Below are 72,089 nucleotides of genomic sequence, written 5' to 3' on the forward strand. Positions count from 1 at the left end.
AAATTAATCTCATTTGAAATGAAGGTTAAATATGATTAAATAAATTTAAGAAATTTAATTAATCTAGTAATAATATTATTTAATTAATATTAGAATGGATGATTAAACGATTAAGAACTTAAAGAGATCATTAGGAATATTAATTTAGAAGAATAAAATTATATTAATTAAAGAATTATAATTATTTAATTAAGAAAGAGGAATAATTAGTGAAATTGACATTTGCAGGCACGAGACAATTTTAAGTGTCTATAGGCATACTTACAAGTTAGGGGAATAATGAGGCAGAAAAATGGATAGGTCGATGATTTGAATCTTTCTATCCCAAAATTTCAAAAGAAGATGTATAGCTATTGCCAATCCAAAAGAAAAAATCTCTTTAACCTTTCAAAAATAGAGTCCTTACAACTTCTATTATGCCAAGTGAAAGTGCCATTGTTTGGTTTCACTTCTACCTTTAAGAAAAGAGACAGTATTACACATCAAGAAGAATCTCTTGTAGCCTTCTCTACAGTAGTCATTTTCCCGACTTTAAAATTTGAAGGTAGTGATAATCTTACATTGATCTTGTTGAATAGTGGGTTGGCCACATTCCCTTTAAAAGTTTTAACCTACTCTAGTGAAAAGCCTCGCCAGTCCACCATGTGTCAATGTTTTGGAGAGTTAGAATCACATTGAGAAAACTCTTTCTAAGGAGTCTTGTCGATGCAACATGTGTTAGCGCCATGGGAAGGTCTAACCGAAAGTCTAAAGAAACCATCAAGGTTTCCAGATTGTTTGGCATGTGTGTCAATAACATCCCTGCCACAAGTAGATAAAATGATACCTCGTTGTTATGACGTGTCAACCATGTATGCCATACGAGGGACTTGAACCAAAGGAAGATGCACATGAGCGCGATTAGAGAGATCTTGGCATTTTGAAAGAGAGAGACCATGAAGATAATGACAATGAATTCCCCCTCAATCATGACCAAAAGAAAAAGTGTTCCAACTCAGATCTTTCCAATGCAATGGCCGCTAACAACATCATTATGGATTCACTTCTACAACTCAAGGATAATTCCTCTTGTCAAGGGAAAAGGCTATAAAATCTGGAAGGCATATTTTTCTAGGTACCTGATTCATGATCGGGTCTCATTTTCTCAACTTCTGGACAATGAATTCTATGCTTCCATGAATCTAGAACTTTTAGGTGCTTTAAGCCATCTTTGAAAGTAATACTTTAAGATAGGAAGGAAATAATCCAACCTTATTTTTGGGTGTGAATTTTAATTTACATTTGAGCCTTAATATCATTTTGTAAATGAGATTTACTATGCGTTTGTCACCATTGTGTTATTATTAGTAATATTTTGTGTCATTAATGAATGCATGGTTATTATTCAGTTCGCATTTTTTGGTTCCCCAGTTTATGAAGTATGGATAATATATTATATATACTCTTTCATATTTCATAAAGATGGATTCTAGACTATACCACCATTACCAAAAATGTAGAAATGATTGTTTCTAAAATAATTGAGTTATCAAATTTGCTCAGCCTTTACGAATGCTGCTAGAGCTAGGATTCAAATATTACACCTTATGTCTACGTCACTTCATGTGTTATGTTATCTTCCTAAATTTATGGGTTTTTGGTATACCGTGATGCCTGTAGGATGTTGAAATTTTTCTAAAATCTCTGCATTCATTTAAACTTTCTTTTCATTCCTTTGGTATCTTTCGGTTTGGACTTTAGTCATTATTTCCCTTTTCCAAACCCCCTCTTTAAAGGACGAAGAGCTGACTTAAAAAATCTTGGAGGTCATTCCACATGTCACACTAGGTTCCCATACTTGTGAAACTTTTTGACTACCCTTTAAAAGGCATGAGCCTTTTGGGGATCAATAGGTTTTTTTGGCACACTCGATGGGATAACGAAAATTGTGATTCTCAGAGAATTAGTGCACTCTCTAATTTTTTTCTTCTAAGAAGCATTTTGAGCACTTGATAAGTGGAGCTTCGGGAGCTTTGTCTCCACAAATCTTCCAAAATGTTCTCGACGATTCCATTTGTTGTGTTAGGATTTGGGGAGCTTGATAGTCTGCAGGTGAGTGACATATTATGTGATTTTCAAAGGCAACTAGAGGCAATCAAAATCGAGAGCCTATGGTACCAGAGGTTTTTCACTCATCATGTGCAAGTACAACAGTTAGAATTGGAAATACCAAGAAGAGCCCAGTCATAGATCTCTCAAGCAGCAACATCAAAGAATTAATGGTTTTCCATATACCAAGAAGAGCCCAAGACCACACCTGGGAGAACCATTTTGAGATAAAAGGAAAAGTACCTCTCACTCTAGGATAGAATCTTTTCCACTAAAATTTTGTGCCCTCAAGTAATCTCACTTTTCAAAGGTGGACCAATTGTTTAGAACTCAGACTGGTGCGACAAGCTGAGTCAAGAGATCTCACAATCAGACATCAATTCAAATAAGTGGGTTGCAAAAGATGGTAGTGGACTAATCGAAACACAAAAAGTCCACATCTCCATAGTTTGAGAAGACAAGCCTTTTCGAAGACATGAAGAAGCCCCTGTTGAATGCCCTGATCATCAAACAAAGAAAAATGAAATGCAAAAACCAAACCAAGATGAAAGCGATTTATATGAGGCTCAGTTTTGGGACGAGTTTGAAATTTTTTTCATCACTAAAAATGAGGTGCAAACCTACCAAATCAAAAGCCTATCAACTCAAAGAATGTTGTCCTAATGAAGAAAAGACCATGAAGCCCTTTGACCTTGTCTTGAGGAAAGATAGGCCCCCAAAGGTTGTGATTCCTGTTACACGATTGACATATGACCCCCTCAACCTTCGCAGGGATGCCCCATCACATATCTCGTGCAACAAACTAGTAGAACACCCCCAACTTTGTCTCACTTTCCAGAGGTAAACCTCCTCGCCTTTTCACTACTAGGTGTTAGTGCTTTCCCAAGTCTCAATTTTATCTCCTCTAATAGATGTGAAGGCTTGAATTATAGAAAGCACCCATCACCCCTCCCCTTTCCATCACATACCCATAGGCATGAAATTCGTACAAAATTAGGAAGAGAAGTTACTTTCAAAATATAGTCAATGGATTTGTTTAGATTGGGATTTGCTTAGGTTAGTAGTAGGATTAGGTTAGTTGTTACTATTTTTTTTTTAAAAGTGCTATTTAAAAAGCTATACATGTTGTTTTCAAAAGGGAAAAATTACAAAATAGATGGTTGTCATCTCAAGGCATTATCGGTATTTAACCAACGCTTAAGGCATGCATTGCTAATTCTGCCCAGAAAGGCCTTTTGAGCATTAGTTATCGTCAGCCTCACCAGAGTATCCATCTTAAAATATTGAAACAAGTTCATGCTCTACTAAACACTTCACTAATTTCCCAACTTAGAATGATTATAAGATTAGTAGAAGCCTAATTTTATAAATGACCAAACCCTTTTCACATGAGCGAAACTTTATTCCAACGATTAATTTTAGCAAGGAATCGTTCCCAAGTAAGTGGTGATGCACAATGACAGTTCTGATGGTAGTGAACCAAGTGAAAACATTTGCAAAGGTTAGGAGGTTAATTCAAATGCAAATAAGCACAAAACATTCAAATAAAAGACATGAAAATAACCTTTTGTACCTTTGCAAAGGAGCTCTCGTGTTCCTCTGATTGGGCCTTTGTGAAGCCAAGGATGTGCCCCTTCCTAGATTATTTAGATTGGTCCTAAGTGGATATATGGGTTGCTCCCCAAATTGCACAACAAATGGTAATGGAGATGGATGGAGGATGAATGCTCAAGTGAAGGATATGGATGTCATGGATACTAAGTGATAATTTGCCTATAGTGGAGGTGCTTGGAATATGATTCTAAAGCTAAAAGGCCAGCATGAGATTGCACAAATAGGAGATGTGTAATGGAGGGGAGGAGACCCCAATTTATAGATTTGAAGGGGGGTGAATGGACAGTCAAGATTGAAGATGGATCAAGGGTGGGGATTGAAGGAGAGGGAACACATGGATTGAGAGGACATGAAAGGACAAGGTGTGGAGACCAAGAGATTTTCCATAAAGGTATTTCTTGTCTCTGCACTCCATAATGTACATGGGAAAGATATCCCAAGTACATTGGGAAGACTAGAAGGAACTAAAAATTCCCTGGGGGATGATCAAGAGAATTAAAAATTCTCAAATAATGAAGTGCATGGGGAAAGGAAATGAGAAAAGGAATTTAAAATTCCTTGGGAAGATGAGAGACATGGGCGAGTGTGAGATTTTGAATTTCTTGAAATGACCCAATTAGGTGCATTTAAGGTTGGAAGGTGAGGAGGGGACAAATGAACTTAGCCATTTATGGCTATTGGTTGACTTGGTGGCTAATCATAGGATTAGCCGCTAGCAAATGATTAAGGGAGATGATTAGGTGGGATAATGAGAGATTAGAAGACAAGTGGGATTTGTAGGAGGATTTGACAAGAGGAGAGAGAATGAGCGGAGGAATTAAAAAATTGGGAAATAATGTTAAGCATGATTATGAGGGATTCTAGAAGAATTAATTAGGCTAATGAAGAATTAGATGAAGTGATTTGTAGGAATCACATGACTAAGTTAATTAATTGTCATTAATTAACTAAGATGAGATTTTAGAAGAATTAATTTTGATGACTTTAGAAGAATGAAGGATAATCAATTTATTTAATAAATCAATTATTGGACTATAGTGACAGGATTAATTAAATTTAATTTAATTAATTCTGAGAAGAATAGAGGGTAAAATAATTAAATTGATTAATTACGTAGAAAGGATAAAATTAATTAAATATTTAATTTAATTAATTTTGGACGTCTACAGGTAGTATGCTCTCAACACAAACATTCCTTTGCATGACAGCAAGGATGATATAAACCATACGCCTTGGGTGAAGAAAAAATTATGAAGAAAAAATTGTTGAATTTAATATTATCTTTTATGACATATCATCTTTTGTTAATGATCTTGTTATTTTATAAGTCTCATAATTAAATATTTGTGTGGTTTTTAGAATGTCTTATCATGTATAGGTGGAACTTCTATGAATCCTTAGTAATAAGTTCACATTTAATACTCCCATAGATGACAATGCAGAAAATTAATATCTTTTGGGATTACGTGGAAAATCTAAAGGCTGCTCTTGCTACCACTTTGCTTCCCAACTGGACAAATGGCTTAAGTGCTAACTAAAATATTAAAGGAAAGGCTAAAGCCTATGCAAAAAGTAAAAAAATAAATAGGTGATGTAGACAAATCTATTGGGGCTATGGACACTTGTCTAGCAATAGAGAAACGTTTGATGGAAACCAGGGTGATATCCTTGTTAGGGCTATGGATGTATGTCTAGAAACAAGGCTCTATTCAATTGGATATGGGAGTTCAAGTCCAACTGCGTAGCTTAACCTAAATTATAATTCTTTGTCTATCCTAATCTTGGGAAAAAGAAATTAATCATGCGCACACACTTTAGTAGTGGAGATCTCCACCCTAACATGTAGCTTTCTAAGTATGTGGGCCTTTAATTATAAAGTTGGGACTAAATGAGGGAATTAAATCTTATATTGTAAATATAATTGTTCATGTTTGACATTCTTGTTTATCTTCTAGTACAAGGTTTATATTATCTCTTCTTGTATTCTAATGTGATGTCTACTTTGGTGACCTTCTTCTCTATAGGCAATCATCTCGTGGCCTTGTCTATCTTGAAGCCTATTCATGATTTGTTGTAAATGTTTTTGGGGTGTCATTTGAGTTACTTTGGGTCATATAATGAAGAATTTGAGTTTTCTTTCAAAAATCACATGTTATATTATTTTCTTATGTTTGACATTTTGATGCAGAAGCATCCCTAGTTCTTGGCAATCTTGCATTAACCAAAAACATTTTCCTTTCAGTTTGTTTCCTATTTTGCAGTTTCAATATTTATTTTAGCATTTCATTTTGTTTGCTAAGGGAATGTTGTAGAGCTAGATTTGGTTCGTGGACATGTTCATCAATCTTATCCTTGGTCTGCGAGACGTTTGGATCTTTTTTTGGCAAGTTATCGCTTCCAAAATATGGGACAATTTTCTTTCCTGTGCACCGAAATCGCTTGGACCTATTTGCTATTGGTGATTCTTGTGGATCTTTCTCATAGCTTGCAAAGCTTGATTTTATTATTTTTAATGTTCCTTGGTTCCTGACCGACCTTCCTTTTGGGTCTGCACATCATTCTATGTTGTTTCCAGAGGGATCTCTTTAGTGGAGATCGACCTTGTTGTTTTACATGTTACATCTTGTTCTTCGGCATTTGTTTCACCTTGGGCCAATGTGTATCACTCTTGATCATGTAAATTGATTTAATTAAGAATTTAGAAATCAATTATGATAACATAGAAGATAAATCCAAAGGCTAGGAGGTCTAGAGTGGGCTCACAGTCTTGCTTGAGCTAGATATTACAATTGAGCATGTATGTAGTCAGGCCTGTGTGCCAAATCTTGTAAGCCTGCATGTTGTCGACAATTTTCAATTGATTTTGATGATATAATAGAGTCTGATATGCATTGATTCCATCACAATTATTTTGTTTATGTTGTGTTAACTCTTGATGCATGGTTCAAACTGTTCTCTTGGAAGACCCTCCTATCGTGACTGCACCAAGTGGTATCAGAGCGAGTTTTCATTCTGGAGATTGTGTTGTCCTATAAGATTTTGTTGTGGGGTGGTAGATTGCGGATATAGCCTGCAGCTATAGAGGATTGGCATGAAGATGGTCAAGAGAAATCCTAGAGGTGGTGGAGCGCGTGGAAATGCAAACCCTACTATGATGGAAATGTTGAGAGGAATTGCAGCCCAGTTAGAAGTTGTTGAAACAACCAAACGAAGAGGTTGACATTTTGAATATGTGAGAAAAGATGAAGAAGAAGTAGCTGGGGAACAAGGAGAAAATCCACTGGTGAATGATCTAGATGAAGAAAGGTTTATAAGAGCATTATCTAGAGTGAATACCAGACAACATTTTACCCCACTGGATTATGATGGCAAGTTGGATTCAGATGAACTGTTAGATTGGATCATGGAGATGGAAAAGTACTTTTATTTTGAAGGCATTGTTGAAGATAAGAAGGTAAGATATGCTTGCATTAAGTTGAATGGACATGCATCTCTTTGGTGGGAACAATTGCAAGTTGATAGACAAAGAAGCGGAAAAGAGAAGATCAAATCTTGGGAGCGAATGGTCAACAAGTTTAAATCTAAGTTTTTGCCTACTGATTATCAAGGGAACCTATTTCCAAAGTTGCAAAACCTGAAGTAGAAGGAATCTAGTGTGAAGGAGTATACCGAAGTATTCTACAAGTTGAATATTAGGTTCGAATATAGTGATTATGAGATTGAACAATTTGCTAGGTATTTGAATGGGCTGCAGATGTTTATTGTTGGCATATGTGCAGAGTATGATGACATGATAGTTTTGTATGTTGTCATTGATGTCAATATGCTGAAGTATGAACCGGTATATTGAAGTAAGCAATCTGGCAAGTGAACCGGTATGATGGTACAAGTGAACCGGTATGATGAAGTGTGAACCGGTATCATGGAATGAACCGGTATATGTAGAAAGTGAATCGGTATGTGAATCGGTATATGGAAAGTTTGTATCGGGGTTTTTGGTTGATGCATTCCAAGTCTGTGTGATTCGACTGATGACATCCTATGATGAGTTAGCATTGAAATGAAGATGAGATCGTGTTGCCACATCAGCCTTGTGCATGTGAAGAATCTTCTTGAGGATCTTGCATGAAGAAGATTGTTCTATCCACCTCGAGAATGTGCAAAATCTCAGTAAACGGTGGAGAGCGTGTAATGGGTTATCAGCTTCTAGAAGCGGTGAAGAATGGACGATGGAGAACATCTTGAGATTTCTTCAAGATTGTTTTACTCTATGCAATGTGATTAAACGATCAGGATTGGACCGACTATATTGATAACCTAGATGCTTAGGGTTTAGGGTTTATGCTATCGACCTAATTGTTGTCTATAAGGTTGATGATGATTTGCATTGTGAAGTTGTTGGCAAATGTTATGTGTGTATCCAAGTGAAGAGATAGTTGATTCTTGTCAGACCAGTGAAGTGAGTAGATACCTACAGAGTGTGATTGCAGAAGTATAAGAACTGAAGTGGATCTGCCTTAGCATTGATTGTTGTTATCAGATCAGTGTATTACCTGTTGACTTCTAATCATTTCAACAATTGGAAAATCCTTTTACCAGGTATCTTTAACGGGATTTTTGTAAATCCTTTAGCAGGGTGACTCAAAATTATTTAGTTCTTCAAATCCTCTTGCGAGGTAACCACCTTTAACCAGGTGATCCCTAGCAGGATCAGTAGCAGAACCTGTTGTAAAGTCTTTAACTGGACTAGGCTCCTAACAGAGTGGACTTCAGAAGAGTTCAAGAACAACTTGTGGGTATTCATCCCCACCGTGGTTTTTCCCAGTTGGGTTTCCACGTGAAAAATCAGTGTGTCGTGTGTGATGCTTTTTCATGTGATGTTTTAGTGTTTTCTGTTAAGCGGTAATGCATGTTGATTCAGTGGTCATTATATTTCTGATGTATTACTTGTTTAAGCATATGGGTGAAGTGGAAATGAGATATTAGGTTTTAAGCATATGGGTGAAGTGGAAATGAGATATTAGGTTTTGTGAAGATCTAAGTGTTACCGATTTATGACTTTCACAGTCACTGTGTTTTACTGGTATTGCCTTGATTTAAGATCAGTGTTGTTGTTTACCAATTAGTGCAGTCTTTGTTATTTAAGTTGTTAGAGGAAATTTTTTGTCTATACTGATTCACCCCCCTCTCAGTATCTGTTGGGTATTTGGTGTTCATCATTATTCATCAATTGGTATCAAAGCATCTTCCAGGTCCTCTGTGCTATAAACTTAACCGCTTGAGGAAAAGATCCTATTCTAATGATGAAGAGGGAAGGTCCTAAGTTCAATAGAGATAACTTTAAGATATGGAAGGACAGAATGAAGATATACATTAAAAGCATGGGTGCTCAACATTGGAACTATGTTGAGAATACTTATGTTGTCCCTATCGATACTCTCACCGATGATCAAAGGAGAGAAATTCAGGAGAATGGGCAAGTCATGGAAGCTCTTATCAGCAATCTATCTGATATTGAGTTTATAGATGTTCAAGACAAAGACAATCCCAAAGATGTATGGGATACTCTAGAGTCTATCTATGGCGGTGATGAGCATGTGAAGCAAGCTAAGGAAGAAAGCCTTAGAGGAAAGTTTGAAGACATGCAGATGGTTGAAGGAGAGACCATTCAATAATATGGGATAAGGATTAAAACTATTGTTGGAGACATTAAGAGTGTAGGAGGTATAATGGATGATTCCACCATTGTTAGCAAAGTTTTGAGATCCTTATTACCGGTCTATGCAATAAGGGTTTCCACTATTCAAGAGTTGAGATCTATTGACAAGACAAAGGTATCCCTAGATTCTATTATTGCTAAGTTGACCGCATATGAGATAAACAGTTATGATGGTAGTGTTCAGAAGACTGATTCAGCCTTTAGAGCATCTACTGCACTATCTAGAAAGGGAAAAGAAGCTAGTACTAGCTTTGAACCTAGACAAAGTAGAGATATGGATGATGAGGAGATCCTGATGAAGTTTGAAGCTCTTCTTGCCAAGAGACTTCCTAAGGGAACTGGAAAGTATAGAGGTAAGCTCCCTTTGAAATTATTTTCTTGTAATAGGATAGGGCACATTGTTGTCAACTGTCCTAATAGTGATAATAAGGACAAACCAGAGAAGTTCAAAAAGTTCAAAGGAGGAAATAGGAGAAATTGTCTTGTTCTAGTTGATGAAGGTGTCACTGATGATGAATAAGAAGATGAAGAAAGTGAAGACATAGTATTTGTAGTTGTTAAGGAAGATGTGTCAGACAAGAAGGCTCTTGTCTCCCACTTTGATAATTCCAGTGAGTGGATTATTGACAGTGGTTGTTCTCACCACATGACTGGTGACCAGAGAAAGTTTCTATCTCTGGAAGAGTATGATGGAGGTGTAGTCCAATTTGGTTATGATGCACCTTGTATGGTAAAAGGAAAAGGGCCCATCTCTCTAAATGGAAAAAGCAGTGCTGATAATGTGTATTGGCTAGAAGGTCTTAGGCATAACCTTTTGAGTGTTGCTCAGTTGAATGATAAAGGGCTCACTCTAGAATTCAAAGATGGAGTATGCAAAATAAAAGGAAAGAGTTGTGAACTGATGGCCACCGGTATGCAGACCAAAGGTAACTTATTTCAGTTGAATACAAATATTAGTCAATGTTTAATGGCTAAGTTTGATGATAGTTGGATATGGCATAGGAGACTCTGTCATGTAAATTTTGATAATATTGTGAAGGCCAGTAAGATCAAGGCAGTTAGTGGATTGCCTATGTTGAACAAACCGGAGAATCCTTTGTGCAGAGAATTTCAACTAGGGAAAATGTCTTCCTCAACCTTCAAAGGTAAATATTTCACAACAGATAATTTACTTGATCTTGTGCATACTAATTTGTGTGGTCCTATGAAAACTAGGAGTGTTCAAGGAGATAGGTACTTTATGATTCTTACTGATGATTGCTCAAGAATGATGTGGGTCACTTTCTTGAAAGACAAGTCTAAAGCTTTTGAAAATTTTAAAGCCTTCAGAGCACTAGTTGAAAAGGAAAGTGGTAAGAGGATCAAATGCCTTAGAACTGACCAAGGAGGCGAGTTCACCTCTGGAGAATTCAATAAGTACTGTGAAGAAAATGACATCAAGAGGCAACTGTCTACCCCCTGGACTTCATAGTAGAATGGCCTAGTAGAAAGGAACAACCGAACTATAGTTGAAGCAGCCAGAACAATGTTGATTCAAGGGAAGGTTGCTCACAATTTTTGGAGAAAAGTGGTGAGCACTGCATTCTACGTGCTATGAACTGGGTACTCATCAAGAAAGATAAGGATAAAACTCCTTATGAGTATTGGACTGGTAAAACTCCAGTGGTAAGCTACTTTAGAGTGTTTGGTAGCAAGTGTTATATCAAGAGGAGTGAACACCAGAGCAAGTTTGATGCAAAATGTGACGAGGGAATATTCCTAGGGTATTCCACCAAGAGAAAAGCTCTTAAGTATTTTAACAATAGGACTCAGAGAATTGTTAAAAGTATCAATGTTAGAGTTGATGAAACCTCTGAGAAACCTGAGGAAACCGGCAGTGAGTGAGCAGTAGATGAACCGGTTGTAACCTTTTGGGAATCAGTTGCAAAACAACCAAGTACCAGTAACAGTTCTCCTACACCAGTAGTTGCTAATGAAGATGAGGATGAAGAAAAGCAAGAGGAATCAGTTAAGATCATTCCTAGGTATGTAAAGTTGCATCATGATCCAAAGCAGATCATAGGAGATAAGGATGCGGGAATTCTTACAAGAAGAAAAGTTAGAGAAAATTCTTGCATGATTTCTGAATTTGAGCCTAAAACATTTAAAGAGGCACACAAAGATGAAGACTGGATTAAGGCTATAGAAGAGGAACTTGATCAGATAGAAAAGAATGGTACATGGTCATTGGTACCCAGACCTGAGCATAAAAATGTTATTGGCACCAAATGGGTTTTTAGAAACAAGCTGAATGAAGATGGCACAGTGGTAAGAAACAAAGCAAGACTGGTATGTAAGGAACATGCTCAAGAAGAAGGAGAAGACTATAGAGAAACATTTTCTCCAGTAGCTAGATTGGAAGGAGTTTGAATGCTTCTTGCATATGTAGCCTTCAAGGGATTTAAAGTGTATCAGATGGATGTGAAATTTGCATTCCTAAATGGAATACTTGAAGAGGAAGTGTATATAGAGCAACTAGATGGGTTTTCCCTATCAAAAGACAGTGATATGGTGTGTAGGCTACATAAAGCCTTGTATGGATTGAAACAAGCACCTAGAGCATGGTATGAACGTTTACACTCCCATCTTGCGAAGATTGGATTTCAAAGAACAAGTGAAGACAACAATATCTATCTAAAGTCAGAAGGAGATCAGATTCTAATCTGTGAAGTGTTTGTTGATGACATAATTTTTGGTGGAGATGACAAGATGAGTCATGCATTTGCAGATGAGATGAAGAAGGAATTTGAGATGTCACTAATTGGAGAGATTAAGTTCTTCATTGGACTACAGATTCAACAAATGAAAGATGGTATCTTTATCACTCAATCCAAGTATGCCAAAGAGGTTTTGAAGACGTTTGGCATGGAAGACAACAAACCGGTTGGTACACCGATGATGACCAGTTGTAAATTGTCAAAAGGAGATGACTCAGTGTTGGTGAATGAGAAGGAATAGTGGTCAATGATTGGTAAGTTGCACTATGTAGTACACAACAGACCGGACATTGCACATGTAGTGGGCATTGCTGCACGTTTCCATAAAAGTCCAAGAGAATCCCACTTGGTAGCAGTCAAGCGGATTCTTAGATATCTGAAGGGAACTATAGATTATGAATTGTTGTATCCATATAGTAATGATTTCAACCTCAAAGTGTTTACTGATGCCGATTGGGCTGGTAATGTTGACGATCAGAAGAGAACAACCAGTGGTGCATTCTTTCTTGGTGGTAGACTAGTCTCATGGATGAGCAAGAAACAGAGTTGTATCTCTCAATCTACAATAGAAGAAGAGTATGTAGCAACATTTATGAACTGTACTCAAACAATCTAGATGAAGCATGTACTAAGTGGTTTCAAAGTCCCTGTATCTGATTCGATGAGTATATTTTGTGAAAACACAAGTGCAATTAATATTTCCAAGAATCTAGTATTGCATGCTAGAACCAAGCACCTCAAGCTCAAGTATCATTTCTTGAGGGAGAAAGTTCAAAACAAAGAGGTTGTATTGGAACATGTTTCCGGTAAGGAGCAGTTAGCAGATATTGTCACCAAGCCTCTACCAAAGGCTACATTTACCTATTTAAGAGGTGAATTAGGGGTGTTGACCCTTCAAGAGGTGAACTAAAGGTATGTGCTCCACATCAATCAGGTATTGCATTGTCAAATCTTTTCAAGATTGATGTGTTGAAGGATGCTACTCCTTAGGGGGAGCAGAATGTAGATCATGGATGTTTATGCCTCCACTTTGGCATTGTTGTCAAAGGGGGAGAAGATGTGAAGCAGAAAAGATATCTGTAGTATTGAAGACATATAGTATGGAATAGATTGGGGAGAAGATGTGAAGATGTAGAGATATCTTTGTATATTGCCATCAATGCCAAAGGGGGAGATTGTTGGCATATGTGCAGAGTATAATGACGTGATAGTTTTGTATGTTGTCAGTGATGTCAATATGCTAAAGTATGAAGTGGTATATTGAAGTAAGCGATCTGGCAAGTGAACCGGTATGATGGTAGAAGTGAAGCGGTATGATGAAGTGTGAACCGGTATGATGGAATGAACTGGTATATGCAAAAAGTGAACCAGTATATGGAAAGTTTGTATCGGGGTTTCTGGTTGATGCATTCCAAGTCTATGTGATTGGACCGATGACATCCTATGATGAGTTAGCAATGAAATGAAGAGGAGATCGCATTGCCACGTTAGCCTTGTGCACGTGAAGAATCTTCTTGAGGATCTTGCATGAAGAAGATTGATTCTATCCACCTTGGGAATGTGCAAAATCTCAGTAAACGGTGGAGAGCGCGTGATGGGTTATCAGCTTCCAGAAGCGGTGAAGAATGGACGATGGAGAATGTCTTGAGATTTGTTCAAGATTATTTTACTCTATGCAATGTGATTAAACGGTCAGGATTGGACTAACTGTATTGATAACCTAGATGCTTAGGGTTTAGGGTTTATGCTACCGACCTAATTGTTGTCTATAAGGTCGATGATGATTTGCATTGTGAAGTTGTTGGAAAATGTTATGCGTGTATCCAAGTGAAGATATACTTGATTCTTGCCAGACCAGTGAAGTGAGTAGATGCCTGCAAAGTGTGATTGCAAAAGTATAAGAACTAAAGTGGATCTGTCTTAGCATTGAGTGTTGTTATCAGATCAGTGTATTACTTGTTGACTTCTAATCATTTCAACAGTTGGAAAATCCCTTTATCGGGTAGCTTTAATGGGCTTTTTGTAAATCCTTTAATAGGGTGACTCAAAATCATTGAGTTCTTCAAATCCTCTTGCGAGGTAACCTTTAACAGGGTTTTAACCTTTAATCGGGTATTTAGCCATCCCTTAACCGGGTGATCCCTAGCAGGATCGGTTCCTAGCAGAACTTATTGTAAAGTCTTTAACCGGACTAGGCTCCTAACAGAGCGAACTTCAGAAGAGTTCAAGAACAACTTGTGGGTATTTATCCCCACCGTGGTTTTTCCCAGTTGGGTTTCCACGTGAAAAATCAGTGTCATGTGTGATGCTTTTTCATGTGATGTTTTAGTGTTTTATGCTAAGCAGTAATGTATGTTGATTCAGTGGTCATTATATTTCTGATGTATTACTTGTTTAAGCATATGGGTGAAGTGGAAATGAGATATTAGGTTTTGTGAAGATCTAAGTGTTACCGGTTTATGACTTTCACACTCACTGTGTTTTACCGGTATTGCCTTGATTTAAGATCAGTGTTGTTGTTTACCAGTTAGTGCAGTCTTTGTTGTTTAAGTTGTTAGAGGAAAGTTTTTGTCTATACCGATTCACCCCCCCTCTCAGTATCTGTTGGGTATTTGTTGTTCATCATTATTCATCAATACAAGATAAACTCAGTCTAATCAAGTTGTAAAGTGTTGAGGAAGCCTATCAATATTCCCTGAAAGAAGAGGAGAAGTTGAACAAAAGACATGAGGAGAAGCAAAGAGGTAGAGATGGAAGGTTTTCTAGAGGAATATTTCAAGGAGGAAGAAGCTATTCCAAAGGATAAGGACCCTATGCAGATCAGAATAAAGACAAGGAAGTTAGCAGAGATGGAAGTTCATACTAGAAGGATGATAGAATTTTTTACCAAAGAAGAGAACCTAGTGGTTATCGAAATGAGATTTACAGAAAAGATGATAGAAGACGGGATAAAAGAGTTTTTAGAGGAACCTACTTTAAGTGCGAAGGGGAAGGACATCATTTTTTTTAATGTAAGAAGGAAGAGAACACTGGAAGAGAAGCATTGGTAGGAGAATACCATATTGGATCAGCTAATAAACCGGAAGATGGAGAATTGTTGGTGATGAGGAGAGATTTGTGTCACACTGGAGAGGATCAAGAGCCTCTACAAAGGAGGAATTTGTTCAAGGCTAGAGGTAAGGTATCTGATAAGTGTTGTAAAGTTATAATTGATAGTGGTAGTTTAGATAATCTTGTTTTGAAGGAGATGGTGAATAATTTGAATTTGGAGAGATTGAAGCACCCTAAGCCATATAAAATAGCATGGATTCAGTATGATCATAAGATACTAGTAAGTGAACAATGTTTGGTAAAATTGAAGATTGGATCTTATCAGGATGAAGTTCTATGTGATATTATGCCTATGGATATTTGTCATATCTTACTGGGTAGACCTTGGCAGTTTGATAAACAGGCAATACATGATGGGAGGAAGAAAATATACACTATTGTTGCAAATGGGATGAAGTGGACCTTGTTGCCCTTGGAGGAGCCTCTAAAAACTGAAGTTTGTACAAGTGCTAGAATCTGTTTGGGTGATGGAAGGAAATTCTTGGATGGGATGAGACATGAGAATAGGTGTTTTGTCTTAGTTCGTAAGAAGACTAACAACCTGAAGCATGAAGAAGAAGAACCAAAAGAAATAAAGAATTTGCTGACATAGTATGGAGACATCATTTCAGATAATATACCTGATGGATTACCCACTATGAGGAGTATCAATCATTGCATGGACCTAATTCTTGGAGCTATTTTGCCTAATAAAGAAGCACTTTGGATGACACCGACAGAGAATGAGAAGCTAAATAGACAAGTGCAAGATTTGTTGAGGAAAGGTTTGATCAGATAAAGATTGAGTCCTTGTGTAGTACCAGCAGTATTAGCACCTATGAAAAATGGAGAATGGAGAATGTGTACTGACTCTAGAGCAATAAACAAGATCATGATGAAGTATAGATTTTATTTTCCTAGGATGGATGACATAATGGATTGTTTGAGTGGAGCCAAATACTACACAAAGATAGACATGAAGAGTGGATACCATCAAATCAAAATCAAACAAGGAGATGATTGGAAGACAACATTCAAGACAAATGAAGGACTATATGAATGGTTGGTGATGCCTTTTAGATTTACTAATGCACTAAGTACTTTCATGAGGTTGATGAAAGAAGTATTGAAGAAATTCTTCAGTAAGTTTGTTATTGTATATTTGGATGACATTTTGATATTCAGTAAGACCAAGGAAGAACATATGTTGCACTTGAGACAAGTTTTGCAGAGATTGAGAGAAGAAAAATTATTGATAAACATTAAGAAGTGCAGTTTCATGAAGGAAGAATTAGTCTATTTAGGATTTGTGATATATGTGGAAGGACTGAAGATGGGTCCTGAGAAGGTAAGAGCAATTGTCGAATGCCCTACACCAGAAAGCATTGGAGAGGTAAGATAATTTCATGGATTGGCTAGTTTATACCAGAAGTTTATCAAAAAAATTGGTTCAGTTTATAGCTCTATGACAGAAGCAATGAGAGGAGATAGAAAGGACTTCAAGTGGACAACTGGATCAAATAGGATTTTGAGTTATTGAAGTAGAAGGTGACAAAGCATCCTGTGTTGGCTTTACTAGATTTTAGCTAAGTATTTCAAGTGGACTGTAATGCAAGTGGGAATGCAATTGGAGCAGTGTTGAGTCGGGAAGGAAGACCAGTAGCTTATTTCAATGAGATTTTGAATGATGCAATAAGAAGATATTAGTGTATGATCAAGAATTTTATGTCATAATTCAAACATTGAAGAAGTGGACACATTATTTGTTGCCTAAGGAGTTTGTGTTGTATACCGATCATCACGCTTTACAATATTTAAACAACCAGAGTAAGTTGAATCAAAGATACATGTGATGGGTAGGGTTCTTATAGAGTTATACCTTTGTGTTGAAGCATAGAAGTGGAAGGTCAAATAGAGTTGTTGATGCATTGAGTAGAAGGAGGAATCTGATGATAGAGATGAGACTGGAAGTATTAGGTTCTAAGGAATTGAAGAACTTGTATGAGGATGACCCAGATTTTGCAGAACCTTGGAAATATTGAAAGGAACTGGTTATGGTGGATAGAAGTAAGTGGTTGGACTATTTCATTCAAGATGAGATATTGTACAGAGGAGTTCAGTTGTGTATACCTAGGAGTTCTATGAAGGAGAGTCTGATAAAGGAGAAGCATAGTGGAGGATTAATCAGACACTTTTGTGTTGATAAGACAGTGGCATTGGTAAGTGAGAATTACTTTTGGCCTTAGATTTATAAGGATGTCAGGAAATTTGTGTAGAACTGTAGAATTTGTCAACTTGCAAAAGGTAGTAGTCAGAACGTTGGATTGTAGAAGCCTTTGACAGTTCCAAAGAGACCTTGGGAGGACATAAGCATGGATTTCATAATTGGATTTCCTAAGACACAGAGAGGAAATGATTTTATATTTGTGGTGGTAGATAGATTCTACAATATGGCACATTTCATACCCTGTAAGAAGACAACAGATGCAGTGCATACAATAGACCTATTTTTCAAGGAGGTGGTGAGATTACATGGATTACCTATGAGCATAGTTTATGACCAAGATACTAAGATTGTTGGATGTTTTTTTAGAACAATTTGAAAAGAAGATGAAGACAAATTTGAAGTTCAATTCTACTTTTCACCCATAGACCGATGGACATACAAAAGTAGTGAATAGGAGTTTGGGAAATTTGTTGAGATTCTTAGTTGGAGAGAAAACCCGAAGTTGGGACTCGATCCTTGCACAAGAATAATTTTCCTACAATAATTCAATAAACAGGAGTACTAGAAGAACACCTTTTGAGATTGTTATTAGGGAACACCCTAGAGGCATATCAGAATTGAGAGACATTAGTAATGAAGATAAAAGGAGTGTAGAAGCAAAAGAATTTGTAGAGCATATGAAGATAGTACATACATAGGTCAAATAACATTTGGAAGACATGAACAACAAGTATAAGGGGAAAGAAAATGAGAAGAGGAGACATAAGGATTTTGAAGTGGGTGATGAAGTGATGGTGTATCTGAGAAAAGAGAGATTCCAGGTTAGTACCTATAACAATTTGCAAATGCGAAAGTTTGGACCTTATAAGATCTTGAATAAATTAAATTCTGAAAAATGCATATGAAGTGGAGTTATCAAATAGTTTGGGTATTTCACCTATATTCAACATTGCAGATATACATCAGTACCATGAGGTAGAATTTAGTGAGGACAATGTAGCAGACTTGGAGAAGCAGATACCCAAGAGGGAACTAGAAAAAATTGAAGACATTTTAGACAGTAGGATTGGGCGTAGCACTTAGAGCAACCAATACAGAGAGTATCTTGTGAAGTGGAAGGGAAGACCAGTTGAAGATTCGTCATGGATTTATTAGGTAGCGATAGACCATCTTGGTTTTCCTTTGACCCCAAAAAAGTGAGGGACTCACTTTTTTCTACAACTCTAGATGTCTGATGCAAAAAAATCCCTGGTTCTTGGCAATCTTGCATCAACCAAAAACATTTTCCTTTCAGTTTGTTTCTTGTTTTGCAGTTTCAGTATTTCTTTCAGCATTTCATTCTGTTTGCTCACTAGATTTTGTGGAGCTAGATTTGGTTTGTGGACATGTTCATCAATATTATCCTTGGTCTATAGGACATTTGGATCCTTTTCCTGCAAATTATCGCTTCCAGAATATGGGACAGTTTTCTTTCCTATGCACCGGAATTGCCTGGAACTATTTTTTATTAGTGATTCTTGTAGATCTTTCCTATAGCTTGCGGAGCTTGATTTTGTTGTTTTCGACGTTCCTTAGTTCATGGCCGACCTTGTTTCTTTACACATTACATCTTGTTTTTTGGCATTTGTTTCACCTTGGGCCGATCTGGATCACTCTTGATCATATAAATCAATATAATTAAGCACTTAGAAATCAGTTATAAGAAGATAAATCCAAAGGTTAGGAGGTTTGGAGTGGGCTCACAGTCTTGCTTGAGCCAAATATTGTAATTGAGCATGTATGTAGTCAGGCCCATGTGTCTAATCCTATAAGCCCGCATATTGCCAGTAGTTTGTAATTAATTTTTATAATGTAATAGTTTGTTTTGCATTGCCTTCATCATGATTGTGTTGTTTTTGTTGTGTTAACTCTTGTTGCATGGTCTAAACTTTTCTCTTTGAGGACCCTCCTTCCATGATTGCACCACATTTCTTGGTTCATAGGGAGTCCAATTATCAACTAAAGGCCAAAATAAGCCAGAAAAATAAGTCCTCTAAAGTTCTTGTCAAGTCCATCACCAAATATCTGATATGGATTGTCAAAAGCCCTTGCACAAGCATTAAATCTATGGAACTAAAGATCATGGGTTCAACCCCATGAGTAGAGGTCACTTGTGTTGCTATAATTGTAGCCTTCTCCATAGTAGTCGGTTTCCCAACTTTAAAGTTGAAGGTAGTGACAATCTTGTATCAATCACGTCGAATAGTGGGTTGGTCATGTTCCCTTCAAAAATTTTAACCCACTCTAGCAGAAAGTTGCACCGACCCACCATATGTAAATATTGTGTAGAATTGTAATCACGTTGAGAGAAATCTTTCTAAGGAGTCTCGCTAGCACGATAAGTGTCAACACCGTGGGAAGGTCTAAAGAAACTATCAAAGTTTCCCGATTGTTCGGCACATGTGTCAACAACATCCCTACTGCAAGTAAAAATAATGATACCTTGTTGTTAGGATGTGACAACCATGCATGCCATACGAGGGATCCAAACCAAAGGAAGATGCACATGCATGGAATTTAAGAGATGTTGGCATTTTGAAAGAAAGAGACCATGAAGATAATGGCAAGTGGTTCTCTCTCACACATGAAGATAACGACAAGCATTTCCCTCTCAATACTGACCAAAAGCAAAGGTTTTTTTCATGTTGACAATTAAAGGAAGATCTATGACTCAAAGCTTTCCAGTGCAAAGGAAGTTAGCAACATCATTACAACTTCACTTCTGCAAAGGTTGTTACAATTGAAGGATGATACCTTTTGTTAAGAAAAAAGGCTATAAAATCCAAAAGGCATATTGTATGAAGCATGTTTTTTTGGGTACCCGATTCCATGATCATATCTCATTTTCTCAACTTCTAGACAATGAATTCTAATCTTCCATGAATCTAGACCTTTTAGGCGTTTTAAGCTATCTTTGAAAGAAAAAGTTTAAGAAAGGAAGAAAATAATGCAACCTTATTTTTTGCTGTGAATTGTAATTTTGTATTTGAGCCTTAATATTATTTTATAATTGACAAGTTCTGCCTTTGCTGCCTTTGTGTTATTATGGGTAATATTTTGTGCTATTAATGAATGCATTTTTATTATTCAGTTTACATTTTTTTGGTTCCCATGTTTATGAAGTATGGATCATGCATTATATCTACTCTTTCATATTTTATAAAGATAGGTTCTAGACTATAACACTCTTATTGAAAATGTGGAAAGGATTGTTTCTAGAATAATTGAGTTATCAATTTTGCTCAACCTTTATGAATGCTCCTAGAGATAGGATTCAAATATTACACCTTATGTCTATGTCACTTCATGTGTTCTATTCTCTTCTTAAAATGATGAGTTTGTGGCATATTGTGTTTCCTGTAGGATGTTGAAAATATGCATTCATTGAAAATTTATTTTCATTCCTTTGATATATTTCGGTTTGGACTTCAATCATTCTTTCCTTTTTCTGAATCTCCTCTTTAAAGAATGAAGAGATGACTTCAAAAATATCAGAGGTCATTTCATAGGTCGCACTAGGTTCTCACACTTCTGAAACTTCTTGACTGCCCTTTAAAAGGCATGAGCCTTTTAGGGCCCCCATATTTTTCCTCCAAAAAATAAATAGTCTTAACATCTCCTACCAAAATCCAAGGGTAGAAGGGAGCAAGAGTGTCTGAGATCAAGTCAAATTCTTACCAAGAAAATCATTATGCACATAAATATTCATTCGAAAAATGAGTCAAAGTAGGATGTCAACATAGAGAGCGAGTTCTTGCTACACAACGACTACAAAGGTGTTATCCTACAAGGGTCCCAAAGGAAAGTGACACCTCTAGCCAATACTTGGGAACCAATGCACTAACAACAACCTCTCTTCCAAATTTTTGTAGACGGATTCATCATATCTTTTACTAGAAGCTTATTTTTATGAATGAACAATATATCTGGTTTATGATCGCAAACCGAGTCTTGAGTAGCTTTTTGTTGAGGGATGCTACACAAAACCCTTGTAGGACTCCAACACTGGGTAAATAACTAGTCATATCACCTCAACTAGAGACTATATGTCCTCACTAAGTAGCCATCAACCCCATTATTAAATCTCATTTATCTATCAACCCAGGAAAATAAAACTTGAAATGGGACAACACTGCTAGTTCACTAAGAGTTTCTCAAACTGTTCTATCCTAATCCTAATGATAGTAGATACTAAAACAAATAACAGGAAAGGAAATAAAAGGAAGCAAATAAGCTTGATAGCCTTAACTACCTCCCATAAAATTAAATGTTATTGAAACTTGTTCTAGAATAACAAAACTTTTAGTAGTAAAAAAAAACTATTATGTTTTGTCTTAGCTTTAGAAAAAATCACATAATAGAGTTTCCATGATTGTAGGAATAGTGAAGCACTAAAGCTACATTGTGAATAGAATTGAAAACAACTAAAAACTAAGTGTATGGAATCCTCACTCAGCGAGCCCCCTTGGATGATTCTTTCTAGCGATTAAATTGAAGCTCAAATACTATGCATTCATAATTTCACCATTCACTCATATTGATAACATAGATAACAAAAACTTGTTCTTTATTTCAAATGCTCAATTCAAAAAAATAGTAAATAACATATCTTTTTCAACTAGAACTTTTGAGGAAAGGCTTGGTGAATTTATAGAAAGGAAAGGCTATGATTAACTAACTACTACAGTTGCTCTGCTACTTATAATCAAGAGGATGGCCTTTATTGAAAGCATGAAAACTAGGAGCAAAAAGGTTGAAACAAGGTAGGACTCTTCTCATGGCGATTAATCTTCATCGACAGACATGGTGAGTAAATGAAAGGATAATTGTTCAACTAAATTAAAGAGTCCTTGATTGCCATACCAATTGGTTAGTTGTTTGTAACTGTTTTGTCTCCTAGGTTTGTTGTCTTTGACCTTTTCAAAGATCTGCTACGTCGTGCCAACTGCATTTACAGCTTTTTCAACAACCTGAGACACCTTCATGATAGTTGCATTCAAGGGGTTAATGTTCAAGATCACTTAAAACATAGCATTTATCATCATTCATAACCAAAAAAAACATTCATTGAAAAGGCTTCAAGATATCACGGGTTTGCTTAAGGTTATGGTTTAAAATAGATATAAGTCATCTAATACCATGTCTTTTAAAAATATAAAGGAGTCTTAAACAACATAAAAGGTCTAAAGAAAACATCTAAAATGGAGCTCATCACCCTTAAGATTCCATCAAATCATAATCATTTTTTAGGACCTAGTCAAAGTGAGTATCCAATGTCTTAACAATGCTAGATTCCATCAAACACTCTCCCATTATCTTCATCTTTTCTAAGTCCTTTTTCCTCCTCGTATCAGCCAATTTGTCAACACACCATTTTCTTAAGCTCTTATATTGGATTCATAAGAGAGGTAAAGTTTTTTCTTACCATCTTCCTTAGTCCTGGAGTTGGACACATGATCAACCATTTCCTTAGTGTCTATCTATTCCATAGGAAGATCGTATATAGGATTGGAGTTCATAGAAACCTCTAGGTCCCCTATCACATCTCGATCATTAACCCCATTCTCAATTGGATCTAATGTAGGAGAAAATCCTTCTTTTCAAGCCCCAATAGTATCTGATGCTCTACAAAACTGACAAGTTAGATGAAAACCCGTGGTAGTATAACACACAAAACAACAAGAAACAAGTGTTAAAGTTAGTGTTATTCAACCAAAGATTAACCTAAGCAGACATATCAAAAGAGACACCAAGAACATGAAAGAATATTTAACTAGGAAAGTAAATATAATGAGGCATCTCCAAATACCTCCTAACATGCTCTTAGCTCCTTCTCCTTTGTTCCTCTCCTCTCCAAGTTCCAAATTAGTGTAGCTCTTAGCAGCTTTTTGCACTATGGATGCTTATGGAGGTTCGAGATTGTAGATGATTATTCTAAAATATTATGCAAATGTGAACAAACTAATATTAGATGCTATAATGCTAAAATGATTTATTATAGGCCAAAATAACAATATATATTAGTTGATTTATGCTAAATGCTCTCTAAAATTCTCTATAGATTATATGCATACAAGTTTTTAGGATAATGACTATGAATGTTAAATGCTTGAGGCTTTGAAAATGAGGAATGTGAGCTCTATTTATAGGTAAAATGGAGCAATGGATGGTTGAGATTGAGTAATATCAACAAAGGTCAGGATTGAAAGATATTCAATCCATGTGAGGGCTTTCAACCCAATCCCAGGATGACAAGTGTCAATATGAGATAGGTTGAGAGGAGAGGGAATAAGCATTTAATGCTTGACATGACTTGAAGTTTAACTTGGGGGTTAAAGTCAAGGTTGGGTTGAATGAATAAATTCTTTATTCAAAGAATAAAGCTTTTATCCAATGGATAAACTCTTGTGCAAAGGCAAAAGGGATAACCATGGTCAAAGCAATAAATTCTTGAGGAGACACATGAGTGCAAGTTGAAATAACCATAAATGGTTATGTAAGAGCCATAAATGGTCATGTAAGAGCCATTAGTGGTTTTGGAAGACTTTGGAGGTTAAATTGTTGAACACACAAAGCATTTAATTATTTTCAAAGACTTTGAAGTCTTTGAGAAGTGACTCCAAGTTGCTTAGGAATGTGACAATAATTAGGGAATGGATTAGGCTAATTAAGAAGGGGGTTAGAAGAATCTAGAAGGGGGTTTAGGAATGCAAGTGGATTTGGTGGGTGAGGGAAAATAAGATTTTTATTTAAATTAAATTAATTTCTTTCAATAAATGGGTGCAAGTTGCATTTGTAGGAAAATGCAAGTGGGGGGGGGGGGGGGATTTATGATTTAAATAAATGTTTAATTTAATTTATTTAAAAGAGGAAAGAGGATTAAATTGAATAAATATGATTTATTCATTTAATTGATTGTGAATTTGGTTTAATGAATTAATTAAAATAAATTGAATAATTTATTTAATTAATAGGAGAACGTTTGAAGATGAATTAATTAAATATTAATTTAATTAATTGATGGCTTAGTGGATGTTTAATCAAATAAATACGAAATATTCATTTAATTAAAATGGATAGATTTATGTGACCACAGTATCCATCTTTGAAATAGGGACCAATGGAATATGACTACTTAAAGCCAATCCTCTCATACCTTAACCTCCCAGAGAATGATCATGCTCCATTGAGTCAATCACTTCAATTTTTTTAAGGACATCTTATCTATTTCCAAAAGGCCTTTTAGGCATAATTTTAATTTGATAGTTTGATGATCTTTCCTTTGGCTGAGCTTTCACAAGAATAAACCCCTCTGAATTCAGACCATCATTCTATATTAGGGCTTTACCAAATGCTTTAGTATTAGTTACATGCATCCTAGAGTAATTTTGTTGAATAGTAACTCTTAGTTTTGGACAATTCATTTGTAAGTGTTCGCACTAATGGAAAAAATGAGAGAAAAATGGTAGTGCTTCCTAATCAACTTGTTGGGTCCAACACATACTTCCTAATATATAATTTTTTATAGATTTGGAAAAAAAAATTATTTAAATTGATTTCTAGTGGTTACTCAATGATCAAGGGTTTGCCAAGATGGACCCAAAGGCTTCCATAAGGCTGCAACAATGGAGTGTAGAATACCTTAATGCTAGAACCCCATTGGAAGCTAAATCAAAACAAGAATCTTTGATAAAATTTCATTCATAGGATCAAAACCTAGATGCCATGGTTAAATAAAAAGTGACACCTAATTACAAAAATTGGGGTTACCTTCAAAGACCATATTTCGATATTCAAACCAAGAAAACACCACAAAGAAGAAATTGTTAGCCCCCTAGGATAATTTCCATATCACCTTCTAGGTGCCAATTAGTATGAGCCCAAGCCCCCCAAAAAGGCAAAGAGATGTGAACTCCCATGAATTTAGATATTAGAGCATTTTCTAACAAGTAAAAAAGATTCTCAACCAATGCATCTACATTGGTCACTACCACTAGCCGATCCTTGCCTCTTTCCAAACATCCATTGGGTTTTAAATGCAACCCTGGAGCTAGATTATGCTTGGGTTCCTTTGCAACATGCAATTAGAAATTCATCACATTCACCTGCCCAGACAAATAAGAGTCCCCATCGAAAACATCATTCTTAAATGAGGAAGAAAGAGGCTCATTTGGACCCCTTGAGGACACCATGAATCCAACCATAGACCAAATCTCAAAATGAAGAACAAAAAATGCCTCCCTAGAAAACAAAAAACGCACCAATCCAACACACAACTCACCACCAACAAAAAAATATCCCTAGACAACCCACACCAAAGCACCCTATAAACCACACAAATGTAGAGGGGGCAACTCAGGTCACCACATCCTTTACACCTATGCACAGAGGAAGCCCATCATCACCCACGTCATCCTACTCCCAAGTTCTAATGTTACTTTTGTGTTCAAATTATATTATCATTATTAATTATCTTTTATATGTTTAGTTAATTACTATTATAATTATTAATTAATTATTTATTTATTATTAAATTTTTAATTATTATTTTCATTTGATTAATAAACAAATAGGCACTTTTATAGTACTTTAGAATATTAATTATAGTTCTTGAACGAAGGGGTCATAACACCATTCTTCAACACAAAGTCTTCTTATTACAACATAAGACACTTCTCTTGGCTTCTCTTATCCTATTATCTCTATCCATGAAAAATTAAGATTTTGTAATCCTCCATTTGCAATATCTTGTCTTCGTACCTAATTAGGGTCTATTTTATGTCTTTCATTTCTTAGTCGTATTTCAACTAAACTGTCGCATTAGTCTCTTACCTTTATTGAAAATATTTTTATTGCACAATGTACCTTTTAACAATTTACTCATGATTTTCTTGATTCAAATAATTTTATTACATTATCACATCATGTGCACATGATGCCATAAGGATCTAACATATTTTCTATATCTAGGATGAAGCCATTATTGAAGAATGTCTCATCTATTCATGAGTTGTATTTTTTCAATGCTTATTTTATTTTTATGTCAAAACCATCATCATTATTGGTTTTAGAACTTAGCTACCAATTTTAAATTTATATTTTTTATTCACTTGATTTTTTTAAGGCAAAAGGTCAAAGCCTAAAATATTATATATTATAGTATAAGTTCATAAATACATGTAAACCAAAAGAGGGGAAGACATCAACCCTCAACCATAACTATACATACCAAAAAGAGGGGAAGACATCAACCCTCAACTGTATGTATACATACAACAAGATAATTCTCAGAGTCATTCATGAATAAAATTGAGGGGAAAATAGTCACCCTCATCACTTCAAACTAGACCATAACCAGCAAAAGATCATTCATGCCAAGAAAGACTATAATCAGAGGATTGAGAACACGATACCCTACAAAATATAAACATGATCAACCTCGATTACATACCATTAGAAGATTCTTTTGAAGACTCTAAATCAGTAGGAAGAGGAAATGATGAAGGATATCCATGAGGATCGACCAAAGCATGAGTAGTCAATTCCCATAATCTCTTTGTTGAAGAAAATCCAAGCATGAAAGGAAGTAGCTAAAGATGCCATCATTCCATTAATGAAGGAGATGATAATCGCCCTATGAGTTGATTCCTCCTCCATAATTTCATTTTGGATAAAAAAAATCTACCAATAAAAGGAGGCCCAACAAAGATATTGAAAGATGCAAGAGCAACAGAGACCTTATCCCATGTGTGCAGAGAGGGATGAACAAAGGCACCAATAAGGAGTTTAGTGATGCTCTCTGAAAATGTTATATCCCTAATTACTAAGGAAAACCTTGAAGTTGCTTTAAAGGGAAGTAGAAATTTGTTTCCCAATAGCCAACCATCATGTAAGATATGACATAGAGTTGATTCCACATAGTTACAGGGAACAAGTACATGTTGAGGCAAGGGAAGCTGGGAAGGTCACGAGAGAACCAGACACAAAATATACAAAGGACTCTAGCAAGGCTCATTGAAAATGAGAAGGCGACGAGTAGAATAAAATCATGATGGATCACATGAGTGACAAATCCATCTGCAACTGAGTCATCCAACTTGTGCAGGCATACTTAGTATATGACATCATGCTGACAAGATAATCCTAATGATGAGAGCCAAGTGAGAAAAGTAAAAAATAACACTAGAACCAGGGGAAGTGAGATTGAGTTGCCATTAAAGGAGAAGGCCCCAATTTCCTCCAATAATTTTATCCTAAGGGCATGGTTGGAAGGGAGATCTTTTTTCTGAGAGAATTTCCCCCCCTTCTAGTAGCTCACAATCTTGATTAGCCAACAGATCTACTATTTTATTTGCCTCCCTATAACAGTGATTAATGGATAAATTATCAACCTACAATAATAACAATTTAACTTGTTGTATAATATAGTTAATTCTCCTGTTTGGAGCCTCAAAACTCTCAAGGGAAGAAATAATATTCATTGAATCTTCCTCTATAATGAGGTTCTTTGAATTAACTTGGATTTCCAGATTGATACCAAATGCAAGAGCCATACTTTCTACTACATTATTTGTGCCATCAAAAATTTTTTCCAATCCTGCAATGACAAGAGATCCCGTGTTATCCCTCACCACACATCCAATGCCAAAAACATCTGAATTCCCTTTTGACACTCCATCAAAGTTCAGTTTGAGTAGTTTTCTTTAGGAGCTTTCCATCTAATTTATTTCCTATCCACCTTACTCCCTAAGTTGTTAATCAGACTACATTTAAAAGGTAGTTTCAAATGTCCCCACTTCTTTAGGATGTCATTATCCCAAGAGGTAAATTCATAAGTCAATTTCTTAAACTTAGTTGTGTAGACCTTGATTGATTCAAAAATTGAAACTTCTATTCTAAGAAGGACTTCCTTTGCTTTATTAAACTCTTTGTTTGAGATTCTTTTATTCCTCTCCCACCATATGCTCCAAGTATGGATTGTTGGAGCCACCTCCCAAATATTAGCAAAGAAAGATTCATTGTATAATCTTGACCATGAGTCAAAGATTGAATTAATATTAGATTGGAGAGGAGAACACTAATGTAACTTGTTAAGTAGCCAATGCCAACATTTTTTAGCAAAGCCGCAATTAAGAAGAAAATGATCCCTAGTCTCAAAAGAATCATTGCACATGATACAAGTGAATGATTGGGCTAATCCTAGATATGCCAATCTATCACTAGTTAGAATTTGACCTTTAATGGAAAGCCATGCAAAAGCCCCAACTTTTTGAAGTCTAGCATCCAACCAACACAAAGAATACCTTTTATAGAGTTGGTGTTATTCATTCTCATAAATAACCTTATGTCCCTACTTCACTAAATAAGAGCCTGAATTACCTCGTAACCAAATTAACTCTTTTATTGAGCTCTTGAAGAAGACTATGTTGTTGTTGAGCAGGTGCTATGATAGAGAGAATGTCTTTCTATTGGACTTTCACTGTACCATTTGAATGTGAGATCTAAAAATAGTCAGAAAGCTTAAACCCTTAACATGTTTTAAGAGAAGCTTTGATATCTTCAAGACCATATTGCCAATTTAATGGAGGAAAACTATTCCACGAGTCCTCCCCAAAAAAGTGCAGTAGTGCCATCATTAATCAACCAAGATAAATTAGGGAGAAGCAACCATCTGCACTTAATCAGAAAATTCAACATTTGAGATCTAGAAGGAGGATCCAAGCAAGTAAAAATCTCTCTGAAGAATTTGAGTCTAGATACTTAACCTTGATAATGGAGGCCTATATAGATTTATTGTTTGAATGGATTTTCTAAACAAGCTTAGCTTCCAGAGCCAAGTTTCTATGTTCAAACTTGTGAATACTTGCACCCCCACAAGATTTAGGACGACAAACTTTATCCCATGCCAGTAAATGTATTTTATTTTTTGGATCTTTATTATCTTTCCAAAGGAATTTATTTATGGTGGACTCTATGTAATTTTTAACTTTAATGGTATAGGAAGAACATACATAATTTAATTAGGAATGGCGGTCAAAACTGATTTAATCAAGAGATTTCTTCCTGACAAAGATAGCTATGTATTCTTCTACGAGGCAATTATACTTTTGATTGAAGATGAGATGGAAGACCAAAAGGAAGCTTTATTGTAACCTGAGAACAAAGGGACACCTAGGTACTTGCATGGCAAAGAGTTTTTCTTATAGCCAAGAACACTTGCAAGCTTGTTAGAAATTTGAGCTGAACAATTGAGAAAAAAATATTTTTGACTTAGAAGCATTAACTTTTTGACTTGTAACTTGACAATAAGTATCAAGAGTTTTCTTAATAATGTGAACTTCATGAGAAAATGCTTCCCCAAACAACATTGTATCATTTGCAAATAGGGTATGAGTCACAATAATTTGAGAATCAGGAACAAAAATCCCTTTCTAAACTCCCTCTTGATGAAGAGCTTTGATCATCCTATTAAGAGCCTCTGCCATAATGATAAAGAGGGGTGGGGACAAGAGATCACCTTGATGAACTCCCTGGGAAGCGAAAAAGAAACCAAAAGGATCATCATTGACTATGACTAAAAATTTTGCTCTCAAAATGCAAGAAATTATCCACTTACTCCGCTTTGCTGAAAATCCAAATTTGAGGAGAACCTAGTGCAAAAAGTGCCAACTAACTCTATCATAAGCTTTCAACATGTCAAGCTTAATAACCATAACCTCCATATTTGATAAAGTAATGGAATTGATGACTTTATGAGCCACCAAAGCCCCATCCAAAGTCTCCCTTCCAAAAACAAACCCTCCCGCTCTTGTGAAACAATGAAGGGAATAATGTTGGCCAATCTTATGGCAATAACTTTTGTGATGATTTTATAAATTTTATTACACAAAGAAATGGTTCTAAAATCAGCAAACTAACTAGGGTTTGGAACCTTTGGAATGAGGGCAATAAGTGTTGTATTAAACTATTTTAAGATGTTACCATTTCTCCTAGACTCCTCAACCTCTCTTCAAACATCATATCCCAAAAATTCCTAGTATTTCTGAAAAAAAAATTGTTGTATACCCATTTGGACCTTGCACTTTATTAGGATGCATGGAAAAGACCACTTCCTTAATCTCTTCTTGTGTAAAGGTTTTCATCAGATCTAGATTGTTTTGATCTGAACCCAAATTAGGGATATGTTGCAATACCTGAAGAGTTTTTGAATCTGTGTCATTATCCATGACAATTGGAGATGAAAATAGAGAAGAGAAAAAATAAACTTCTTTAATCTAAATATCAAATTTGTTAGTAAGGAATACCCCTGAGCTATTCTTCATCTGGTGGATCATATTTGAGGATCTCTTGTTTTTGTTGAAGCATGAAAATACTTTGTATTTCTATCTCTTGCTTGCAGTCATAATTCCTTGGAACTTTGTCTCCAAAAGACTTCTCTTTTTAACACCTCTTCAAGTTTACCATTCATGTCATTTTGTTGGTCATAAGATTGGTCATCAATCCTGAACCGAATGATATGTTCATTAAGCAATTTAATTTCCCTTTCAAGATCCCCTTAGCTGCAAATATATTTTTGAACTCTGATGCATTCCATACTTTGATTTGGTTTTGGGTTCACTGCAAATTTTTACAGAATTGAAACATCCTAGACCCTGAGAAGAAGGGAGATGTTATTCACCACTCCTGAAGCAAAGAAAAAAAGTTTACATCTCTGAACCACATTTGTTCAAATTTAAAGTTCTTCTAGTCTTTAGACCCACATGAACTAATGAAATTTCCATTTGAAGAGCGAAGTGATCAAATCCAGTCAAAGGTAAGATTAAGGATGAAGGAACCCATAGAGTAGAACACCGAGTAGGACTAACAAAGAATAGGTCTATTCTCTCATCTTTATGGAGGAAACCCTTTCTTTTGTTAGATCAGGTGATATTACCATTAGATGGGCAGCAATCTCTAAGACCATTATTGTTAAAAAAATCATTGAAGTCTAGCATAGTTCTAATAGGGGGAAATGCCACCAAACTTTTTTGGCAGGGACAAGATTGCATTAAAATCACCACCTATTATGTAAGGTATGTTAGGGAAAGTAGCTAGACTTAAGGACAGTGTGTCCCAAAGACATTTTTTCTTCATAGTGGAATTTGGACCATATACAACACATAACTAAAAAACCACATTGGAGCATGTAACTTGAACTAGGATGAAGCCACCTGAACACTCATATCCTTCACAAGTAAAGAAACCACCTGAACACTCATATCCTTCCAAAGAATTACCAAACCTCCTAAATCTCCAAAGGAGGCAGAAGCAATATACTTCCATTGTTTCTAGTCCTTAAATGGCTAAAGTTTAAAAATTTCAAAAAATTTAGTTTCTTGAATCATGACAATGTCAGCTCCAGAATTCTCAATCTGAGATTTAATGAGGCATCTTTTGTTAGGGGAATTAGGGCCCTAACAATCTACAAAACAATTTCATTTCTTTCTCGGAGAGTTTCACTCTCTTGGGGCTTAATTTGTTGTCCAAAGTGGTTTGAATACCAACTTCCACCTCCTATTTTGTTTTTTTTTTGTTTTTTGGCGGCCTCCCCACTTTACCTTTATGTTTAACCACAGATTTACTAAATTTTGTTTGATGAATAGATGTAGGGTTAGAAGCTTCTTCTCCCAACTATCTTGACTATCCCCCTTTGACATCTTGTGAAATTTTGAAATGAAGGGTATCCCTAGGTCAACAAAAACCAAGGAGAGAGAGTCACAAGCTTCATGAACACATTGATAAGACTAATACTCCAAGTTTACATGTTGAGAAAAAACATGATTGTGAGAATTTGAGTTAGAATGTTTATCACATTCCAACCTCAAAGGGGGAGATATGTCCATACCGAAGAGATTTGTATCCTAGGAGATTTGAATTCTACATTAGGACATAGAGAAAAAGATACTATGCATATATTTGGTCTTCATGCCCCCTGACATCCCTCAGATTGGGAGGAGAGAGACCCCCCATTATACACAATGGAAGTTGATGACTGGTAGGAGAAGAATTTGAATGATCACTTAACAAGTTTTGAGGTTGATAGAAAACCTCATCAACAATTTCTTCAATTATCGGTTGACAAGCTCTGAGAATTTGATCATCAATAATATTATCTAATTTCCCAACAAAAAAAAGAAGATTTAAACTCTTTCATGATAGAGTCATCAACACCAAAGGTCCTATTAAGAGGAGACTGCAATTGTGCATCACTATTAGAACTATTATTATTTGGCATTACCACATCCTCATAGCAAAAAGACCGAAACCATGCCCAAATCGTCCTTAGGAATAAGGAAAAGTACATCTGAATATGGATAGGATAAGAGTACTAACATAAATAATTCCCAACCTCTAAAAGAGGCAACTCAAAAGATATAGTTTGATCAAGAGGAGCCTTATCAGATATTGACTATTGAAATGGAATATGAGAATACAATAACGAGTCTGAGACCTGATCCTCAAACACCCTAACATCTCTAGGCTCTACATATTTATAGTCAAATGTAAGGTGACCCAAAAGATTCCCCATTTTAGCAATAAATATTGAGTCATCAACAGAGATAGCTTGAACCCAAGAACCATAAACATAATTGACATTTATTTGTGAAGGTAGGGCTTTAGACACATCCAATAGAACAGAAACTCTAATTGGAAGATCCATGTGTTCAAATGGCATAAGGTCATGCCTAATAAAAATGCCCATCTAGTTTGAAAAAAGATGAATAATTTCTAAGTCTTTGTATTCTAGGGTTAACGAAGGAAAAGAGAGCCAGAATGGAGCAAAGTTTATTACACAAGAGCAAGGGTCAAAATTTGGAAACCAAGGTCTTGTAAACAGACTAAAACCCTCACAAAACCAATTCTTTCATTTATGACCATGATCTCTAAAGCTCTTTTTTTCAAAGATAAAAGTGAAGAAACCATTACCATTACCATTATAAAAAGTATCATCAACCCCTTTCCAGTTTTCATTAACCTAGCACAAGATAACATAGTTATCAAAAGAGTGGTTCCAAAACTTACCTATGAGAACTTGGTTGCGGAGATCTGTGACTTGACAGTGAAGCATCCTTCATCATTCCCTCTAACAACATTTGATAATACTCTACATGGTTCCCATAACACTGAAGGCGAAGGTTGTCTCCTCTTCCAAATTTTTAGGGTTTCAACCTTTTGGCTACTATGATCATTATGAGGGTGGAAGGATTTTCACAACTAAGCAAATCTACACCTCTAGAAAAAATCATCAAAGCCATAATGAATATTTGGCTTCAAGGGCCCTCTAATTGAATTCTTATAAAACTCTGAGTGCTTGTTATTCAGTGGGAGACAATTAGGTTCTGAAACAAATCTAGGAACCTTTAGAGGGATATTGTTTGGAAATGAACTTTCCATGGTTGTATAGTCTCCTCTTGAAAAACCATACGATCCCTGTTGAGAATCTCTCAAAGGCCAACACTTCTGAGAAGATTATTAGATCGAGATATTGTTGGGAAATGATATAATCTTTTCTTTTGAAAAATCTCCCCTATCAGGTAACTTTCTAATGAAGTGTTGACGTTGATCAAACCCTGAATGACTAAAGACAAACTGATCTGCAAGTCCATTACTCTGCCTTGTTCTAAACCGTGCTCTGTCAACATTCCTTCGGGAATTTTCAAAAAAACAATTCCCCCCAATGGCGTTCCGCCATACACGAACATTGTTTATTTATTGTTAATTCACTTGTTATAGTTGCCTTTGAAATCTATTCTTCAAATTCTAGCTCAAAAGTTCTTCTTTAATAGAGTCATTATTTGTAAAAAAAAATTCAAACATCTATCTGGTTATTTCAACTTCTTGACACCAGTATTACTTTTCTTCTACTACTATCTTTAACTCAAATTCTTTGAATAATTCTTGTTTATCTAGGTGAAAAGTAGAAGTAGAAGCTTTTGGGGGGTTTTGGTTTTCTTTCACTAGGCTTCATTTCATAGTAAACATATTATAAATCATTAGAGATTTACCTTTTTCTTTAAAGATTTACCTTCTTCTTTAGTGCTATATCCTTCTCAATTTGTGCAACTTTAATTTTCTTAGCACAAACTATTATTTTATCCCTTCTTTTGGAAATAGTATCCAGTAAGGCTTTATTATCACCAATCTATTTCTAAATTTATGGTGATTATATTTTTACTCTTCTTGGATGTAATCAACAATTAATACTATTCTAATCCAACTAGAATTAACTTGATTCATTTTGATCTACATATTGTAATACCCCTCTAACCCTCGCACAATAACACATTTATCATGATAGTAAACCTACACTTCAATGCAAATTATGTAGTAATTTAGTAATAATCAGTGTGGATGGAAATGTTATTAGATCTAGAGGTCGTCATGATAATAATGTTTCCACTAATATAGTTAACTCATGAAGGTAGCATGGTTATATTTTTTGGATGATGGATGGAATTGGATGACATCACACCATATTAACAAATGAGAATGCATGTGATGTTAGAATCCCCTTTCAGTGAATTTAATATTATGTTTGTTTTCATACATATGGGTATGCCTAGTTATAATGTGAAAATGTCTTGATTGTACTAATTGGGAAGTGTTTATTTAATGTTACTCTATTATTAATAAAATTTATTAATGACAAGTGGATTGTTCTAACCATGATTATTATATGATATCTTTTAAAAAATGAATTATGATCTAGGGTAATGCCTTCTATGTCTATTCTTCTGGTTATGTTCTTATGGATAATTTATGTTGGCTTATGTGGCATGTTGCCTATTAGAGATAGGTGTTAGTTAAATGAGAGGGGGGGGTGAATCAAATAAACTCACAATTCAATGTTCTAATCAGATTCAACCTCGGTAGAACTTACTTGATATGCAACTATGACTGTAAATCATTCAAACTCATAAACTGATAAACTTGAAACATCAAAACACATTTAACACCAGATTTAACGTGGAAACCCTAATAGGGAAAAACCATTGTGGGATTTCGGACCCACAAAGAAAATATACTCTTCTAGAGTATGCTCAGTTAAAAGCCAATCCTATTAAAGATTACATAAACACATTGCTAGATGTGACTCGATCAAGGGATTTCCCTCAAATCTATCAGAATCTTGCACTTTGTTATAAGTGACCTTGTCAAAGGATTTCAAACACTCAATTAGAATGTTACCTTGCTAAAGGATTTACAAATAAGACTGTTAGGTCCACTCGGTTAGGAGATTTCCTGTCACTTACAAAAATAAGTAACAGTAATAAAATATATCTGCAACTTCACATCTAAAATGTTATAGCAGACTCTATGTGCTCAAAATAATCTTGCCATAAGACTTATCTTCCTCCTTCCTGGGCTTCTCACTCTGTTCTTCAATCAGATCTTCAATCTTCTGTACTCGGTAATCACCTCTGCAGCATCAATGCTCTTCTATTTGCCTGCATACTTTGTTCATTAACTTTTCTTTATTTATAAGCAATACCTAACCGCTTAATCTCCTTGATCACATTTCCCATGATTAATCTTAGCCATCAAATCTTCAAACTTGACTAGGTTCATTGAATCCTTTGAACTGAAAAACATTTTATCTTGCCTTGAAACTTGTATTCCTTCCTTGGTACTTGTGCTCGGTTATGACCGTTCAATCTGTGATGTAGATCTAACTCTTGAATTTTCATTGTTGTTGATCCTTAACAAACTTCTTGCATGACATTCCAATCTTCTAAAAATCTCCAGCTCATTGGCATCCTTCATTTAATAATGTATTTAATCATCCAATGCATTTTGTTACTGCTCGATTGATACTTGGTTAATTCTAAACTTTACTCGGTAGACATTATGTATTTGTCTCGATTACTATCTCGGTAGCTTTGCTTGCTGACGATGCTCGGTGACTTCTTTCTTCTTTAATCGACACCGATAACCTTGGAGTATACCGACTGGCTCCCTGCTCGGTAAAATATAATAGTTTCAAACCTTTACTCATTCTATTGCATGAAATATTTTCTCCTTCTTATTCAGTCTTTGAATACACATATATAGGATATCAAAACAATCAAAATATCATAATCTCATCACTGTCTAACTCGGTAATAGTTTCCCATTGAATAACTTATTACTCCCCTTCATTTTCACATTCTTTCTGTGTCACTTACCGACATCTTTATACTCATCAAAACATACTCTTTAAGATATGGCAACATCATACTGAATCAGAAAATCAATTGCTTGACATCAATGAAAAAATAATATTATTAAGACAGTAATCATCCTTTATCAATTATACCATCAATCTTCAACAACCTTCTCAATATCATCATACCAACAAACTTATTGTAATGCCAACAATCTCCCCCTTTGGCATTGATGGCAATACCAACTTGATTTATTCCAATTGATTCGAACTAATGTTAATCTTCTCCTGTTATCCTTGAGCTATAAACTTCTCTTGTAATCTTCTCCCCCTGTCATTAGTCGTCTCCCCCTTTGACAACAATACCAAAAGTAAAATTAATCCATGATTACTTCCCCTTTGAAGTAATTTCCTTGTTGTTAAAACATATACAAATGTATCATCTTAGTCTTGGTCAGAGCATCTTGTCTTCATTCACTGTTTCCAGCACAACTTTAGACAACCTCCTAAAGTGTGTAAATCAGCATCAACTCACAAATAGTATTTTGTAGAGTCATAGAATTGATGCTTTCACCGAACTCTATCAGTGAGTATTAGATAGGGGTAGGACCCCTAACTTACTTCTAAGAGACTCAAAAGTGTCCCTTGGTAGTGGCTTTGTGAAGATGTCTGCTATTTGTTCCTTTGTGCTAACATATTCCAGCACAACTTTCTTTTCTTGAACTTCTTCTCTTAGATAATGATACTTTATAGAAATATGCTTTGTCTTAAAGTGTATTGCCGGATTCTTTGAAATGTTAATAGCACTTGTATTATCACAAAATATAGTTACTGGCTCGGTAACTGTCTCATTCATACCTTCCAACAGTTGTTTGATCCATGCTATATCGGTACAATTCAATGCTACAACGACATATTCAGCTTCAGCTGTTGATTGTGAAATGCATCCTTGTTTCTTGCTAAGCCAACTCACTAGTCTTTCTCCCAAAAAGAAAGCTCCACCGCTTGTGTTTTTCCTGTCATCAATATTTCCTGCCCAATCAGCATCAGTATAGACTTTTAAGTCAAAATCATTCATCTTTTTATATAGTAAACCACAATCTTCAATGCCTCTCAAGTATCTAAAAAATTCTCTTGATTGTTGTCATATGGGTTTCTTTGGGATGTGCGGAAAATCTTGCAGCTATACCTACTGCATGTGCTATATCAAGCCCGTTGTGAACTACATATTGAAACTTTCCAATCATAGATCGGTAAAGTGTCTCATCAACAGATGTAGATTCATCATTCTTTGATAGTTTACAATTAGTAGTCATAGGACTACTTATAGGTTTAGAATCCTCCATTCCAAATTTCTTCAAGATTTCCTTTATATACTTGGATTGAGTAATGAAAATCCCATTTTTCATTTGCAGTATTTGTAAACCTCTAAAATACTTTATTTCACCGATTAATGACATCTCAATTTTTGTGCACATTTCATTTTCAAAGTTCTTACATAAAGAATCATTTCCATGAAAAATAATATCATCAACAAATATGGCTGAAACAGTATTCCATTATCCTCATCATTCTTCATATACATGTTGTTGTTTTCGCTAGTCCTCATAAATCCAATCTTGATTAAGTAAGAGTGCAACCTTTCATACCATGCTCTAGGTGCTTGCTTTAGGCCATATAAAGCTTTGTTCAACTTACATACCTGATCTTTATTCTTCTCTTCAATAAATCATTCAAGTTGTTCAATATAGACTTCTTCTTCTAGTATATTATTCAAAAATGCAAATTTAACATCCATTTGATATACCTTGAAATTTTTGTAAGCAGCATATGCCAATAATGTTCTCACTCCCTCAAGTCTTGCCACAGGTGCAAAAGTCTCACCATAGTCTATTCCTTCTTCTTGAGCATAACCTTTGCAAACTAGCCTTGCTTTATTCCGAATGACCTCACCTTTTTCATTTAGCTTATTTTTGAAAAATCCACTTTGTACCAATTTTTCTCTTTTGGTCTTGGGACCAGTGTCCATGTTTCATTTTTCATGATTTGTTCAATCTCTTCTGTCATAGCATTCACCCAATCTTCATTTCTTAATGCCTCTTTTACTATCCTCGGTTCAAACTCAGATATCAGACATGTGTTCTGTCTCAGTTTGTTCCTTGTCATCACTGGAGCATCCTTATCTCCTATAATTTGACTTGATGCATGATTTCTTCTGACATATTTTGCTAATATAGGCTCGGTAGGCTCTGTATGTTCTTCTTCATCACTCGGTAACTGAGTATTTTCTTCATCGGCTTTCTCGGTAAGACTTTTCGGCTGTACATATACAAACTTTCATAATCTTCTGGTTCTTTGGAATTTCCTTCATCATTCCTTTCTGCAAATTCATCAATTTTCACATTTGCACTTTCCACTATTTTGTTAGATGATTTGATCAGATATTTAAATGCTTTACTCCTAGAGGAATAACCAAGAAATGTTCCTTCCTTGCTTTTTTGATCAAATTTTCCATTTCTATCATCTTTGTGAACATAACATCTACTTCCAAATATTTTAAAATAACTTACATTTGGTTTCTTGTCATACGAAATTTCATATGGTGTCTTCATAGTTCCTTTCTTCAGTTGTACTCGGTTCAGGGTGTAAACTGCAGTGCTTATTGCTTCTCTCCAAAATATTTGAGGTACTCTCTTTTCTATCATCAAAGTTCTAGCACAATCTACAATTGATATGTTTCTTCTTTCAGCTATCCCATTTTGTTGTGGTGTTCTCGGTGCAGACACTTGTCTCTTTATACCATGATCATTGCAAAATAAGTCAAATTCATCTGAAATGAACTCTCCTCCTCTATCAGATCTTAGACATTTCAACTGTCTTCCTGTTTCTTTTTCAACTCTTGCCTTATACCATTTGAAAATCTGAAAGGCTTCTGATTTCTCTTTTAAAAATATAACTGACATCATCCTTCAGTAATCATCCACAAATAATATGAAGTATTTATCACCATAATAACTTTGAACTTTCATAGGACCATAAAGATCAGTGTGCACAAGATCTAAAATTCCTTTAGAAGTGTAAGACTTACTTGTAAAGCTTGATTTTGTCATCTTACCCATCTGGCATCCTTGGCATATTGCATTCTTAGGTTTTTCCAAGCTTGGTAGACCTCTTACTCGGTGCTTCTTACTTATTTTGATCAGGTTATCAAAATATACATGACAAAACCTTTTATGCCATAACCAGGTATCTTCTATTTTTGCATACAAACAATTGTTCAAACTTGAGTCAAGATGAAATGTATTACCTCTTGTTTGAGTCCTGGTAGCAGCCAACTTTCCATGTTTGTCATGAACTTTGACAATTCCTTTCTGAAATTGTATTCGGTGTCCTGTATTGTTTAGCTATGCTGCACTCAACAAATTGTATTTCAGACCTTCAACCCAATATACATCATCACATTTAGCATTGTCAAGAAGTGTGATAGATCCTTTACCTTTCATAGGACATGGTGCATCATTACCAAATCTTACATAACCTCCATCATAATCTTCTAATTTAACAAACTTGTGTTTATCACCTGTCATGTGATGTGAGCATCCACTATCTATGATCCAAGAATCATTATTATTTATGTGTGATATTAAGGCTTTTTCTTCATACCTTTCTTCATCTGATCCATCTTTGATAGCCACATATACAACTTCCTATGTCTCAGTCCCATTAGATTTATCATCATTGGATTCCTCATCAGCTACTAGGCATGTCTTTCTATCTCTCCTTCTGAAGTCTCGATGCCCTCTATATTGGTTGTCTTTCTATCTGTCATCTCGGTATTCCCTCTTTTCACTAGATTCTTTGTCAGGACAGTTAGAAGCCATATGTCCAATTTTATCATAGTTACAACATTTTAAAGGTAACTTTCCTTTATACTTATTGTTTCCTCTCGGTAACCTTTTGGCCAATAATGCTTCAAACTCTTCTTGCTTTCTGATTTCCTCATATAGTTTGTGTACTTCTTCCATGTTTTTGTGAAATCTCTCACTTGCTTCACTGTGATTTCCTTCAGCATACTTATACATTCTATCATTGTAATCATTAGATTCTTCAAAATGAAAAGAATTGAATGCATATTCAACTTTGTTTACCGAAGACCCACTATTATCAAAATTACTAGCTCAAAAGCATGTAGCTTACCGATAGTAGCATCCAAAGAGACTGGCATGTTTGGTACAGACCTTAATTCATTAATTATAGAGACTCGAATGGCATAAGCAAGTATAAGTGTGTTGGCATTTCAATAAGTTTGTTGGTATAAGGATATTGAGAAGGTTGTTGGTGATTATTGATATAACTGATAAAGGATAATTATTGTCTTAATAATATTATTTTGTCATTGATGTCAAGAAATTGATTTTCTGATTCAGTATGATGTTGCCATATCTTAAGAAGTATGTCTTGATGAGTATAAAGATGTCGGTAAGTGACACAGAATGAATGTGAAAATGAAGGGGAATAATAAGTTATTCAAATGGGCAACTATTACTGAGTTAGACAGTGATGAGATTTTGTTGTTTTGATTGTTTTGATATCCTATATATGTGTATTCAAAGACTGAATAAGAATAAGAAAAGATTTAATTCAGTAGATGAATATAGGTTTAATATTGTTCTACGTTACCGAGCAATGAAGCTAGTTGGTAAACACTAAGGTTGTCAATATCGGTTAAAGAAGGCAGAATGTTTATCGAGTGAAGTTCAGTATTAACCGAGTAACAACCGAGTAGTAATAGAACGCATTATTAAATGATGGATGCCAATGAGATGGAGATGTATAAATGATTTGTATGTCGTGCAAGAAGTTTGTTGAGGATCTATGACAATGAAAATACAAGAGTCAGATCTACAGCACAGATTGAATGGTCATAACCTAGCACAAGTACCAAGGAAGGTATACAAGTTCCAAGGCGAGATAAAACATTTTTCAGATCGAAGGATTCAATGAACCTAGTCAACTATGATGATTTGATGGCTAAGATTGATCATGGGAAATGTGATCAAGGAGATTAAGCGGTGAGGAATTGTTTATAAATAAGGAATTATTGATGAACAATGGATGCGGGCAAATAGAAGAACAATGATGCTGCTCTAGTGATCACCAAGCATAAAAGATTGAAGATGTTATTGAAGAACAGATTGAGAAGCCCAACAAGGTGAAAGATAAGTCTTATGACAAAATTATCTTGAGTACATTGAGCACATAGAATCTGCTTTAGCATTTCAGATGTGAAGTTGCAGATATATTTTATTACTGTTATTTTATTTTGTAAGTGACAGAAAATCTCTTAACCAAGTGGACCTAACAGTCTTATTTGTAAATTCTCTAGCAAGATAACATTCTAGTTGAGTGTTTGAAATCCTTTGACAAGGTCACTTCTAACAAAGTGAAGATTCTAACAGATCTGAGGGAAATCCCTTAACCGGGTCACATCTAGCAATGTGTTTATGTAATCTATAATAGGATTGGCTTTCAACCGAGCATACTCTAGAAGGGTATATTTCTTAGTGGGTTCGAAATCCCGTAGTGGTTTTTCCCTATTTGGGTTTCCACGTTAAATCTGGTGTTAAATGTGTTGTGATTTTTTAAGTTTGTCAGTTTATGAGTTTGAATGATTTACAGTCTAGGTTGCATATTAAAGTAAAGGCTACCAAGGTTGAATCTGTTGAATATATTGAATTGTGAATTTATATGATTCACCCCCCCCCCCTCTCATCTTACTAACAAAGTGTTCTCAGCAACTTACTTGTTACATCTTTTTCTTCAATAGTTCCTCTTGCTCCTTTGATTTGATTGACAGTTTCCTTTAACCTTGTACTATATTGGATTATGTTCTCACCTTCATTCATTCTCATGGATTCAAGTTGTCCTCTTAGACTGTCTACTTTTTCTCTTTGAACATGTTCATCACCACCATACACAGATGTAAGCTTATTCCACATAGCTTTGGCATCATTACAACCTTCTAGATCATTAAACTCTGAGTCAGTCAATGCTGATGTTATTTCAATCATTGCTTGAATATGTTCTTGCTTTGCCTTTATTTCTTCCATTGTCATAGGGTAGGTGCTAGGTGCAGTGTAATCATTCTCTAGATAATATGTTGCATATTCTCCAATTCCTGATAAGTGTAGCTTCATTCTTTTCTACCATGTGGTGAAACTTGACTTGTTCAACTTTGGTGCATCTCTTTTATACATCTTCGGATCTTGCCTCAAGTTCCTTTAAACTTTTCTTTTGGAGTTCTATCTCTGATACCAATTGTTAGTTAAATGAGAGGGGGGGGTGAATCAGATAAACTCACAATTCAATGTTCTAATCAGATTCAACCTTGATAGAACTTACATTATATGCAACTATGACTGTAAATCATTCAAACTCATAAACTGATAAACTTGAAACATCAAAACACATTTAACACCAGATTTAACGTGGAAACCCTAATAGGGAAAAACCACTGTGGGATTTCGAACCCACAAAGAAAATATACTCTTCTAGAGTATGCTCGGTTAAAAGCCAATCCCGTTAAAGATTACATAAACACATTGCTAAATGTGACCCAGTCAAAGGATTTCCCTTAGATCTATCAGAATCTTGCACTTTGTTAGAAGTGACCTTGTCAAAGGATTTCAAACACTCAATTAGAATGTTACCTTGCTAGAGGATTTACAAATAAGACTGTTAGGTCCACTTAGTTAAGAGATTTCCTGTCACTTACAAAAATAAATAACAGTAATAAAATATATCTGCAACTTTACATCTGAAATGTTATAGCAGACTCTATGTGCTCAAAATAATCTTGTCATAAGACTTATCTTCCTCCTTGTTGGGCTTCTCACTCAGTTCTTCAATCTTTTGTACTCGGTAATCACCTCTGCAGCATCACTGCTCTTCTATTTGTCTGAATACTTTGTTCATCAACTTTTCTTTATTTATAAGCAATACCTAACCGCTTAATCTCCTTAATCACATTTCTCATGATTAATCTTAGCCATCAGATCTTCAAACTTGACTAGGTTCATTGAATCCTTTGAACTGAAAAACGTTTTATCTTGCCTTGAAACTTGTATTCCTTCCTTAGTACTTGTGCTCGGTTATGATCGTTCAATCTATGTTGTAGATCTAACTCTTTAATTTTCATTACCATTGATCCTTAACAAACTTCTTGCACGACATTCCAATCTTCTATAAATCTCCAGCTCACTGGCATCCTTCATTTAATAATGTATTTATTCATCCAATGCATTCTATTACTGCTCAGTTGATACTCGGTTAATTATAAACTTTACTTGGTAGACATTCTGTATTTTCTCGATTACTGTCTCGGTAGCTTTGCTTGCTGACGACACTCGGTGACTTATTTCTTCTTTAACCAACATCGATAACCTTGGAGTATACCAACTGGTTCCCTGCTCGGTAAAATATAATAGTTTCAAATCTTTACTCATTCTATTGTTGGAGTTGAGAAAATACAACACCACAGGAGCCCAAATGATCTCTGCAAGCTGAAAAACCTGTTACAAGAAGAAGCAAGGAAGCAAATCATAGAAGAAAGAAATACACAAAAAATATGCTCAAAAAAGAGAGCTCAATATTCACAAAATGTGTAATATAATAATCCTTCTTCTTGTTACAAAGAAAATAAAGAACTTAAACCTTTAATAGGTCAAGAAACCCTAAAAGGGAAAACCTAGGTTTACCCATAATAATTAATAAAAGAATTAATTATTATGCACCTAAAGTTAGCTTAAGTGTAAAAGAGATAAAGGGAACTTAAATAATTAAACAAATATTATTTAATTAATCAAGTAAATATATGTTAGTTCTAATGCTTCCATGGTTCGATTGATCAGCTCTTCAGGCTTTGATTTTTCATGCCTTTGTATCTTCGATTTCAGTTGTTTGCCTTGTTTTCTATCTAATTTGAGTAGTGTCATTTGAGGGCACTCATATATATTATAGTCTTCTCTACCTGGTCATGTTCTATTTCAGTGGAGGTTCTTCAGATCAGCAGTTATTCTTCGATAGAGTTTGCAGGTTCTTCATGCTTCAGTGGTGTTCTTTTCCATCTCTTTTTGGAGTAGAGTTTTGTTCCCACATGGTTTTCTCTATTTCTCCAGTTCATAGAGATTTCATTGTATTTGGGTACCTGATCAGGCCTTGTTGCCAGGACCCATCTTTCCTACTTTCAGTAGTTGTTCTAGGTTTTAGCTTCTCCCTAAGTTTAGCTTAAGGGGGGGTGTTAGAGTATTCAAGTATTTACTTGATTAATTAAATAATATTTTTTTAATTATTTAAGTTCCCTTTATCTCTTTTACACTTAAGCTAACTTTAGGTGCATAATAATTAATTCTTTTATTAATTATTATGTGCAAACCTAGGTTTTCCCTTTTAGGGTTTCTTGACCTATTAAAGGTTAAGTTCTTTCATTTCTTTGTAACAAGAAGAAGGATTATTACATTACACATTTTGTGAATATTGAGCTCTTTTTTTTTAGCATATTTTCTATGTATTTCTTTCTTCTGTGATTTGCTTCCTTGCTTCTCCTTGTAACAGGTTTTTTAGCTTGCAGAGATCATTTGGGCTCCTGTGGTGTTGTATTTTCTCAACTCCAACATCTATTGCATGAAATCTTTTCTCCTTCTTATTCAGTCTTCGAATACACATATATAGGATATCAAAACATCAAAACATCATAATCTCATCACTGTCTAACTCGGTAATAGTTGCCCATTGAATAACTTATTACTCCCCTTCATTTTCACATTCTTTCTATGTCACTTACCGACATCTTTATACTCATCAAAACATACTCTTTAAGATATGGCAACATCATACTGAATCAGAAAATCAATTGCTTGACATCAATGACAAAATAATATTATTAAGACAGTAATCATCCTTTATCAATTATACCATCAATCTTCAACAACCTTCTCAATATCATCATACCAACAAACTTATTGTAATGCCAACAATAGGCATACTCAATTGATTTATTGTAGGTTACTTATGTTTAATGGATCTATGTTCTAGGATATGTCTATTGGGTGATGATTTATATTTTCAAGGATTTATTGGCAATATCAAGGTTAATTCTTAGGGTTACTTAATGTTCTTATGTTTATGATGTTACATGTTATGATGCTTTATGATGATATTAGAGTTTCATGGTGTTAGTTCTCATTAGCTATATGTTAGTAGATGTATTGTGTTTATGATGTACTAACATATGTGCAAATAATTTTATATAAGGAATATTTATAGCTACTAATTATATTTGCTAGATGCATACATATGTATATGTGGTACAAGTGTTTTGTGCTTTGTTTTGATGTAGGTACCAGGCATCAACTCCACCTGGCTTCATAGGTTTGAGTGTGCCTAACAATCCCCAATGGTGGAAACATAGATATCATGTAGACCTAAGTTGACTTAACCCTAACCATTATCCCATAATAGGATAATTATCTTTGATCATGTGTTTACTTATTTTAATTTGTCCTAAAGGCAATATTCACTACCTTGAGTTAGTTGCTTGAGTTTGTCGTGAATGTTGTCTTTATCTTGGTTATGATGTAAAGATTTATGTGTAATATTTTATTGGGATGATAATATTATTTTATATGTAAATATTGATGCTTGTTAGTATTATAATTAATATTATTATTTAATCAAAGATATGATTTATTTATATTTATATTAAATTGTTTATTCTCACTATTTAATTATGAGATTAAATTTTTTATAAGTTGATCATTTTAATTTAAGTGTGAGTATTTATTATTTTATTTATTTTTTGATAAAAGTGGACAGGCCACTAAACTTATATTTTATTAATTTCAAGATTTGAAAATACAAAACGGGTTCAAAGGGCATACCGGCAGGAAAGAACCTGCAAGAAAACCTTCGATTGTGGCCCAAAAAAGAGAAAAAACTAAAATTAAAACCCCATATACCCAATTACATATCTGATTTTGATCACACTCCCGTTACATAGCTTATTAGGATATACCTATCATTATCCAAAAAAACCCCATAAACCAATTACATACTTGATATTAACACCCTCCCATTACATGATTCTTCGAAGATGCGTATCATTATCCATAAGACCCAAAAAATTTTGAGGAGTAGACTGTAGAGGAGGAACACAGCCACAAGGCTTCCATGCTTGACAAAATTATGAATCAACCGATCAAAACCATAATATCCAACAGGCACGTAGGAAACCACCCACTATTTCCCACCAAAAAAAAAAATTCTGCTTGCCAAAATGAGGAAAAAGCCAGATGGAAACATAACCCTGCTCAAAAAACCTAGGGACAAAAAACCTTCTGCACTCAAACAAAAAGCCCAAGAACATGATGTCAAGGAATTGAGAGCCATGAGCTAGGCCCTTCTAGTGGTGGAGAGGAAGGAGGCACCATCTATATAGGAGGAACCTGGACTGGCGAAGCTCGAACATTAGGCATTGATTCTAAAAGAAAATGAATTCCTGCAAAAACATTAACCGCTGCAGCCAGACAATCTGGTGATACATAGTCTAAAAGGGCTACCAAATCAAATAATGTATCATCATATAAGTTAGATATCAAACCATTCCTTAAAATTGAAAGGAGTTCCCCATGCCACCTAGAGGATAATAACTGAGAATGAGAAATAAAACCAGCATATTCAAAATCACCAAAATCAAAACGGTAATTAGAGAGAGCATTGTCCAAATCAACCGTAGAGTAGAAATGGGAGTTGAAATATGTATCAAATATTGCCCTAACCATAGAAAAATCCAAAAGCACATCCATACATACAGTGAGAAACCAAGATGCAATATCAGCAAGGAAACAACCTGAGTTATCCGCAAGCCATCACTTTCCCAAAACTTTGTGAAAAGCTAGAGAAAAATCCACCGAATGAATTTGAAACAAACGCCCAAGCTTTTCATCATCCAAGACAAAAGAGTCTTGAAAATCATAGTGTTTGCGAGGCATTAGAATGCGGTAACCCACTGATTCCATCAAAAAAGCAAATGCAGAGCCAAGAGAGCAGAGGAGAATAAAAGAACACAATGTCATCATAAGACAGTAAAACAACCACGAGAGGACGACACACTAATAAAAAATGATGACATTATCCATGCTACCACCCTAAACAAAAATGATGACATTTCAAAAAACTCAGCACAAAGAATGCAAGACAGAAACAAATGCCGCCACCCTAATAAAAAATGATGACAATGTCCATGCAAAGCACAGAGCCAGCCAAGCCAATTAATAACACAAGATATCCACACGAACAAGATTACTCAAGAGATCTCAAAAATCTACCATGTAATGGACATGAAGAAAACAAAACTGTGCAAACAACAAAGGAGAAACAATAATGAACTTATGAGAAAAGATTACACTTGTACAAGAAACCTCCTTTGTACCCCAAAAACACACAAACACAACTCTCAATAAAGACAACCTGTATGGCGAAAAATAGAAGTGCATTCCTATAATTAATCTTCCAGCCTTCATACATACACAAGCTTTTTGCCAATAAGTAAGAATAGAAAACTCTTAAAGTGGCACCAAAGAATAAAGCAAGATAAAAACAAATTCCCACACACCATAAGTCCAATCGGATCGAGGAAATAAAGGCTTTGAACCCTATTTGGGATTACACACAAGCATGTAGAAATAATGAAGTAATGTCCCAAAGTAAGACACCACCACTTTAAACTTTACGTCTGAATGTGAACAATATGTAAGGCACAAGGGCGTACTTCTGAAATAACAACATTTACAAATAATAGAACAAGCATCCATAATCTACCAAAATAAACCAAAAATGCCTGGGATATACAACCCATCCTTCTGCTCAATCCAGATATACCACCAAACCATATGTAACTCATGTGTTGATTAAATAATCTAAAGAAACCTCTCCAATCCTCAAGGAATACACACATTAACATCTAACCCAAGAGCAGAGACGTATAAGTACTCCAAATGCAAATAGAAATAAAAGACTCCTATCAGCACATAAAGAACAGATACAGGTTGTACTAAGGAGAGGATAACATGTATACTTTAGTAAGAAATGAAGATAATGAGTAGGAATTTATTATAATGAATTGCCACCTGATTGATTCCTCACCATTCCTCAAGAAGTACATACATTACCATCTAACCCAATACAGTCTGAGAAGAGGATAATCTATATACTTCAAAAAGAAATGGAGGTAAAAACTCAAAACAAATGAACTTAATCTTTGGGAAGAGGCATATACCCGGGGAGGATATCTTGAGGAATGTCACCAATTTCTACATTCTTATGAAAAGCAGTTGAGTCAATAGCCAAATTAGCCAGGAAATCTGTCAGTTTCTTTAACTCTCGAAAACAATGAGATAATATATAGGTATCAAAAAAAGATAATTTCTCCAAGATGTGATCAATTAAATACTTCAAATGCCAACAATTACTTTTACAGTTCAAAACACTTTGGATAATAACCATTGAATCCCCCTGAATGGAATGGTGTTTGATCCCAAGGGAAATAGCCATGTCAATCCCAAGTGACAGAGCTTGACATTTAGCAAAGTTGTTTAAATGAAACCCAAGGGCATGACATTGAATAGTTATTAAAATTGCATTATGATCCAGAATGGCCATACCAGCCCCCGCCATACCTGGGTTCCCCCTGGAAGCACCATCAAAATGGAGTTTAAAATGACCTGGAGGAGGAGGAACCCAGGTGGCCATAATTCTCTTATTTTTAAAAGCCAGACCCTTTGAAACTAACCCATGAGAGGGAATAATAGAGAGGGATTTCCATGTCCTTGTGATCATGCCATCCCAATGGGAAAAGGATGTCAGATGATCTAACTTCTTATGAATATATGACAAGGCCACCTCTGAGATAGAAGCCTCTATCTTGACTAAGATATCAGAGAGCGACGTGGATGATTTTTTGAAGATCCTATTATTTCTCTCTAACCATATGTTCCAAACAATGATCGATGGAGCTATGATCCAAAGGCAGACATAAAAAGAAGAAGAGAATAAAAGAGGCCAAGCTCTGAAGTGTGAGAGGAGGTCCCCACTAGTAACAAAAGAGAGACCTAATTTCTCGAAGAACCAATTCCAACATCCTAGAGCAAAATCACAATGAAGGAAAAGATGAGATGACGATTCCAATTTCTAATTACAGAGAACACAAGGGAAAACAATAGATAAACCCATCCTATCCAGTCTAATCCCAGTAAGAACCCTATCTTGAATAGCAAGCGAAGCAAAAGCTCCAGCCTTCGGTAGACATGCTGGATGCCAGAATAATTTGTAAGGCCAAGAAGAGAGATCCTTGGCCAGCATAAGGGAATTATATCCATCTCTCACTGAATATTTTCCAAAAGAGTTCTTGGTCCAAATCAGCTCATCATCGAGCTCAGACAAGATGATAATTCTATTTCTAAGAATAGAGTAAAAATATGCTTTTAGACTAGGGCTAATAGGAAGAAACTCAATCGACTTCCATTGAACCATCACCATATGTCCATCATGAACTATAGTAAAATAGTCTGATAAATAGGCCCCCCATTTATCCAAAAGTATAGATTTCAAGGGTGACCAATCCCTAATAGAATCCATAGGACAATGACCATTCCAAGCATCATCCCAAAATCTAACTTTCAAACCATTATGCACAACCCAAGAAAGATGCGGCAGCAAGACTCTTCTACATTTTCCCATGAAATTCCAAATGGCTGACCCCTTAGGTAAAGACTCGGCCCGAAATACAGATTCCCTAGCTCCATTAGAAAGATACTTAGCAAACATGATTCTAGCCCAAAGGGAGGCTGGATTATCATACAATTTCTACACTAATTTGCCCCCCAGGGCCAAATTTTGATTTTCCAAGCTACGAATTCCAGACCCCCCAAGTTCTTTAGGAAGACGAACCTTATCCCAAGCTAACAGGGGGATCTTAGATTTCCCATCCCTGTTGTTGTTCTAAAGAAAAGACCTCAGAGTATCCTTTAAACTGACAATAACATCCTTTGGAGCTTTGAGAATTGACATTAAGTAAGTAGGCACCGCATTCAAGACTAACTTAATCAACACAATTTTCCCCGCCATGGTGAGCCATTTGTGGTTCCATGCCAAAATTTTCTTAGACACCCCTGAAACTATTTTATCCCAAAAATTAACCTTAACCTTATTAGCAAAAAAAGGAACACCTAAATAAGTACAGGGAAGATCCCCAAGTTGGAAACCCCAAAACTTTTGAAGCTTATCCCGGAGCAAGGAGTGAGTATTTAAGAAGAAAATCTTAGATTTTTCGTTGTTGACCTTCTGACCCGAAAAAGCTGCATAATTCCTAATCACTTGATCAATAGCCCGAGCCTCCTTCAAGGTTGCACAACCAAATAGGAGGGTGTCATCACCAAAAAGACAATGAGAGATCCTCTAATCAAAATTCTGAATTTTGATGCCCTTCCATGAACCACTCTCACGTGTTGAGCCAATTGCCTGACTCAAAGCTTCAACTAGTAAGATAAATAAAAAGGGTGAGAGCAGGTCCCCTTGCCTTAAACCCCTAGAAGAGTGGAAGAAACCACAGGGGGACCCATTAATAAGAACCGAGAATCTTGCCGAGGAAATGCAAGCCATAATCCATTTTATCCAAGCCAGGGAGAAGCCCAACCTTGACATGACAATTTTTAGTGCATTCCATTCAACCCTATCATAAGCTTTCATCATGTCTAACTTAAGAATCATTGCAGGGTATTTCTGGGTAGAGATAGAATGTAGGACCTCATGGGCAACTATAGCCCCTTCAGGAGTTTCCCTTTGAGGGACAAAACCTCCTTGCTCAAGGGATATTATTCTTGGTAACAACTTAGCCAACCTCATTGCAATTACTTTAGAAAATATCTTATAAACGGTGTTACATAAAGCTATAGGATAGAAATATGTGAGAGTTTTAGGGTCGTCCTTTTTAGGTAAAATGATATTTAAGGTAGTGTTCATTTCTTTAAGGATAGACCTATTTCTCCTAGCTTCCTTTAAAGCCAAAAGGACATCCTGATCGACAAACTCCATACATTTTTGAAAAAACAAAGGAGTAAAACCATCAGGCCTGGGAGCCTTATCCAGATTCATAGCAAAACAACCCCCCGAACCTCTTCTATTGAGAAAGGAGACATTAACATTCTGTTATCCTCAGGAGAGACAAGAGACGAGATATTGTTAGAAACATCAATATTCTCAGAAGAAAGAAGATTCTTAAAAAACTTAACCGCTTCCTTAGAGATATCCCCATCCTCAAAAAGGATATTCCCCTGGCAGTCCTGAATACAAGAAATCCTATTCCTGGCCCTTTTCATTTTAGTGCTAGCATGAAAAAAATTTGTATTCTTATCACCATCAGCTAGCCATAACTCCCGAGATTTTTGTCTCCAATAAACCTCCTCTCTAGCCAAGATTTCTTCTAATTCACTCCTAAGAGACCTGAGTTCATCCAACACCTTAGAGCCCAAACCATGCTACAAGACATGCCTATTGAGGACCTCTACCATATCTAAAACCCTCTGTTTTTCTGCAAAAACATTCTTGAAATGAAGGGAGTTCCTAATATTTTTTTTTAAGAAAGTAATCTTCTTAACCAATTGGAACATTCTAGAACCCCTACAGAAAGGAGCCTCTCCCCACCATTGTCTCAGGAGGGGAAGAAAAAAGGGATCCCTAAACCACATTGGCTCAAACTTAAAAGGAAGCTTGTGGCCAGGTCTATCCCATACAATAGTCAGAGAGACCGGGAAATGATCCGACCCAGCCAAGGGAAGAATAGAAGAGAAAAACTCAATGGCTAAATCAAACAAATTGGATGAGAGTAAAAATCTATCCAATCTTTCCGCAATCTAAGAAAAAAATTTCCTCATATTTGTCCATGTGAATAGACCATTATTGGGCTTGCAATCAAAAAGAGACATGACAACAATGAATGCATTAAAATCATCCATGGATTTCTTGTTTGGGTAAATCCCCCCCGATTTTTCACTAAAATTCAAGATTGCATTAAAATCTTTCCCAAAAATGACAAAAGAATTCCTAAGGGGGGATGACACCCTAATGAGTTCCTACCACAGCCTATATTTAGCCAAAATACCTGAGGGGGCATAAATGTTAAACACCCATACTTTAAAACTAGAGGTTCTGAATGAGACTAATGACAACATCCAGTTAGGCTCAGATGCAACCAATTTTACATCAACTACAAAATCATTCCATAACAGAGCCAAACCTCCTGAAGCCCCAACAGCTGGACAAGATAAGAACTTCCACTTTTTCCAAGAAGAAAATACAAATTCTAAGTTTTCCAATGAAAGTTTAGTTTCCTGAAGTAAACCTAGATCTCACTTAACCAAATCTAACTGAGACTTGATCAAGCGTCTCTTGCTAGGGGCATTTAAGCCCCTAACATTCCATGATATAATCTTCATTGGATTTGAGGGGAGGTCGACTCTCCCCTCTTTTCACTAATGGGAGAAGAACATTTCTCCCCAAAGCTTTTGTGTAAGCTTCTCTTGACCAAAGTGGATCTAGTAACCGGAGGACTAATAACACACTTTTTTTTTTACTTGAAGGACCCACTACCTTTTCCATTCCCAAAGGTCAAGATGGCCACCTTCTTGAACCCAGGGGAGGATGACAAAACTTGTTGAACACCTGTATCAATTTCCGACTGAGTTTTACAACTCTTTGGAGGTCTACCCCTTCCTGGGGACACTATAGTGTTAGGGAAATTCAGTTGAACTTGAGCAATAGAAGATTTAATGGGCGTTTTCACCGGAGATGACCGATGTGACAGGGTCACTTCCTGAAGAACCACTCTTTTTGGTTCATTCTGAGAGGTGTTAATAGGGGCCTCAGAAGGATTTAAGGAAGGAGAGATAGACAAACTCTTATGAATTAAATCTAGATCATTCCCAATAGAGCACGCTACCTTTTCCGAGACCTCATCTTCCGCAAAGTCCATATTCGATTTAAGCAACTGTTCAACTAGCTGAGCCATGTGATCATCTTGAAAAATATGCAGAGATTCAGGCTTAGTACTTTCACTAAGAGGCTCATTATGTAGTAACTCTTTGACTTGTTGAATTAAAGCATCTTCATCATGATTAATAGTGGTAGGCACAACCGGAGTGTTGAACACTATATTTGAAAATAAAAAATATAAAAAAAATGTATATTCCCATAGGCGTGAAGACTAAAAGATGTTTCGGCCAGCAAACTGTATCGAACACTTCAAAAGATGTTTTCATCGAAAGAATATTTTCATCGAAAAGAGGTACGTAAAGTGCCATACAAAAGTATTTCAACAAAAAGTTACCTTCGATGAATACAAAGAACCGCTCATCGATACCCCAAGTTTCATCGAAAAGGTAAAAGCAAAAAGCAAAAAGGGGCAAAAAGTGATTTCGAAGGGATATCATTACCGAAGAAACTCATAAAGCATTCATCGAAATGCAAGTTTTCATCGATGAACATGATGTCGAACAAAGGCAAAGTTGTTTCATCGATAAAGAGGGATATCGATGAAAAAAGGATATCGATGAACATACATAGGCCTTCACCGAAGAAAGAAACTCATCGAAGGAATGATTTCGATGGAAATTGCAAGTGACTTATCGAAAAAGGGGTCTATCGATGAAAGAATGATTTCAATGAGTCTTAAAAGCGGCTTCTCGACATGAGCTATTCACCGAAACAATAGTATCGAAGAAAATGAGCTTTCGATGGAAGATTTAAACACTCGGCCGAAGACAAGGGTTTCATCGATAACTTGAAATATGAGCACTTTGTGCGAACTGTACTTCCCGCAAAAGAGTTAAAGGCCCAATTGAAGAGTATCACATCTGCAATTAAGTTTAAACACTTGAGTAGCCATTGTAGATGCAGAACATTAACTGTGCACAAGTTGCCCATACGATTACAGTTGAACTGAGTGAATTTTCGTAAGAACCAGATCGATGCTAAAAGATTGAGAATTACGAAGAACTTGTGGAGACTTGCGAATGATAACCAGAAGAGCTGAGCATTCCTCCAAGTAAGTGTTGTCTCTTGTATTTGCTGTAATTATGGAACCTTCATCTTCTTCTTCTAAAAAGAGTAGGAAAGGAAAAGAGCTAAACCCTGAAGAGAAGCCCAAGAGACAAAAGAAAGAAGGGAGAGCTCTGACTCAGGATTTGTTAGACCAGTGTCCCTCATCTAGTGTAAGGTCCAAAAAGATCAAAAGTGAGGAAGAAGGATTAGAGGATAGATTCAAAAATCTAGGAGACATTTGGACTGAAATCAGAGGACATGAGTTGTTTTTGTTTAGCTACAAAAGAAGGGATGCTCCTGAACCCATAAATAATCTATGGAAGAAGAACTTAGGCAAATTGGTAGTCCCAAATGTGTTTGTAGATGTAGAATTGATGAAAGCTCTGGTAGATTGCTACAATCCAAGAACCAAAACCATATGTGATTACAGAGGGAATACATTAGTAGTAATTAACAAACAGACTATTGATATGGTGTTTGATTTGGACTGGGAGGTGGAGGAGAGTATCGATATGAAGAAACTTTCACAAGAATTCTTTAGTTTGGAAAATATCTACAGAACTTGGAGACTACCTATTCACAGGCCAAAAGTGGGTGGGTCATTTGTTCCGTTCAGCAAAGATGACAAGGTGCCATTTGATGTCAACCATTTTCATCCTTATTTTAAATATACCTACTATGTTGCAGCTCAAGTATTAGGCCTAGAGGCTCATCCGCTCATGGATATTGGGGTTATGGTTCTGTGTGCTGATTTACAGTCAAAAGACCCTAGGTCATTTGATTTTGCCACTTATATTGCAGATGCTTTAAATCATGGATTGGAAAAGTTGAAAGGGGACCTTGTGAATGTTCATTTTTCATTGTATTCCTTGTTAATGCATATCATTCTTTATTGTGGACAAGAGATTAATTTCTGGTCAGATGATTTCTGCATTCGATCCTATGATAAAAATGGTTTGAAGAAGCCAGTTCAGTTATGGGTATCTGCATGGGACCAGAGGTTCATGAACAACCAGTACTGGCACTTTCAAGAATACTTTGTGAAACCTCTTAGTGCAGCTTTTGGGCAACACAGGGATTACACTTTGTCTCCCGAAATCAAAAGATTCCTCAGACCAAAGGACTTCTCTCCAGAATCACAGATCGATCATAATTGGGGTGATTGGTATTGCCGTAACAACCACACAAAAATCAGGGTATTTGGATATGAAGGAAAACCCCACATGCTCCCAATTACGATGCCAAACAGGGTGGCTAGCTTGGAGATTATAAGACAATTGTCTATTGCCAGTGCTAAACACTTAACTGATTTCGGTAAACAATCTATTGTTCCAGGTTTATTGGTTTTCTCTGATTTCATTGTCAAAAGTTCAAAAAGTTATCATTTACTTCAGAATAAATTAGACTATTATGGTATGACTCTGGGTGAGCCTAGGGAAAACTTCGATCCTGAAGGATATATAAGAGCTGCCAGAGCATCACAAAAACTCAAAGCTGGAATACATGTGGCCAAAATGCCAGATGACCTGATTAAGAACCTTGAAAGAGAGGAGGCCAAAGCCTTGAGAGAAAAGAGTGAGTTAGTTTGGGAGGCCTACAAATGGAAAAGGGCAAGGGGAATGATAGATGGAGACCTAATTGGAAATCTCCAAGATCCTCTGGAAGTGGCTAAAAGGCTGCTTCAACATGAAGCATAAATCATGCATAGAGTGCCTTCACAATTCCTTCATTTCATTAATACTGAGAAGGATAGTCAGCCCCTAGCCCACATGTCACCAAAATCGACTGCAAGTAGTATCCCTGCTGATTCTCCTAGAGAAGATTATCCTCCTGGTTTCGAAGCAGAAATGAACATGGACACTGGTGAAATTAACATCAAGGATGTTGTTGATATAAGAATGACTGAGCATGAGGATTTCGTTGCTGATGATGGATTCGCCTCTTCCAGGGAATTCCTCTCATTTTTGTACCAATACAAAGGAGCTCATGTAAAACGAAGCATGGCTAGAAGACCAGAGGAGGAACAGATGAAGAGATTGCAGGATGAGATTGATGTCCTCATGAAAGACATGACTCCTGAGAAAGGGAGGAAATTATTAAAAGAGGCCGGTGTAATCATTTTCTCCGGTTGGGATATAAATTCAGCACTTTTATTTGATGGCTTCCTGAAGAAGCAAGATTTGAATCAACAGGTGATGCCACAGGAGATAGACAAATTGTTCTTAGGCTCTGGATATGATCCAGACAAGAAAGCTCTCCTACAATGGGCATTATATCCAAAGGGGAAGAGGCCTATCATTGTGTACATTGAAGAAACCTTTGGGCACCTCATGGTTCATCAGGTTGGAAAAACTGACCCTAGGGTCACTGCAAAACTCAACTTGGATGTTGCCAGATTGAACCTGGACCAGACAGAGTTTTTGGTCAGAGAGAACGTCACATATAAGGGGTTATATGAAAAATCTAAAGAGGAGAATCAAAAGTTGCAAGCAAAAGTATTGCAACTAGAGACAGGGACTCCTATCAGCGAATACACCTCATACCCCGCGGGACGTAGCTTGGACGATGTCTCTGATGCTCTGTACTGGAAGTATCAAGCAGAGAAAGCCAATAAACGCGCAGAAGGTATCCAACAAAGGATGGACAAACTGGTCAATGACATCATAGGACATCGGTTTAACACCATGCTCTTACAGGTTGAACCATATTGGAAAGTATACGATGGAACGATAAAAGCGTTAATAGAGCATGAGAGGTTAAAAGCATGACTACATGAAGTACTAAACAATGTCGATGCCATGACACCAGAGGAAAAGGCCGAGGGGACTGCATATATGGAAAATCATGTCAAACTTGAAGATACGCTGAGAAGAGACCTAAAGGAATTGGATGATGAGAAACCCATTGGAATGCCTTCCGTTTACAAAGAAGGAGAAGTGATATCCCTGGAGGATTTGCGAAAAGAGCTCGCCAGCGTCAAGGATTGGGCCTTGTCAGAGATAGATCGAAGTAAGGATATGGCCCCTACTGTCAACCAGATAATATTCAAGTATCTGTCGCTGGGAGATGAATTGAAGAAACAAACTCCTCGAATCAAAACCTTCAAAGACGATGATTACATCCATCATTTGGGGCTCCTAAATCTCTTTTTGCTTAAGTTTAGAAATATTCAAATTAACGATTAGCATTGTGAAAGGTCGTGTCTCTTCATGAGAGGCCTTCATCCTCATATATATATGAGAATGATTTTTGTAATGTAAGGGGATAGTGATTAGATAAGATGAAGATAGCGATAGATGACAGCTTGTAAGTCTTCTGTATACAAACTATAATGGAATACAAATTTTGATCGACTATTTCTCTACATATGTGTTGTGGATCATTTCATTTTCTTTTGGCAATCGTCTGTGATATTGTCTAATAAGATAAGGTTATTCATGTTCTTAAGATCAGATCTATGTTTTATATTATAATGTTGCAACAAAAGTTTTGCTTGCGGATTGTGATCGTTCCTTGCAAAGCTTAATTGACTGGTCCCTTAAGGGTAGGGTTAAATTCACTCAATCAGCATATGATATAAGCATTCATTTGGTTCCAAAAGAAATAATAACTGACAGGTTCATAAAGGGATGAATTAAAAAACTGTCTCACAGGTTCGCACCATAAGTCCTAAAGAAAAGTGTAATGACTCTGTAACCCAAACAGCGAAGAAGGCACTGGTTAAATTACAAGTTGCACCCCTCATTTCATTCATAATTGATTATTTTAATAAGCAATAGGAGTAATTAAGAAACATAAAGCAAACAAACAACAATCTTGAACTCATCTGCTATATCTCCATTCAAGGAACTCATGCCATTTCAAGATCAGGATATATCAGATTAGGATAATAAATCTGCTATAAAAGGCACTGGTAATTGGAGACATTCAGTGAATAGGTATACCTGCCTAGGTCCTGCAGAGCCTAAAGTGAGAGAGTTAGCAACCAAACAGGTTCACTCTACATGTTGGCCAAGTCAATTGGAGGGTTTGATCATAGGAGTTGGCATTTCCTTAGAACCTATCCAATCTGTTGATTTGAGACCCAACACGGAGCAATCACCCCGATTGTTGCAATAGGACTAGACGATCAATCTAAAGCATTCAGGACCTCAACCCCTACACTACCACCCAACCCCCCCTTCTGAATAGAACAAACAAGAGAATCTTGTAATGGAGGAAGAGCCGACTGTTTACCCAGATTGGGAATGCCATTTTTAACATGACCGTCAGACACCACAACCTGAGATAAGATGTTCACCTCACTTTCAGAAATGACAGTGGCAGTTTTACTATTAGGAAGAGCGGTACTGTGAAGACCCTCCTTGAATTGTTGGACAGACCCAGCTAATACCTGAGGAGATTCTTTAGCAGAATTATTATGACTTATTTGCGCGGCATTGTTAAGGTCTTCCTTGCCTTGGCAAATAGACCCCACCAAGACCTGAGAGGAGTCTTTGGCCGGAGCCGGAGTAAAAGAAATATTCTGATCTACCTCATTGTTTAAACTGGTTTTTACATTTCGAAAGTCAAAAAACAGAGGAGCATCCACAATTATCAAGTTTTGAATTAGCTCATCCTTCATTTTCACAATAGGTTGCTTCCAGATGCCTTCATTTGATTTAATATTACAATAAATTGGGCATACTGATGTCAGGGAAATCAGAACACATATTTTTACCAGAACCTTCCCTTCCTCAAGAACGGATTTAGATGTTAAAAAGCACCCAAAATTATCCCCTATAGATTTCAGCACCTCCAGATCCATGAATTCAAATGGAAGTTGTGGCAAGCCAAACCAAACCGAAAGAGAATTAGGTTTGACCCATTCTGGAACAAAGAAGGGTTTCCAAACAGAAACCCTAACTAAAACATTACCAAACCAATGAAATGATCTTTTAAGAACATCATCCTTGCAACGGGGGGATTCGAAAACCAAAACACAGGAATTGGAAGATAACAATTGAAAACAAATCAAAGTAGGCCAACGTTTGCGTAATTTAGAATGTAACTTGGATAAGTTGGTCGGAGGACCCCAGATTTCCCCTAAAATAGCCACAGAATGCAACTTGGAAGCCCTATCAGCCACAACAGAACCAGAAAAATCAAAACAAGGATGCGGGAACCAAACCTCCTTCGAAGGAATGGAATGATCCTTATTACCAGTTTCCACATGATCTTTACTGCTCGAGCTCCCCGCGTCTTTATCAACAATGACAGCAACATCCGCATCCATTTGTTTAACAGACCCAGATTCCCTAGGAGCCACTAGGATTCCCATGGCTACCACTTCAGCAAAAGAGTGGTGTGTAGTAACCGCTTTCCTACCCCTGTTAATGTTTCTTCCATCTGACCCTTGCCTGTTAAAACTTTCCATCCCATGCTGCAGAAACCTTTTGAAAAAGCCCTGAAAATATTTAGATACCGGACGAAACTCTCTGTGATGCCTTCATAGGAATGGAGACCTATCCTCCCATCGGCCCTTGGAAAACACCCATTGCGGCATATGTGGCGGATCATCCCACCCAACATCTGCCCAAGAGTCGAGTCGCCTTTCACTGCCAACTTGCAGAGCCATGGTTCAAAAAAAATTATTAGTATTATAATTATTAGTATTATTCATATTATTATTTAATTATTTGACACACACACACACACATATCACTTATATTAATATTGAATTATTATTCCCTCTATGTGATTTAAGAGATTATTTTATGTGTTTAGTGGGGAATAATAAATAGTAAATAAAGAATAATATTTAATAATGAATATTTTTTCTTGTAATTGCACATCCATGTTGAATGGGAAGATTATATTTTATGGTTTTAATCATTTGTTTTATTTTATTTTGATTGGTGGGGAGATGAGTTGTATTATTCAAGTTAACTTTGGTTTATGAGTTTTATTTTAATTTTTAATTGTGGGAGTTGGTTGAGTTTCCCGTACACATCTTTGTGAGGGAAAATTAATGTGTTTTTATGTAATATTTTTGGGAGATATTGGTTGTTCATAAATGGTGGTTTTGATGGAAACTCGGAGGCTTGGATTTTGGTGTGAGAAGCGAGAGATTTGTTGGAGTTTTCTTTCCTTTTTTCTTGTGCAATTAAAAGGGGTTTTTGTGGGAGATTTCTTGAGATTTTTGAAGGAGATATTGTTATTTCTTGGATGTTGTGTTGTGGCTTGTTTTTGGTTGGATTGATCTGATTGAGTGTGACTTTCATTCGAGCTTCTTCTCTCATCGAATCTCCTTTAGTTTGTGTTGTCTCTGGAGGACACGACGTAGGGTTTTGAGACCCCAATGTAGGAGAATGATTATGTTATTGTTTTGGAAAGAAAAGAATGTTGTTTTCAATACTTTTTTTGTTATTTGGATTTATTTTGTTTGTTGTGCAAGTATGGGAGAAGAGGGCTTTGAATGCATTCCCATTTCCTTGAGTTTTTAGGGGTTGATTTTTTAAGAAATCTTTGTGTTATTTTCAGTGATCTTCAAGTATAGTTGTATAGATTTATTGTTGAGTAGGGTTTTGTTGATATGCTTCAGAATTATGATGCTTTTATTATGGTTGTAATATTATTTATATGTTGTTATTTCCATTTGTAATCCAAACAGAATCAGTTTGTGGTGTTTTGGGTGAATCGAGTAGTGTAGTTTTATCATGGTTTTGTGGGTTTGGTAGAAATTTTGGAAATAAAAGATATATCATTTGATATTATGATAAATCAAATTTTAATCCTAATATTTTATTTTTAAATATCAGAAAATACATTTTCATGAAGCCCTATAAGATTTCATTCAATTTGGTGTTCCTTTGTTCAAGTCTAGTTGATTGGTTTAGATGTTTTCAATAGGTTTGACAAGATAAATTGTGAATCTATTTTCAAATATAAAATGAATCATTAATATATTGTTGAGGGAATAATAGGATCTAAAATAAATCCTTAATACTTTATTGGGGATATTTTAGTTTGACTATCATACTTGTTTGACTTTGTTCATCCATTCGGGTGTCCTAGTGGATTCCAAAGGCTTGTCATGAGGTTGTTATCTATTGTATCAATGTATGGGGGTCAGTAAGGCCTGATTTGAGATTAATTCATGTTTTTTTATCTGTTCTTATGCTTGGATGTAAGGATATCCCATGGTTATGGCATTTGGAAGTGAACTCGTTGATGTATCTTGATGGTAAGGCCTAGAGAGGCCCTGTGTATGATCTATGATCTATGATTGTGATTCTTGATTGTGGATTTTTATTGATGTTTATCATTCCTTGAGATGAAACCCTAGGTTAGAGGTGTCTAGGTGCAATTTGGGGAGATTAGCTCTCAATGGGGTCGACCTGACCCTAAAGTGGCTAGCCAAGATAACCCATTGTGAGTTTATTTAACAAGTGATAACTTAAATAATGAACTAGGAGGTAAAAATAAATTAATCAAGATAATTGAGATTACCTCATGCATGGCCTCATGTGATCATATGTATCCTTGTGTCCTTGTGTCTTCTTTGATGTTGGTTTGTCAGCCTAGTTTTCTTGTGTTGTATGGGGTCTCATGTTATCTCTTGAGCACAATGGGGTGGACCTAAGGGTTCCACATGGTCGGTAGGTTGTTGCCTACCCCCATTAGGGACTAGTAAACATGTTCATGCATTGGATGGATCTATGTCTTCTTTCTAGTTTTCTCTTAGTCCTTGATGCAGATGATTTGGTGATGTATTATAAGATGCTATATATTTTATTATCATTTCTATTGTATCATTGTAATTGTTTTATTATCATTGTAGTTTGGACACTCCCTTAGGGAGATTGATGTAATTTAATGTAATGTATTGCAATATGTAGTAATCAAAATAATGTAATCTAGATTAGTATTTAGTGGTGGGATTTTGATATCAACCACCCTTATGTGATGTTATGTATCATTATGTCTTATGTAAAAGTTATCATAGGAACACTTAGTTTGGTGATTAAAATGAACCTAGCAATAGATATTTATGTTTATGCTTATGTAATGTTATGTTATTGCATTATGGTTCTAGATGCTTAGATGTTATTTAGAGAGTTGTTTAGGTAGCAACGTTAGGGAACTCACAAGAGGACATAGTTAGGAGAATTATTATCTTCTGCATGTGCAAATGTTATATTTAATTTCATGTTGAGATTGTATTGTTATGTAATTTGTTTTAAAAATATATATTTCTATTTTTAATTGTTTAGTTAGTTGTTGTTCAATGGGGTTCCTTGGCAGGGCATTACATATACTCTTTTGGTTGCGTGAGATCATGCTAAGTTTATTACAAGCGTTTTTATCTACACTTTCTATAAAATACAACTTTTGACATATTTTTTGAGTAGTATCTAAAGTGTTATTGACATCCACAATAATAACAATATTTTCTTGCATAGAGTATTAACGTTTGGTCTACACTTTCTATAAAATGTAACCTATGATGTATTTTCTAAGTAGTATCTAAAGTGTTGTTAACATCCACGACAATAGGAATATTTTCTTGGGTAGAATATGCTATTGTTTTGTATTCTTGTGTTAATTTTAGACATGTCTATCCCATAGCCTACAATCATCATTTAAGATTGTGAATGATTATGAGGTTATTCATCTACTTGATTCATAGCTAATTAACATTTCACTCTTTCCATTCATTTATACATTAAAATTTGCCATTTTTTTTGCATTCTTTCTAGATAGTATTTCTTTTATCATGTAGTGTGTTTTAGGCATTTACCTAAATTTGACTTCTATTTCTTTCTTCTTTCTATTAAATTTAGCTATGAAGCCACCCAAGATCAATGTGATGAAAGGAAAGCAAGACAAGAACCCTGAGATAAACAAAACTCGGCACTCTCCTAGCACTGAACTATACTCATAATCTGAGCTAGTGTCTTATTCTTAGTTCTTAGCATAGGGAGAGGTGAGGGATTATATATATAAAAAAATATGGGCATATAAAACCAAGAGGGATAATAAATCCCTGTAGCCCAAAATAGGAGGGAGTTTTACCTACTTGGTAAATGTCAAGTACATGATTATGCCAACTCAAGTAAAGACAAGAAATGGTTATGGGGAGGTGGCTAATAAATCCAAAAGAGGGTGTGACATTCAACCACTCAAATGTGGGTGTGAATGACACATGTGAATGTAGGATTTTTCCACATGTCCTCACCCTAATCATTCCAATATAACCTAAGAAAGCTTAATAATGTGTAGGAAAAATAATTATTCCCTACTAATATAAGAGAAAATAAATACCTACACTAACACCCCCCCCCCCCATTAAGCGTAGATTAGGTAAGTGAAACACACAAAGATGGGTCCCGACGACAAGGACATGTTAGGTACCGATGTACAAAACAATCTCTCACAAATGGAAAAAATGAGAAAGTCTAGTGGAACAAAACTCCTCCCCAAAAAAGAGAAAAGAAAACAAGTTTGTTAACACAAGAAGAATCTCATGCAAGGAAGAAATTCTCTCCAAGATAGAAAGGATAAGAAAGACCATGTAGCCTTCCTCCATGTAACAAATTGTACAAATGGTTGATGCTCAAAATTGGATGTAGAAGATGGACCACGATCGTCGAACAACATTCCTCCCCTTAGGAAAAAATAAAACCAAAGGTGAATGTAGACTATCTTCCCATTCCTAAAAGGAAGATGTAGGAATAAGGTGTAAAATGGATGAAGTCTCTGAATACTGCTCAGGTGTCTCCATGTCGATGTTGAAAGTCACATCCAAATCAGGCATTTATGCCACATTGATGAAGATGACAATCTAAAACCTAGTAGAGATGTATGTCGAACAAGATCCAAAGATTCTTGAATCTCCTCTGAAGATAAAGACGCCTCCTCCAAATCTTGGTCAAAAGTATCCACACTCGTGTAAAACTGTAAGCAATGATCATGTGGAGAATGAATAAAGGATCAAAAAGTTCCTCCACAACAACTGAAGAAGAATCAAATTCATCAAAGAGAAGATGAATATCATGAATAGTGTCTCCGGAGTCTGAAATATGAGACTCCATAAACAAACTTGCAATGCCTGTCAAGTAGTCATCCCATGAAACTAGTTCTGGAAGATGATGTATATCTTGCTACACTGAATCACAAGTAGCCATGAATGTAGCAACACAAGTATCCTCAGCAACAATAGGTGAGGGGGGAGAAGGAATGTAAGGCTCAAGAAATGGATATGTTGTCAGAATACCCAAATTCAATTAACCAAAGTTCTCCTCAAAATCAAGGTTCACACTAGGAGTGTGATCAACAGCCAAAGGATTAGAACCATCATCAAGTGCAAAGTCTGAAAAGGTATATAACCGAGATGCATGATCAACCATCCCAATGGAAATTATCTCTCTGCTTTCCAAGTCTTGAATGATGACTGAATCAAGTGTGAATTCCACAGTCTTCCTTGTTCCACCATGGGTGATCTCATAGATGGAAAGAAGATTGTTTGACAAGTGAGGTACACACAAAACATCATTAAAGGTGCCATCCCCAATATCAATAGAACCTTTCCCAATTACACTCATATAAGTGTTGTTGCCCATCAAAATAGGTGGCATAACACAAGGCTCAAAAGAAGAGAACATAGACTATGTAGAAGCCATATGATGAGAAGCTCCAAAATCTAGGAGCCATCTCCCTGATTCACAACTTGTAGAAGCACAAAGAGCTTTGCCTTTACATTTAATTGCTTTAGAAGCAAGGCCCACATGACCTTTTACCTTAGTAGATCTTGATTGTTTTGAATTAGAAGAAGTTGATTCAAACATTCTATAAGGTAGATCAATATTGTTCTTCTTAAGAAGACTTTGTTAGTTCATCAATGTCTTTCTTATAAAAAGAATGTTCTTCATGTCCAGTCCTTTTACAATATGAGAAAATAGACTTATCCTTCTTAGATGAATCACCTTTTGAAGATGATTTATTTTGTGCTTGATCTATATGTGGTTTGTTATTGAAGTTCTTGAAGTTCTTTTGTTTATTGTCAGATTGCTCTGACTCTTTTTGTCCCTTAGGTTGATTAGCCAACAAGGCTTGATTATTTGGTGGCTTAATGAGGCCCATAGAAAGAAGCTTTTGTTGTTCATGTATCAACATCTCAAAAAAAGATACAAATGAAGGCTTAACATAAGTCGATCCCATAGTTAGCCTGTGAGTATGAAAGCTAGAAATAAAACATGCATATTTAGGACCAAGTTTGTTCAATACATAATAGACCTATTGAATGCCCTTTTTATCAATGTCGCATTCTTTAGATTGTGCTCTCAAATCATTAACCTTTGTTATGAAGTCCTGGATGTTGTCAAAGTTCTTTGGATCAAGGCTCATCAAATCATTATCAATCTGATAGCCTCTAACTTCATCAGTAGTACCATACAATGTTTTTAGTTTTCCCCAAGCTTCATGTGAAGTTTTACATGCTTCAATCTAAAACATTAAATCAAGGAAAACAAAACTACGAAGACATCTAAGAGCTTTAGTTTGTTCAAGCATCCATTTTATCTTTTCCTTATTGTTTGTAGGTTCAGCTACCTTTTTTCTCAACATATGGAGTGTACCCAAGTTACATTATTGCATTCCATGCATTCCAAGTTGCATAATTATAAGGTGTAAGCAATGGAACCTTATAATGATCCATAGGTGCATGAAAAGAAGAGCACAAGTAAGCAAATCAGATATCACACACAACAAGAGAGACCCCCTCTTTTTCACTCAATCAATAATCCCACCAACAACAAAAAAATTGTGGCACTTTATAAATTAGTTTGTTTACAATGCTAGAGTTGTTTTCCAGAGTTTTACAATGTCCAACTAAGGACTTAAATATTGAAAGTACAAAAATATCTCAAAATGAGAACCTCAAATTAGCACCAATGTGTAGTGCTCAGAAAAATATTAACTTTCAAAGAAAGAATCACCTCTATCTAAGGTCGTATGTGAAAGTTACATATATTTGAAGTTGAAAAAATGAGGATTGTCTTTTAGATTTGATGAGAAAACTGAATTTCTAGAAAATTAGGATCACTTGAGCAAAAAATAATAGCTCCACTGCAAAAAGTGCAAAATTCTACCCCAAATAAAAAAAATTGCACTGCAAAATGCCTTTGTATGGTTGAGAGTGGTCCTTCTGAAGTTTGAGTGCAAAATTGAAAATTGCAACAGAGAAGGGTCTTCAATTTTGAAAAAAAGAAATCACTTTCGCTAAATTTAATTGAACCCAACTAAATGTATAGTGCCACCAAATTTGGAAGTTTTCAAGGTTAGAGAAGCCGCCAAAACTGCCACTAATTTGTTTAAACTTCACCAAATGTGCATCATAAATGCCAAAATTGCAGCTTAATTTAGTGAAACTCCAAAAGTGATCGCTAAAGTTAACAATGACACCAAATTCAACTATACGTACGGGTTTCAATGTTTGTTCTTTGCATAAAGACCAAGCTTTTTGTGAGGACCAAAGAGGGACAAAGCAAAATTTTGAAAATTTAATTAAAAAACCTTTGTTTTATGCCCACAAACGGCTTGTTGGCAGGGAGGTCATGGGGTTGTAGCCACACCACAAATCCCACACAAAGGCATCAAAATTAAATGCCATGTAGTCAGTGCAGTGGTGTCTTTCCTTACGCACAGGGGGCGATGCCACTCCCTAACCCTGCGTGGGGGCTTTCCTCCAAAGGCAAGCAGGGCCCCGTGGTCAAGGCGCATGGGTCCAAGGTAGGTGCGGGACTCGGGGAGTAGGGGTCATTGACGTGGTACCCTGTGTACCACATAGGTACAGGAGCCTGCACTTGTGCAGGTACCCTGTTACCTTTAAAATTTTTACCAAAAACACTTAAAAAGCTTTTTCAATTTTTTTGTTTTTGATTTTTCAAAATCTTTTCAAAATGATTTTGATTTTTGATTTTTTGCAATTTGAAATGGCTTTTCAAAAAAATAAAAAATATAATGACTTTAAAATAAAGTCCTTTTTTAATTAAAATAAAGTCCTTTTAATATAAAAAACTACAATATTAATATTTGAAATAATTTTTATTTTTATTTGACAACGCAGAAAAATTCAAATTCATACCATATTAGGCAAGTGGGGTATAGGACTCATCCGTTAAATTTTTTTTGCCTCAAATTTGACTGTCTCCAAAATTGAGAAAAATTGACAATCAATCTTAGCATTTTTGGCCCTTCTGGACACGATGGTGCTATCTGTTTGCCCTAAAAATGCTTCAAAAAATCAACTACCCTCCAAATCTGACGATGAAAGCTCTGATTCAAACTTCACTAAATTTGCGTCCGGTGTTCGATCTGGACGAAATAAAAGGAAAATCTGACTTTCTCAACTACTTTGAACTCAATGGTGAGTTCAAATTTGCTCCAGGAAGCTCTAAAACACCTGCACTGATAAGAAAGAAACATGAACCCCCCCATAAGCTATAAATCATATCAAGCTTTTCTGATTCTTCAAGACATCATCGAATGCAAGAGATCATACTTTGCCTTCAAGAATAAAATGAATATGGATTCTAAAATAATGTTAACCCACAACTCACAAAAAGCTCTGATACCATGTTAAATTAAGCTATGAAGCCACCCAAGATCAATGTGACTAAAGGAAAGCAAGACAAGAACCTAGAGATGAACAAAACTCAGTACTCTCCTAGCACTGAACTAGACTCATAATTTGAGCTAGTGTTCTCATTCTTAGTTCTTAGCATAGGGAGAGGTGAGGGATTGTTTATATAGAAAAATATGGGCATATAAAATCAAGAGGAATAATAACTCCTTGTAGCCCAAAATAGGAGGTAGTTTTATCTACTTGGTAAATCCCAAGTACATGGTTATGCCAACTCAGGTAAAGACAAGCAATGGTTATGGGGAGGTGGCTAATAAATCTAAAAGAGGGTATGACATTCAACCACCCAAATGTGGGTGTGAATGACACATGTGAATGTAGGATTCTGCCACATGTCCTCACCCTAACCATTCTAATATATCCTAAGCAAGATTAATAATGGGTAGGAAAAATAATTATTCCCTACTAACATAAGAGAAAATAAATACCTATACTAACACTTTCTAGGTGTAAGAGCAAGCTACATACTAACTTGCTTGGCCAATACATCCATCAATTGTAGATTATTGCTTGGATATAAAATAGTGACCAATGATGTCTAGGATGGAAAATGATTTAATGATAGTCATCTTGATTATTTCTTTGATTGAAGCTAAACTTGCATTGATTTCTTCAAGAACAAAGTCTAGAAAATATTTATTGTATATAGTGACTACTTGGTATTAAGATGCTATTTATTGAATATGATTTTGTGAAATGTCTAATACTTCTTTTAAAAAACTCTTATTCTTAAATTCATTCTATTATAATTGAATTTGTAAACAAATTTATACATGTAATGCCCGCCAAAATACCCTAAAGAAACTAAACAATAATATACAAATGGAGATAATTTTTTTCTTAATTAACATCTAATAACAACTAATGCAACATATAACATCTCCATCTATTTACATTCATTAACTAATTAACCAATTTGAACATAGATCATTGCTCATTTCATCAAATAACGCAAGCGGAAATAACACAACATCAATAATCTTTCTCTAGGGTACTCTAACATCATTACTTAAATCATTTCCACAATAATATACTACACACACGATAGGTATATTTCACCTTTATTAATGCGTCATATTCTAATTCTTTAACCATAAGATATGTAACCTACAACATTACTTATTCCTCATGTTATGCATAATTTCCTTTCTATCAATGCATCTATGTGAATCATTCATCTTTACTAGATCCAATTAACATCTTCTAACATATTCACTAATTAATCTACAATTATTCCTTCTTCAAGATTATTTAACATCCTAATTACCCTCTAAACATTCCATGAAACAATACAACTAATCCATAAAGCAATTCTATTATATTTCAACTATAATCCACTTATTTCCATGATTCATAAGATCACATCTCTACAATAGTACAAATACAATATGCCTAAATTCTAATTTCCAACTACAATTCATCTTAGAAATACAAGTACATTAAATACATCATGAGCATAGCTCTTTCTACTACAAGGATCCATCTACTATATAAAAATATTACATTACATACATTTCATCTTATCCATTACATAAATCTGCTACAAGGTACATCCATAGTACATCATAAAGAAGAATCCACATCCACGCAAGAAGAATCCAAGAGAACATCCCAATGGCTAAAAAGCACCAACCTTCTGACCATGTGGAACCAAAGGAACCACCCCCCATGCTAGGAGATGACACAAGGTCCCAATACATACTCTAAACCTAAGCTGACACCTATAACCAAGGAGACTAACCACACAAGGACTCTCAAGCAAGAACTCACGCATACAACAAGAATGAACTCCCAAAGGCATAAAACTCATTAAGACATAAATGCATCCAATAAGCATAATCATAAATCATAAAGGGGAAACACATGTAGGAGTGGAGTGTCATCACATGCCATCCTCATAACATAATAACATAATAACACAAGGCACTAGCCTGATGGACAGGTAGAGCCATCTCAACCTATGAGAGACTAAGGGAGATTAGCTTACCATCTTCACGACCTTCTCATGCTTATCCTAAAACATCCTCCCTAGGACTAAGTCATGAGGCATAAATTAATTTATCATCTTATTAATTATTCTAACTACCCAACCCATCAATTATTAGGTTATCACTTATTTACAAATCACGAAAAAAATCCAATATGCCCTGGTGGTCCAGACTTCATGCATCCTTACAAGGAACCTCATCCAAGCCTATCTCTCGTGACCCCGGTCATCACAAGGAAGCCCAGTCCTCCTAACATGGCCCAACAATAAATCACAAGAGGCTCTACCAACATAATTACATGAAAATAATACTCAAAGCAGCCAACAACTTCCACACATACTCTTACAACATAAACAAGGCTACAATAACATATACAACATCAATATAGCAAAATGAGCCTCTTGGCTAGCAATAACAAAGACATATCAAGCCATCAAATGCTACCATCAAATAAAGAATAACATCACAGCAAGGCCTACTCACTTGCTGGTCCAAAATAGCATGGAAATCATCTCCATCATCCATGGCCTATCCACATGGAAGAGAGTCTAAAATACTCACAATGCATAAAGAAACAAATATACTCAAAACCATCAAAATGCATCAAAAATGATCAAACCCAAAACTGGGAAATATTAACAGACCTCAAATAAAGCCTCTGGTACAAAAATCAATTTGGAAAAATAACTCAAAAATTATCAAAACTGAGAAAATACAAAACACAAACAGGTTAGCGCTTTTGCCCCGTAGGACAGCGCTTCTGCCGAAAGGAACAACGCTTCTGTCAAGAAGAACAACGCTTATGCATTCTAGAATCGCGCACATGCATCCTAAAGCAGCGCTTATGTTTCCAAATTCATGCTTATGCATCCTAAAACAACGCTTATGTTGTGCAAAGCAGCGCAAATGCAATACAGAACAACACTTTTACAGAAACAATACTTTTGCACATAACTTACGAAAAACTTAGAAAAATTTCAGGTAAAATAATAAAATACAGACTTAACAAAAGGGCTCGAAAAACATATGAAAATGCCTAGAAACAAGGAATTCTTGGGTATAAACACAATAAAATAACTCAACCTATAAAGCAAGATTTAATCAAATAACTTCACAACAATTTCTCATAGAGCCGTGAAATGCATACATGGGAAAACCAAAATAAATATCTCCCAACAACTATATAAAAACTCTCATAACATAAATTTTCCCTCCCAAATATTTCCTTTCAGCAATAATAAAACTATAGAATAAAATATCATTTCAACCCAAACCCAAAACATTGCAGACACAATGCATACACAGAGAAGCCATTGAAAACCAAAATGTAAAGTGAAGAACTCCAACCTACAACTTGAAGTAATGGTTTGAAGCTGAAGAAGAGCTTCCACAAGCCAAACCAAATCCAATCCAAGCTCCAGCCAAAACCAAGAGAAGAAATCCAAAACCAAGAAGAAAACTTGCTGGAGAAATTTCCAGAGAAGAGCCAACCAACCCAAAAAACTTCACAGGAAATAAAATAAAAAGCAATAATAATCCAAAACCCTGGCC

Source organism: Cryptomeria japonica, chromosome 1 (assembly GCF_030272615.1).
Source record: "Cryptomeria japonica chromosome 1, Sugi_1.0, whole genome shotgun sequence".
In the NCBI taxonomy this organism is placed as follows: domain Eukaryota; kingdom Viridiplantae; phylum Streptophyta; class Pinopsida; order Cupressales; family Cupressaceae; genus Cryptomeria; species Cryptomeria japonica.